This window comes from Lampetra fluviatilis, chromosome 1, assembly GCF_964198595.1.
Source record: "Lampetra fluviatilis chromosome 1, kcLamFluv1.1, whole genome shotgun sequence".
Classification (NCBI taxonomy): domain Eukaryota; kingdom Metazoa; phylum Chordata; class Hyperoartia; order Petromyzontiformes; family Petromyzontidae; genus Lampetra; species Lampetra fluviatilis.
In genome coordinates, this window is record NC_136275.1 from 31,206,328 (window position 1) to 31,278,416 (window position 72,089).

Here is a 72,089-nt window from a genome sequence, read left to right on the forward strand (position 1 = left end):
TTCCCAAGACACACTTTGCATGAAGAGGCCTTCTCTTCAACCCTTCTCTGAAATGGAAAAACAATAACGTTATCAGCCATCCATTCACAGGCTCTGCTGATAAGGCGTCTGGCCTGACATTGACAGATTCCCAGCAAGGGTCGCTTAAAAAAAAACAGGGCCCACACATTTTGCTACTGACACCTGGCATCAGTGGCATGGCTGTGGCGTTGAGAGGGTTCCACGCATTCGGTAGCCATGGAATGCTGGGTGCGTGTGAAAGTGAGAAGGACGTGTCACCAGAATTATGGCCATCGCTGGATTAAGATTGCGGCATCACTGGGGCTAAACACGCCAATGCCCCCCGTGCCAGCAGGATCCTGAAATATCTACCCTTTCACTTACAGGCGGTGGCCCTAAACCGTTACATGGTCAGAGAGCCGGGTTTAGCCCATGGGCTAAGTGGGCTCTTGCTTATGGCTACTATAAATGGGACCTCCCATTTAGAAGGCGAGGTAGTTAACATCCCGCGGAGGCCAGATGTTAACGATCCCGACCCTGACGCCTGTATGCTTGTAGTTTGCATGTTCTCCCCGTGGTCGTGTGGATTTTTTCTCCGGGTCCTCCGGGTTTTCCCTAACATTTACAAACACGCGTTTAGAGTATTTGGCTGCTATAAATCCCCCACGATAGGTCACTTCATTGAGCTTTAATTTGTGACCAGGTCGCTTCTGAAGAGTTATACAGCTCAGTGGGCCTTACCTGTTAAAATTACAAATATTTTTAGTTGAAGTGAAGAACTGTAAGAGAGAACAACGAGACATTGTTTGAAAAGAGTCCCAGCCGAACGACATTAATTTAACGTCAGAGAAGAACGATGGAGCCCGCTGTGCCCCTCATCATGTGTCATCAGCCTTATGGGTGGGTGGGGGGCAGGGGGGGGTGACTGGCAATTAACTGAGTGGAGCCATGCCGAGTGCTTGGAGCGGACGGTGGGAATGGACCGGTGCCAGCCGAGATATGCGCGTGTGTAGGCGCCGTGTGCCACGCACGGCGGCAGTGGCGGTGGTGGCAGCATCGGAATGCCCCGCCCTGGGCTCCTGGTTGCAGCGGATTATTAACATCTCATCCATTCCTGCTGTTCTTTATAAATGTGGGCAATTGTGTCAAATTGGGCAATTAACATTTCCTTACAATGCCGCAGTGTCCTCTGGGTGCGTGCAACGTTGAATGTGCAGCCGCAAATGATAGCGGACGGTGTCCGTGAAGTGAAATTGCTCACATTGTACATGTATTCAGACCTTACACACTGCTGCGTAGGTTATGGCATTGTTCCATGCGGTTCTCCAGTGTGTTGTTGTGTTGTATCGCGCGTTGTTTAGAATGATGTCCGACGTTTCACTGCATGTGCTGGGAGCTTCTTCAGTTCCTGAATACATTCATTGGGCATGCTTTTCTATGAAGGCTCCACAAATCCAAGTGGTGATGGGTTTCTGTGCTTGACTCTTCTCGTGTGGAAATTAAAGTTGGAATGTGTTTTTATGTATTTGTTTCACCTATTAAAATAGTCCATATCATCTTGTTTAGTGGCTCCCTCAATTAGTTTTGTACAATGTGTCTGTGAAACCATCACTCTCATTTACTTGCTCTCTTATAATCCCTAATTTATAGTCGATGTGTTATCTCTTGATTAATTTTTCCCCTCCAGCATATAATACAGTTAGGTGCATTTCAAAATGTTTTAGTAACGTAACTAAATTCGGAGCGAACATGCCCAAGGGTATATCCACTGCATAGATGAAGCGATGAAATCACCTCTTGTGCATGAAGCTGGATGGATTGTTGCACCATGAAATCTTGAGAGATGGTGACAGCTTAGGGGAGGCCTTGATCCAGCAGTTGATCGATAATGTCTGATGATGATGATGATATAGCAAATATAGCAACCGATATTAATGCATTCCGGGAAATGATTAATAATGATAAAATTAATGTTTGTAAAGACGTATCCTTCTACATAATCTGTTGCAGGTTAATTATATGTGCATATGACTTTAACAATACACTTGCATTTAATATGTTTCAAATATATACAAGCAATATGTATGAATAATTTTACAACTATTTATTAACCCACTGATTAATTAAAGCTTTCCCGTAATAACTCTATGTAACACAATTTTTGTTCCTGGGTAGTAAGTGTTATTTTGTAATTGCTTATGCCTAAAAAGTATTTAAAAATTGCTATTATTCCCCACAAACTTTGCTTTTGTGGCCAGGACAGTGATATGGACAGTGATATTTTGAAATGTACCTATTTTCAATGAAAAAACGGGCGAATATGTGTCTTTTCGATCACATAAAGTCAGAAAACACAGCATATGAATACACATGTACATGTATTTATACAAAAGTAATACAAAAATGACTCCAAAAGATTTAGAAGGCAGTAGTTTTTCGAGATTTACGATTATACTGTAAAGCACTTTCACGAATCAGCCCCCAAATGTAGTCTCCCATCATGGTCTCGTTATACGGTCCTTGGTAGCGGCGTTCAAAGTCCAGTATATCCTGGTGGAAGCGCTCGCCTTGCTCCACCGAGTACGCTCCCATGTTCTCCTTGAATTTATCAAGATGAGCATCAAGGATATGGACTTTGAGGGACATCCTACAACCCATTGTGCCGTAGTTCTTCACCAGTCTCAAACAGCTCCACATAAAAGAATAGGTTTTCTCCTTTTTCTGGCAACAAAACAGGTGTTAAGATGTTAAACACCAAACTGAAACCTTTTACACGGTATCATGTCTGCATTAAGCACAGATATTTGTGGTGAAAAAACAAACAGAAAACATGCTCTGACAGTATATGCAACACAATGCATATACTGTGAGAGCATGTTTTATATTACTTATATTACTGGAAAGTTCTAGAATGTTCTAGAAGTTATTCCAAGTTTACTCAGCACTGAATCTATCTGGAATTTTTCGATTTAAAGCTTTCGTGACTGCAGGGATTCATCTTCTTGGTTCTTTCGGTAAAGTCACGTAGAAGGGAAGTAATACAATAATAAAAATAAAACATAATAAAATAAAATAATTCTCACGACGTTTCGGCTACAACGCAAGCAGCCGTCTTCAGGTGACGGCTGCTTGCGTTGTAGCTGAAACGTCGTGAGAATTATTTTATTTTATTATGTTTTATTTTTATTATTTTATTACTGCCCTTCTACGTGACTCTATCTGGAATGTTCTGGAAAATAGGTCAATTTCTAAATATCACTGTCCTGGTCACAAAAGCAAAGTTTGTGGGGAATAATAGCAATTTTCTCTACTTTTGAGGCATAAGTAATTAGGAAATAACACTTACTACCCAGGAACAAAAAATAATAATTGTTACACAGTATAATAAGAAGAAGAATTTTCACTTACAAGGCACATTTCACAAATGTCTCAAAGCACCATTCTGTTGTCAGTCATATCTGTTGTTTGACCATACTTCACCATGCTGCTTATTAAGGGTCGATGAAGTGAGAGGTGTGCAGGGACTGGTGTAGATATCACTCTCAAATGTTGTTAACCTTTGCCAAGAATTCAACTCCCAGTCGCTGAGTTAGTTGTGCAATGCACTAACCACTAGAACACGACTACCCCCGTAATGTTATAAAACATATGAACACAACAGAGGCGTGACAAGACTCCCGTTTAGGAGTGGGACCTCTTTTTTGCAAGAGTATCCACAATAGCACTGAGTGAATGTTGTTATATTCTCACTTTTTAAAACTGCTTATAGGCTATACCATTGTGAACTATACCCATCATTACATGCATCCCCATCGGCGGCCATGATCAACCTACTGCTGGATAACAGCCTACAAAGCCATCACCCCACGATCCCGCAATAGCATTGAAAAATGGTAAATTACAAAAAAAGTTTAAAGTACAAATGCTTAAGAATAATGACTGTCATTGAATGATTGAGGTTATGAGTCCATTGCTACGTTTCCTAGTGCCAGTTGTACAATTGAACAAGTGAAGTAGAATTATCCTTCTCCCATCAATCGATATGTACATTCTATACGCTTTCTTGCCAACAACAACGTATCCATCAACCAAAGACCTCAACAATATTCCTCGCCATTGACTCGAGTCCCGAATCCCACTCTGGGATCGCGCTGCTGCTGCTGTCACCATCCTAGAATCTCACCAAGATCCGGAAGAACGCCACTGTTGTGTGAACAGAAGTGGAACAACGCGGACATCCAGATCAAACACCTCATTCGAGACCCAAACATCGTCGCACACCTCCTGACTTTGACATTCCTCGAAGAATACTGGTGTTCCCATAAACTGCATCGGAACATCAACAAGCCAATGTGCACCTCTCCTCCATGAATGGGAAATTAAAGACACCAAGCCGCAGTGTGATTTGGGCGATGCCACCCACACTGTGGACCATCCAGTAAACCACGGTGGTCTGTGCTCATCCAACGGGGGGAACAGCAAGACGACACAAACTCGCTCACGTGAAGCCCTCTCGTGGCCAGCAGACCCTGACATTTTCTGTTAGCTACTGAACATATTGCCACTCGCAAGGATAGAATGTGTAGATGAGGTATAAAAGTATCCATACCTTTTTGTTTATTTAAAATATGTTGTACGGATAATCCGTTGATATTAAACATCTTGCTTTACAAGATCGGCACGATTGCTCTGGTCATACATTCACCTGTGCTGAAAAAAACACAGTGAAACAATTCCATGAGATTCCAAAAACAGAACTTTTGTTACCACAAGAGGTGAACATAATAGACATTGAGCTTGTTTTTTTTTGCTTTTAACTTAATGTGACTTCTCAGAGAAGAAGAACAGTGTATCTGTTTTCAAAACATTCAACAAACGTTGCATTGTTGGCGAGTGGGTGGCGGGTAGGGGGGAGTGGTGCTTGTTTATGAGCACATGAGGCTAATTGGAATACTTTTCTTGTAATGGGTCACATGGGCAATGCTGTGTGCACGTGTGTGTGTGTGCGAACTGTTGTGCCAGCAATGGACATCAGCTTTGGGGGGAGCTTTCAGCTGAGAGCACGCTCGATTTACCACCGCGAAGACGAATGTGTGGGCTGTAAGCAGACTTGGATTTCCAAAGGGGCCGGGGTTGTTCGTGGACAAAGGAGGGCAGGATTCCTTCGATCTGCACCCACACAAAGGTCACACCAAAACACGGTTCCAATGAGCCCTTGCTTTTGTCGTGGTCAATCTGTGAAAACAGGGACTGGAACACAATGAAGTGCGTGTGTGTGTGTGTTCGGCTTTGGGAGTTTGATTCCCGCTCATGATCAATAACAGTGGTGAGCCTCCCCTAGGTCGACTCAGCCTCAAACAAGTAACTTGTGAAGTCTATAAACATCAGCACTGGGGAGATAAAGGCGACCAGGCGTGGTTCTGGCCACACCACCCTCACATGCGATGATCCAGACTTCGTACGTGTTCGCTAATGGCATTTGCCCCAAACAGACTATTTAAGACTATATGGGAGGTCTTTGTCTTTGTATGCAAAGGAAAGTATTTTTTTACTTCCTGATATTGTGATTAACTAATGCTGTGAGTTCCATAATTACCCACATATATGGCATGTAACTACAGAGGTATCTCGATAAGATGTACAAAACGAGTTGAAAAAATGAGCTCTAATATTAAGTGATAATTGGCATGAGGTCAACGTTATCTGTACTAAACTAGTGCATTTTATCACTGTGTGTCTGCACATTCGTCATGGGGCCGTATTTTATTTGGCAAAAATAACCATTTCAATGTAAACGTACCGACATTATTTGCAGACCAAACACAATACTAAAACAATGTGTGTATATGTGAACCCTGTTACTTGGCTTTGCTTCCCAGCCACAGCTAACGATCCATGGCGAGTGATGTCTGAACAGGTCCTGAGCACGTCGCGTCGATGCTGCCGTTGTGCCGTAGTTAGCACAGAGGACACCGGTTCCATCTCCCCGCACGGAGGTTCCAACAATGCGTCAAAGTTTATTACATTTCTGCAGGGTTAAGGTTGCATGTGGTGGGGTAAAGTTGTGGGTATCTCTCTCCCCTTCTTTCAAAGGTGTCTGGACAGCATGGACGAGTAGGCCAATATACCGTGTCGAGGGGCTTTCTAGAGCCTAGTTGGGTGGCCCATCCGCCTGCAGCGGTGTGAGCAGGCTATTGCAGCGCCGCACCTTTATTCCCTCCACCAACCTGCACTGGTCAGCGTGGTGAGGAGGTCTGGTCATCCAATTCCGACGAGCAACACGCCTCCGAGTTGGACGGTGGGCGATGCACGGTGCCAAAGAAGCTCGACATATGCACACATCCAGCGGTGAATTGGCAATTCAGCGCAATTTATCCATCTGTGTTGTTAATTGAAGACAACATTGACTGCCGATGGTTCTCGGGAAGGCATATTAATATTAATATCCAGCATAATCCTTCGTGTGCAATAATTAAGGTGTCCGCAGTCGGGGCGGAATAGGCAGAATGCAGTTGGTGGGAACCTTCAGTCGTTATAAATACCGCTTCAGTGATCCCACTTTGGCACAACAGCCCTCGCCCCCCCTCCCTCCCCCTTTACTGCTTCCCACCCATCCACCCTCTCCCTCGCTCTCTCTCCTATTATTATTAAGCGGATAATTAGTGGACATGAACTGTGGCTCCCTACTAGGCATTTGCTAGCGTGGACATCCCTTGCAGGTGCCCCCTATTGTATAAGCGCCCCCCCTCCCACCCTCACATCAAGCACCCCTTCCCCCCCCCCATGTGCCCACTTTCCACATGGGAAAATGCACCCCCATCATCTCCACTCAATTCTTGACGCGGTACGTATCACACCGCTCTCTGCATTCGAGGCACATTTAAGAAAGACAAAATAACGCAATGTTAGCATCGCAGTACCTTTTTTTAATGGGCCATTGTCCTTCACATGAGGCAGCTTACATATTTTTTTTGAATGTCCGTTTGTGTGCGTGCCAAGAATTGCAAATTTGTTATGTTGATAGCGTTTGAACAATTTGACCCCGTTGAAGTCAATTTGAGACAGCAATAAATCTGGACGCGGATTCAAGTCCATTCAATATCGTACATCCGTATACAAGAATGTAAAAGCTAAAGGATGATGACATTCAGACTCACTTTCACGGAAATATTTGTTTGCTCAATTCTGGAACCAAAAATAAAAATATCCATTGCCAGCACAATGAAATAAAAAGTCATATTGCCAATGTACTTTCACGACATCCAGATTATAGGCCAACTTCCTTCAGTATGCAACAGACATTTGTGCTACAATTCCACAACCATTTGGTGGGCCCATAAATGGCCCTGGGCCATTACAGTGCAGCCCAGGTCCTGCCCAGGTCCTACCCAGGTCCTGCCCAGGTCCAGTCCCCGCACTTCATGAGCCCTACAGCGTCTCCACCGGCTCGGCCCCTGCCTGTAATGCAGCCCCACCCCTTCCTAACCGTCCAAATACAGAGAGTTAAAAAAACGGAATTTATAATAACATTTTAATTTTTTCCCAAAATGGTTACGCCTATCATATGCGAATGTGTTCATGCTCACCAAGTGGCCTCGAATTTTTATACAATGGAAAACTTCTGAAGTTCATCTTGGCTATAACGTAAACACCTTTTGAAGCTTACAAAAATGTGAAAGCTCTCCCTGCCGCTGAATGCGATTTAGTCAAATATGTAATAACATTATAAATTCAACAGATGCTTGCAATGCAACGCGAGCGACGTAATAGCTTGAACATTCCGTGTTAAACATCCGCTTAGAAAATTCATCCCTGCATACATATTTTTTTTAATGTGCCCTTCACAATGATTTATGTTAAAAAATTTCACGCTTTATTTTTCGATGAAATTTAAGACCTAGGTTGTACCACATGCCACCTAAAATCAAGCCAAATGCTTTTGTACTTCTCTGGGACTGTAAATCTTTTCTCTTGGAAATCCAAGCTGGAATATATGCTACATGTTTCCATGAATTTGCAAAAAAAAACATCACAGGAGATGTTTAGAAGTGTGGGGAAGGGAGGATATGGGTAGGTGAGGGATGGGTAGAAAGGTTCACGGGAGATGAAGGGCAAAGGTTGGAATTACATCAAGGCGATGTCAGACACATGGAATTTAAAAGCTTCACAAAAAAAACTGCCTTCAATACCGCTGGCACAGTTTTCTAAGATAACTTTTTTTGCCAATTCATGCAGGTCACTCAAAATTCACAGTGAGTGTGAATTGTTTCGTGACAGCTCAATACCTGAAATCCAGATGCACGGCTTCAAGCAAGCCACCAGGAATTGCACAATGTTGCAAATTCCCAATGCGCCTTTTAAGCCGGCAAAACTATCCTTGAACGTCGTTAATTTAGCTCAAATGCCGAGTGCCCGGTATGAAAACAGTGCATCTCAGAAGTTGACACAGGTGAGCAAAATTACCAACCTGCACCGACCAAAAATTACTCTGCAATTAAGCGACGGCAGACAGCTGCGGCCACAAGGGCAGGAATGCCGGACAACCCAGGTCAGTCAAAGGTCCCCCCCCAAAGTCGGTGGTTTGTAACCCAGTGTACCCGCCCCCACCACCACCACCACCCCCCGTCTCTATTCAAAACCCGCCCACCCCCAACCACGTCTCTCTTCACCCCCGGCACCTAGCACGGAGGAGCAGGCATTATTAATGACTGTTTATTTATATAGCTTGAACACTGCAGTATGGGCACGTTCCGTACGCCAAGGTAAGTAATAACAGAGGCTGTGATGAAAACCTGTGAGGCGGGTGGGGGGCACAGACGAATGTCGCTGGATTGCAGCGAGGCCGTCGGCGTTCTGCATTCGGGTCGGAATGATGCATTGATTCATCGACTCAAGTTCACTCTTATCGTGCGTGTGAAAATCTACAATGTACGTGCAAAACGAACATATTTCATGTGTTATTGTTACATTTAGTCTACTGAAGCGAACAAAATTGTGTGAGCGAGATAACAACGTGAAAATACAAATGAAACGGTAAACATAAGCCAAAATATATGTTTTTGAGAATCAATGGATAACCTTAAACCATGGACATTCCTCAAATCACTATAAGGTGGAGTATATCGTGACATGCCTACTCACAGAACTCCCTTTTCTACTGGCGCATCCAAACAGTGCCAGCATGGGATGGTACAGGTGGGTTTTTTCCACTGGCGTATTTATCATAACCAGACCGTGAAACTCTGGCCTCACAAAACATCTGACTTGCGCTGGGCCAAACAGCGCCAGTAGGAAGAGAGTTAACCATTTTTATCGTACCAAAAATAATTAACGTGTTACGTAAGTGGCACAACTTGGGTTATGCAGTGGAAAAAATAACCTGGCGGCTCCTGAGCCATGCTAGGCTGGCTCGGCACGGCACGGTACCACTCGGCTCAGTTAACCAGTGGAAAATAAGTATTCGTTTCTTCCACTGCAGCAGTGTCGAGTGCTCATTTCATACTCAGTCTACAGGGCTTTAGGTTCCTTAACCAGGTGCAGCTTGTGGAAGCTGGGGTGACATCTCGTACTGAAATACGACATCGTAAAACAACAACCATGCAATGTTATTTATTTTAAGTGCAGCCTTTTTATGTCGATGGAAATCTACGAGCATATCCAAAATACACCAGCAAAATCAGGTTTCAACATGGAAAAATGGGCCTGGCAAAAGGCATGGCAGTTGGAAAGTTCAGAGAGATGATCGTTAAACGCCCTGCTTTACAACCAGCGATGGCTCCCTCCAGTTGTGCAAGGAAGTGATGTAGAGTTTATTGCTACATGTTTGCATTTGTTCATAATAAAAGCACAACAAAATATGTGTACAAAGTTGATCATCGCTAATTATAATAATCTACGAAGTGAACCTTAAAGAACGAAACTGTTCTAATTACTCTTCTATGAGAACTCAAATTTGGCCACCACTTTTCCCCGTGAATCTCTTGCCTCCAACATCACAACCCACACAACTGACTTTCCCCCCCCCACAACCCCCCGCTGTTGCTGTCGCTGACTTTTACGAGAATCTCCACGTGCAGATGCGCGCCAAGCAAAGTAGACACCTCGTCCCGAGGGCAGCTTTATATTATTCCTTTTTTTTGCAGAGGTTGTTAGAGACAGTGAAATGTGCGGCGCACCAGAGGAAAAAGACGCATCACGCTCCTAAAACGCGTTCAATCAACGTCGCGCCATTGCCCCCAGGCAACGCGGAGAACTCTTATTGGAAACATACGTCCACAAGCGGCGTGGGCTTGGGAGGCTCTGCAGCCAGAGTGTAACCGTACACCCCCTGCACCGTTACGTACACCGAGGCCGTGGTCCATTGCCTGGAGCCAGAGACAGCCGGGGACCCTCAAGGGGAGGGGGGGGCAGCTCACTAGAAACCTTGATGGGTGAATGCATTTTGAGTCTTCCGCTGCTGTTCTTGTGAGGGTGTGCATGGCGCGGTAGTACAGCGGTTAGCGAGCTGCGCTTGGAGCATGGTGACCCGAGTTCGACTCCCGCTTTACCGGCCAATACCAGTGGCGGTTATCTGAACCGGTCCTGGGCTTCCCCTAGGTCGACTCAGCCTCAAATTAGCACCCGGTGCGGTGTCTCGATGTTAACCGTTCCACCTACTATCATCTCCATGCATCTATGAGGTTCTAAAAGTTAACTCGGCGGCGGAATCGGGGCAAAGGTTTTTGGCCGAGACACACACTGCATTGAATTGCATGCAAGTCCTGCCTTGTTATTATACACAGTGCCAACATTGCATCTGTACCTCTCGCTCCGGTTGTTCCTCGTGGGTTATAGGTATTTGCAGGCATTCATTAGTGAGCACGAGACTGTGTCTGTGCAGTGCACACCTCACATTTCATTATGGGATCGCAGGCTGAAACAGAATTAATTACGCACCATCTGGGATTCATCGACCTCGTTCTTTGGTCTTATCAACATACTCCACTTATGCTGGGAATCTTCATTTAATTAGGCAAGCAATATATCCTTCATCCAGTGACTCTAGGAAACATGGAATGGCATTAATGAAAGAAAGCCTTCCCAAACGTGTGTCTATTGCATTGCAACATGTATCAGTTGTCTGCATGACTTTAGCCACAATGGAAGCCACATTTGGCTCAAGAACACTTGCTGTCAGTCTTGGCATAGCACACATCTCCACTTAGTCGCTTCTTTAAAAATACACTGATCCTTTACACCCAATTTATTTAAAAGGTACTGTCGGGATCTTGTCATGAAACCAAGAACCCATTCAGAAATCTCTCAGAGGATTGCACCCCCATATGTCCAAGAATGGCTGAAGAAGAAACTGTTCACAAGACTTCTGAAAAATCACTTGAAGCAGCCATTGTATCCTTTACCCAGCCGGGGGGGGGGACACACTTTCCCATACATTGCCCCGTGAGATTGTTGCATGGAAGTCAAGCCAATATTTTTTTTAATTCTCAGGCTGAAAATGAGCCAAATTAAGTATAAATCCAAATTTTATGGGATGTGACTTTTTTAACAGTCATTGGTCAGAAACCATAAAGACAACCGGATAGAAACCATAAACTCACTACACTTGAGAAAATGGTTCAATCACTGATGGCTGCAACCCAAATTCAAACCCAAGATCTCAGGATCTCAGCAGCGTTGGCTCAGGACTCTGATATCTGAGCCAATGTATTGGAAGCATTCACTACATGCATCCAGAACTTGTTAGATCTCTAAGGTGAAGATAAGTACAAATCAGTAATTGTGCTGGGACGATTAACAAAATCATTCTGAGCGAGCGAGAAGAGTTTCCCTGAGTCTCTCAAGCCTCGTTTTTTTCAGGAAAGTCGCACATTGAGATGTGTGGCCAATATCATTAATGGGTATTTGGCACGTGGGAGTAGGCCTCGGCAAGGTAAGCTAAAAGTTAAAATGTAAAAAAACGAGCCTACCTTACCACAATACAATCACTCTACCCTACCTTTTACCCTTTAGCAGGTAAGGTAAAAGGTATAACGCAACGAGCCTAACCTTTACCCTACCTTTTACCCTTACCCCATATAAAATACCCGATTACAGGGTAATTACTAGGAAACTACTACACATGAAAAATGTTTATAACGGTAAATGCTAGGTAGAGCGCTTAATTCATATAGAATACTCTCGATGATTCCAATTTTACACGCTTGTTGTTGTCGTTGTTGTCGTTGTCATCGTTGTCGTATCCTCAAATCTTGTAACTCAATTTTAACCCACTTCCTAATGTGGTATCGACTGCAAACTTGGTATACTTATGTCATACTGATGACAATACTATATTCTATCATAAAAAATAAAAAATATATATTTTGAAACATTATTTTTTATATGTGATGTTTCGGCTTGGGTCTAATTGTCCACGCTCAACTAACGTTGGCTGTAATTGTCCACGGTCCCTTACGTTATGGCAAGCTTTGGGGCCACTTCCTGGAGTCGTGGAGTTCTGTCATTACTAGCACATTTTTATAAAAGCGTGTTTTTAATAAAGTTTGTTTTAATATTACTTATTAAATGGAGGCCACGGACTGCGCCACGGAGCTTTTAGCGGTAACCAAGGCACCGTATTTACCGGGTAATACTTTGCGCTTCCTTTACCCTACCGGGTAATTCTTCCGAGCTACCTTAACCCTACTTTTACCTTACTCCTTGGCATGTCGACACCTTTACCCTTTGCCCTTACCCTTTTACCCGGTAAAAAGGGTAAATTACCTTACCTTGCCGAGGCCTACGTGGGAGGCAAGTACCTCCGATTAGCACAGTTGGCGATGTACAGTAAGAAAAAAGTTCAACATACATACGTACAAAGCAGAGTACACAGAGCAATGTCAGATCATTCTCTCTATGCAAGCGATATGGGATAATGATTAATCAGTAGGGACCCTCGTCTTAGCCCAGGTGTTTTGAAGCTAGTGTATCACCCCCTACCACCAGGAAAAGTGCCAGGAGGTATCCTGCTGTAAATAGTGCCATATGAGACGTTAGATCCCAATCCCATCCACCCTTTGGACAATAGAATCCCCGTGGCGACCTTGACATTCCACATGAAATCCCACTGCAGCTCAATAGGATTGAGGGCCTGAACACAAATTCCTGCTCCATGACCACTGCTTAAACAAATCCAAAATCCTCCCTCGCGGGGGATGGAAATGCCTTTAAAACGAAGCTGAGCCAAACACATTAATCAGGTGTGAGAGGTCTTGTAATTCAGAATGTGTATAGGAGGCAGTGGGGAGTTGAAATTAAAATTTTACCTCTGTACCTCCCTACCTCCCTCACACAAACTGACAATCATAATAGCAGTGGTTAGAATAAAACAAAAACATAATACTGCATCATGTTATTACGACTGTCTTCAAGTATTTTAAACTAAGCCAATGCACAAGTAAATATTTGTTGCCAGCTGTGATGTATTGATCATCAATACTGTATGGATACTGGCAAGGTAAAACGGAACAAGTGTACAAAACAAGCATGGAGAATTGCACTCTGGGAATTTTACTGAGAGACGGATCGAAGGACGCATGAATCAGAAATCAAATCCCAGAAGTCATTTTAACTTTGAAGAAAAGGAAGTGGACTTCGGCAAGGTACACGTCACTGGTGCGGACGAAGGCCGATGGGCAAAGTTGGTGATGGAATGTCAGCCAAAGGAGGGAATGCATCTGATAGGATGACCACTGCATAGAGAACAACGAGCCGAGTGCATGTTTAATAGCGAGAAAGAAAGTGGGGAATGGTGACTGCATGGTGTGGCCTTCATCCAGCAGTGGACATACAACAGCTGACGAACAAGAAGATGATTGAAGAGGTGCATTAAACCAACACCGCTTCACCCTCACTGCACTCAACTCTGGACTCAAACAACGGGAATAGTTGTTGATTTTTTTCATCACTCTGGAGTTCTTACAGATGTTGCGGTATCTGGAGAGAGAGAGGGAGAGCACGCAGAGGAAATCCCAAAACCTCCAGGCACTGGGGGCTTAGACAGCTGCCGAGTGACCTGACCCAGAGGATGCGGCCCGCCAGTGTAATAACGCGCCGGGGCCGCGCTGTAGCGACACGTGGACGCCGGCGCGTGCGGGCTAAGCCGGCCACGTGCGAGGCGCCATCTCCGGTAACAGAGCCCCCCTCCCCAGGGATGAAAACCCAGCTCCACCTTCCCCCCCCCCCCCAACAACACCAGCCCCTTTGCCAACTCACTCTGCACAGCACGGCGTGCAAACGACACTGGGCGGGCCCCCTAGCAAACCCTTACCTGTTTAAAGTGAAAATGATTTGTGTGCAAAATTAAGCTGCAGAGAAAATGTGTCCGTGTCTTGGTGGTGAAATTACTTTGCCAATGTGGGGAACAAAACATGAAAAAGTGCGTGCAAAAATGGAGGATGCCTTTGTGTGTTTAATGTGTTGCAGGATGAAAAGTGTATGGTAACATGACTGAACAGTGATATGAGTGGATTTGGCTGTTACAAGGTGAAAGGTAAAGGTGCAGCCCTGCAATTGCTTGCTCCCACCACTGCGAGCAGAAGAACTTCCACGAGAGGTAGGTCTCAAGAGCCTCTCTAGAAGATAATTTGGCCCACTCTTGAACGCTGTTCAGAATTTTTGAAAGAGGTCGGACTATCAGCACTTTACCCCACCACACACCACAAACCTGCCGATCGACTGAGCTGTGGCGTTACCCATTTAAAACTGCTGGGTGGGAAAATGTGGTGGATTTCAAAAGCGTGCCCTGTCGTTTCAGCTGCCATGCTGGGAGATGCGAAGCGGCGGCCTCTGGATTACAACTACAGTATGCTCACCGCTCCACCACAGCACCATGGCCACAGAGGCGTAGCTACGGGGGGGGCAGGGGGGTACATATGCCAAGGTAAAGGGGCGCCAAAATGAGGCTTACAGCATTACATTATAACTTATTGCGGCGGGCGCGGCAGCCTGAAACGACTGCACAAATCTACACCTCAACCTAAAAGTTTATATATCCCACCACACACAGCCTACATGTCATGTAATTACATTTTGGTATGTGATTAAACGGGGGGGGCGCCAATTATATAGTTCGTCCCCAGACGCAAAATATCCTAGCTACGCCACTGCATGGCCGGCAACCAAAGTAACAAGAAGAGGAGTTGTTTTTGACGAATTCTGTAGAAATAAAGAACGGAATATTTGAAGAGCCACAATGCACTGTGAATACGAAACTGTCCTCAATAAATAATGTCATGAGGCGGTCTTTAACGAGCCGCAGGCAGCAGACCCCTGAGCATGCCTGTTACAGTAGTGGCTAACTTTAATTGGAGAAAGTATTGAAGTAACCTGTCTATAACATGTGCACATACGTACAAACAATCCGGTTTGTTGTAAACGTATTTATAGATTGTACCACCTTGTTTTAATAGACGACGGATATTATTCTGGTCGTGGTATAATGGAAATATAAATGTAATCAATCAATAGACATGTCAGTGTTGGTTTATTTTGGTGAGTGATATTATAACAAACAAGGGCAGTGGTGGTGCAGTGATTTGGCGCCCCCAGAAATCTAAGTTTGATTGCTGGCCAAAGCTAATAGGGGGCGGTCTTCATCTAGCAGCGGATATAAAAAGGGGCATGAATGTTAGTTTTCGTTTCGTGAGTTATTAAATAAACACGACCCTCGCTCATTTATATTGGGTAATGTCAGAACCACGAGTGGGCACGACATCCCCGAGTGTGATAAATCACAATTAACGTGAAGTAATTTCACGCAAGCATTACCTCGCATTACCGCTCTTGAGCCCGAGGCCACCATTGGCAATGACATTGGTAACCGAGGCCTGTAATTCAGCCACTTCGAGTTCCCGCACACAATGTGCCTCACATTGGCGAGCGCTACTGTCAGGCGCGTCTAATTGAAATAATACAAGGCGCAGTGCAATTTTAAATCAAGCATGCCATAGGTCCCATACAGCTGTGTCACATCAGTGAACCGCGCGTTTTGCATCAGCTCCACCGATGCTGCGATCGTTGTGCGAGTGGACAGGTCAAGAACGCGTCATTTGTTGAGAGCGTATTTTAACAGGAATGTTTTGTGAGCAGTGGTTGGTGGCGGTTCGCCCATTGGGGGTCCGGAGCAGAAACTCTCTTCGGGTGCTGCTGCATTTCCACGCAAAATACCAGTGAATTGAAAGAAAATATCTAGACGACAGGTAAGAGGTGCCAAGAAAGAAGAGAGATACAGATTGAACAGAGATTTGAGAGATATGCAGGGTGGTCCAGATGTCTTACGACCCCCCCCCCCCCCAAATAATTGACCCCTATAATGTTTCCCTTTGCATATTCATTTCTGTTTTAAATCAACCTTCGTAAGACAAATAAAAACATAACCTTTTTGAGAATTAAATGGGGGTCGCAAGACATGTGGACCACCCTGTAAGCGCGAGGCCAAGATTGAGTTACATGGGAGAGAAGAGATTGAGATAGTCAGTAGCACGATATGGATGAGTTTGATTCATTAGATTTTTTATTTATTTAAAATTGAGCGGATATTTGGTTCACCGCTATCCCCCCCCCCCCCCATGAATCCAGGGCCCCTTTGAGCTGCTTGTTACCCGACGTGTTCACTTCGGTTGCATGTGCCTCGTGTCCCCCCCTCCACTGGTCCGGGGGAGCTGTGGGGCTTGAGAGCTCGGAGTTGCACCTGGGGCTGTACCCACACTAGGGGCGTCTGATCAACCAGGGCGCTCATGTGACAATGTCACTGTGGTTATTATCCTGACAGCATCGGCAGCAACACGCACAGCATCCAGTCGCCAAGAGGTCGCTTTACAAATTCGCACCAACTGCTGGGTGGTCCCGATGTCCAAATTATTGACCCCTAACATTTTATTTCCTTCTGTATATTCATTTCTGTTTGGAACAAACCTTCATTAAAATAGATACGAAGTTTTAGATGATTAATTGAGGGTCTTAAGACATATGGACGACCCTGTACGCGCGTGTACAATCACACGCTGATCATTGTTCCGTGGTTACCATTGTGCGCCTTTGTGTTTTTTGGAAATTTCAGAATCCGCTGGATGTTACTGCGCACACCATTAAGATATTACATTTTTTGTCCTTCTTCTCAAAACAGTATCTGGCACACAACCGTCTGTTTCCAATCACAACTCACCCCCTCTGCACGATGAAAAGTTCTGTTACAGTATCACTCTTTAATAAAAGAAAGTATTTAATCATTCCGAGCGGAGATTTGATGGCAGGCGGTTTCAATAAAACCCTCCTACGCACCACATGTGTCAGCCTGACCTCATGCAGCCCTCCTTGTGCGGCACTTATTGCGGTGTGCGCACCGACACGCACACTTTCGTCTACGTGGACTGTACCATATGTCAGCACGCACTCCAATGCTCTAACCTCACCCAAACAAAATCAAATGAAAAAGAGATCTTCCCATGAGCGTAGAGCCCACAATCTTATGCATCACTGAGATTCTTATGGTGTATGCATGATACATATTTGGACCCCCCCCCCACCGCGGCCCCACCAAAATGACACTAACCTAACGCTCAGCCGAGTTCACAGCCACATTATATTATTTATAATAATTTAACTATCGTGATGGTAAGGGTTCGACCGTGCCGGTGCTTGCTCACGCCACTGCTAGCAGACAACCCGCCCAGATGGTTTTTGGCCTACTCTTCCACGCTGGCCAGACGTTCTAGTCGAGGTGAAAGTAACCACACTGGAATCCCACAGGCGCATGACCTGCCAATTGACAGCCACTAAACACGTGTCTTCATATTGGGGATGAGGGCATTAAAAAAAATGAATATGTCAACAATTGCACTCCTTTTTTTGGGTTAGATCGCTTAATTATATAAATGTGTCGTTAAACCCGCCACCACCCGACACAGCCAACTAGTAAGGGTTGTCACGTAAACAGAACGTGGCCAATTCGTCACTAGTACAGCACACCGGTGTGTTGGAGAGCTAAGCTACAACATTTACAATCTGAGTACGACGTTTCGCCAGTAATTACAACTAGCTTCATCAGGCGACAGCCAGATTTGTGGAGAAGTCTACCTGTTTCGTTCCTTATATAGAGGCGTAGATGTGGTGACCACGCTTCTGCGCTCCTGCGCAAAGTAGGGGGGGGGGGTTAATGAGTCCACGTAAATTATGCATGCGCATTATGCGAGCCCTCTGATCTATACTAGTGACGAATTGCACTCCGGATTTTCCTGCCGTTAACCCCACACGTTTCACATAACGTGATGTTACAACGTTGAACGTTTCCATTTTTTTAGTTGCTCAAGTATCAACACACCGGACTACAACGCGTGCTCACATCACGTGACTGACGTAAAACTCAGATATTTGGTGAGCAGAATCAGAAGTCGGTGTCGTGACCTTGCGCGTGTTTGAGTGGAACAATGCCAACACCGGTGAGCGCATGGAACTATGTAAAAAAAAACCTCGCGCATTACAGAGGCAACCGGAATGTGACGTTGTAAATCGTCGTGAAAATGTCCACAACATATACAACAGCAAAAACTCCGACGCAACGTCAGTGAACACAGCAGCAAATTTCGATTTAAAGCTTTGGTGACTGCAGGGATTCATCTTCTTGGTTCTTTCGGTAAAGTCACGTAGAAGGGAAATAATAAAATAATAAAAATAAAACATAATAAAATACAATTCTCACGACGTTTCGGCCACAACGCAAGCAGCCGTCCTCAGGTGAAGAACAGGTCTGTCGGAAAGACAGCGTCTGACGGACCTGTTCTTCACCTGAGGACGGCTGCTTGCGTTGTGGCCGAAACGTCGTGAGAATTGTATTTTATTATGTTTTATTTTTATTATTTTATTATTTCTCTTCTACGTGACTTTACCGAAAAAACCAAGAAGACAGCAGCAAATGTTTAGAAACTGAATGGCGTGAAGTTCCACTGCACAGCACATACGTTCATGTATGTGCACTGTACACACGCCAGCACGCACATCTATGCTCTCAAAACAATGAAATAAAAAAAGAGATATTTAGAGGAACCTTCCTCAAGTCTTACACATCTCTCAGATGCATACGTGTATACCTATGAAGAGAAGTCTAACATTTGAAACGAAACGGGAACACGTTACACTGACCTAATGCTGGGCTTATTTTAAAGCCAAATCGGAATAATTATAATCATTAAATAAAGTGCCTCATCATTTGTAAGGAAGCATTTGAAGCAAATATGTAAATATATAATTGTCACACCACCACCTGACCACTCAGAATCGAGCCCCATATCCCTTTGTTCCACAAACAATGTAGATAATGAGATCCTAAAATGTAATAAAGTTTAATTTTTTTGTATCGCCCACAATTAAACTCACTAAAGGTAATGTTTGGTTTGTCGTAAGCGGAAAACAAATACACATATGTGTGTGGCACTGGACTCTTGTCATACGTGAATATGGTGGCATGCTTTGGGGGATTCTGTGTGGTAATCCTGCTATGGTTCAGCTACATCATCTTACATCCTCATTAAAGTTTCACAACCGGACTTTTAAGAAATGCAGTCAGCAGTGACATCCTTTCCCAAAATCTAACAGAACAGGGGAAGCGGTCGGCACCGTATAGTTTATTTTATTTCATAAACACATATTTCTAAAGGCAGTTGGATTGTTTTGTAATTTATTGTTGAAATGTACCAAAGTATACCTTCTGAAAAAGACAATCCCTCCTCCAAAATCAGTTTACACAGCGGCAAATGTTTAGCAACTCAATTGCACGGAGTCAATGGATGTGATTAATTCCACCACAATCCTTGGCCAAAACAACTCACCCTTGGGAACATTGCTCTGGAATGCACGTGGGTTGCAATGTGCAGCAGGCATTTAAAAGAAACCCTGAACCCAAGAGCGTCTGCTGGTGCAACGCCACGCAATGCTGTGTCACAACGCGCGGCACTGTTGGGCGGACTTGGCTTTCAGCCGTGGACATTTTCAGCTCGTTGTAGACCAGCCTGGCGCAGAACTCTCACAATCGGTGGTGGATGTTTTAAGGATGACAAAATACTCGAGCTGGCCTCTCCAATTATTCAAAGGATTGAGTCCCCCAAACAATTGCTGCATTGGTTTGATTACTCAATTCATGGGATGACACGAAAATAGTTGGAACAAATAGCTTTGACGTGTGCTGCTGAATGGAAGGTGATGGGCGTGGCTTGGTGACATCGTCATCCACGGCAAGCTGGGCGTGGCTTGCATGGGGTTTCTTGCCTTCGGTGGGTGGAAATTGTGGGCTGCTGCCATTTTGCAAGGGCCTGAGTAATTGATCAGGTAAACAATTAACCCGTAAAAACAAAGTTTTTCACTATAAATCCTTTATATGCGTGGCAAATAAATTACAGTACGTGTTCAATGGGCCACAACCCAGCCCACATTGGTATTTGAAACGGGCGGCTAGAGTCCTCTCGTCCTCTGGCTTGAGATGGCTGCCACCTATGGGTCAGATGATTGCCTGCCACCATTAAGCAATTGGTAATTAAATATAAAAAAAAATGTTTCCTAAAATGTTGAAAATTTTGGAAAAAAAATTTCACGAAAATAAATTCTCACGCACAACGAGTCTGTGTGCAAAATGTCAGCTCGATTGGATCACGGGAAGTGGGTTAAAAAACGACCGAAAGATTTGCACGGTCATAAGTGCGCAAGCAAGCAAGTGAACTTAATATAAAGGATTTAAAAAGTACTGTCATCGATTATAATATTAAATAAATTAATCAACATAATTGCACAATTGCCCAATTGCCCCAGCTCTATCAAGGCCAGTATATAACGCGAGAGGGTGATGTGGTTAGTGCCACACCTGACCACCTTTGTCTCTCCAGTACTAATGTTTACACACAGCACCAGCCACTAATTTAAGGCTTAGTGGTTCAAGGTGAGGCCCAGGAGAAGTTTTGATACCAATTGCCGCTGATGTTAGCCTTGGCCGGGAAATGGAATTCAAGTGAGTATGTCCATCGTGCAGTGTGCGCTTAACCACCAAGCCACTACAGAGGCAGACGCATGCACTGGCAGGTCTTGGTCATGTAACTTCCCCCATGTAATAGAGTGGTCATTTCCCCTCCAAACAAAATCAAGCCTAAACCCATGATTGCAATGGCCAGTTTCCTTCTCAATTTCTGTGGCATGTGTTTCAAAACCCTTAAGGCGTCCGGTGACATTTGGATGCTAAATTTGCGCCGTTACATAAACGGATCTTTTTTTTTTGTCCGCTGTGTATTTCTGCGAGCCTCTGGATCGGAAGACATGAGTCAACGGCACCGCTCGTGACGCCCAAATCGCTCGCGAATTAAATGACGTGTAACAAACCTTCCAGAGTCCCTTCGGTTTGTCATGTTTGTGACTGCGGGCAATGCAGTGTCCACGGTGGGTCACAGCGTGCAAGGCAATCACCGCGGTAAGCTGCGCTCCTCCACAGGTGTGCTGGCGGTGTTGCCGATGCTTCTCAGCCTTGAGCCTTTCCACAAGTCCTTACCTGGAAGAGAAAAATGCAATTAAGTTTTAAAATCACCAGCATTTTTTATTTTTGAGGAAGCTGAAAATTGTAACTGTACCACGATTTTAATTATTATGGAAGTTTCTGAAAGGCAAGGCATTGACTTTGCTTTTCTGCTTCAATGCCAATACAATGTCCTGTAACTATATTCAAAAGTGCGGACCACTGTACGTGTAACATGTGTCACTTGGCGGATCAATTCCCAATTATTATTACCGTGCATATAGTGGAGCGGTGCTGCATTTTGTGACTGCACTGTGCGATAAACCCGGTCAGCCCAGTTCAATTCCCAACCAGGGCTATTGTTCGGAGTGATACCTGAAATGATCCTGACCCCCGCCCCCTCACTAATCAACACTCATCAGTGTAATTAAGTAAAACGGCGAAAAGATAGCAGTGTGGCTTGCGGGATGTGTAAAAAAATACTTTCATGTTTTACATTTAGGGACAGACAATGGGAATGAGGCATATTGCCTGCTTACATATATGTAATACGTGTATATAAAGGCCAGTCATAACTTTAAGAATGTTATATTTAATTAACACACTGGCTTAAGTTGAGGACGTATTATGTTTCAGTAATTCTAGTCACAATACTGTTTCAGATTAATACTCAGACATCTACCGATGGAATGTGTCAAATAAATAAGCGAGCTGTTGTGACCATCCGAATCGTCTGGCCCACGATGTAGCTCACGTCTGACTTCATGTCAGCGAACTAACTTTAGGGCTACTCTGCATACACGCCCGAGAAGACGTGCACTAACATTCTCGCTCACTGTACAATGAACACAAAACAACATGTGCAAGTAGTTTATAATATTTCGCCCTATACTCGAAGGCCCTGATTGCAAGTGTGGGTCATCCGCAGTGTGACCTCGGTGGGTTGACAACAGATGGGACTCGTTACCGGCTCGTAAAAGGTTCACCGGTGACGAGACACAGCCAAACAGGGTCACGGCCAGGGGCATTGCCAACTGGGCAAATTGGAGGTTGGAACTCATATATCAAAAACATTTCACACTTAGTAGTCCACGTGAATAATGAACCTAGAGGCGTCGATATAAAGCAGCGCTTCAGCACCCACGGTTCCCGCAGACGCGACTGCAACAAGGCAGGACCGCTTCAAGGGTTTGCTACCGTGTGCTTTTGAGATCGCCTTGCCTCAAAGCAAACGAGACTGCGGAAGGGTCGTCGTTAAGCCTTTAAGAAGGACCATCATCGGAGCGGATTTAACCACCGCCCCGTGAAGGGGGGACGTGTGTGGATACAGCTGTTGTCCATTGTGTCTCCGGCGCGGGAACATTTCATTAGTTCGGTAAATGTGCTGTTAGGATCTTCGATAATGCCTAATGAGCTAATTGCCGCACTGGTTCCAGTTTCTTTGCAGCGGGGATGCTCCCACAATGAGCCGACGGGCATTCCTGCGCACTGAGCTCACCGCTCTCGGCACCCAGATGCGTCCGAATTAGTGTCTCGTGCCAGTTCTCCTAATTGCGGCGGGGGCCCCAAAACTTGACAACAACAAAATACAGAAATTGGTGATCAATCACATCAAATTAATGTCAGCCCCCCCCCCGTAGGATGCTCTGCTTTGGCCCCGATGACCTTGGTTCCCATGGGAAGGCTGCGTTCTCCTCCAATACCCCAAAGGCACGCCCCAACGCACAAGCCTCTCTCCCAATTCTTTGCCCGCCCTTGCGCCCCATTATTGTACAATGCTTGACTGTTACGGGCCTAGCAACATCGCCTCCCCCTCCACCGTACCCCTTGCACTTTCTTCTCTAGGCTAGGAAAATAAATCCGGGAAGAAAGTAAGACATTTGCCATTTCAAGGCGAGCAAATGTTTTACGCTTTTTGGTTTTTATTATTTTATTATTTTTATTATTGTATTATTTCCCTTCTACGTGATTTTACCGAAATAACCAAGAAGATTAATCCCTGCAGTCACGAAAGCTTTAAATCGAAATTTTGAAGAGTTGGCAACAATGGATGAGTAGGGTAAATAAAAATGTGAAGATACAATAACACGAAATGCAATTGATGCTGGGAGCTTTTACCAAGATAGCATACGTCATACTCTGTACCATGCGTTGCCGTGTGCTTGTATATACGTGTGCGTGTATATACGCAGATTGTGTTGCTTTTGGCAGCTCCGTGGTTTTTCTTTAATGTAATCTAATCTATGTCCATAGCCAACATTACTTTAAAATGTTTTCATAACCATCGGGTTGTTATTTGAAAAAGCCAACTGCACAGCAATTTCATTTTGGAAATGTCTAACTTATGAGCACTTTCGTCTCCTATAGACATGACCTAAAATATTGAAAGTTTTTCTTCTTATCAGTCGTCCCGTGACACTTTTTCAGGTCATGCAAAATACATATTTTGACATGCGCTAGAGGTTTTTTTATATAAAAAATCTGAGTTGTAAAAGTATTAACGGCTGCATATATCGATCACATTCCCTACACAACATGCATATATTTCCGAACTTACAAGTGTGCTTTGCATTCATAAATATGACACAAAACAATGGGACGTTTAAAACTAGCCTTTTCAAAAGCACATATCTCGTGTTAGGTAAATATAATTCCTTGAAACTGGTAAACGTATGTACGCCAGTATGATCAAAATCACCCTCAATGCGGCGATGCTCAACCAATTTTAAAAATGCCAAACAGGGCACGTGCCTGGATAGCGCTTGGATGGGCGACTACGAAGCACAGCAGGTGCTAGAGGCGTTGCAATGTGGTGGACGGTGCCGCAAAGTGCATCGCTGAACAGCGCTTCTCATGCTCCACGTCTCTACTTCGCTCCCACGAGGCGATAGCTTCAGGAGGCAAATGCCAATGTCGAAGGTCCGCTCAACATTGGCATGGGTGTATCATCACGATGATATTACAAAGATCCCCAGTATAGCCTGTAACAGACTGTAGGGGCAAGTGCTGTTAGCGAGCACCTATAAAGGCGAGCACGGCACACGAGGGTGTGGGTGGCCAACACCACGCCGGGCCGCCTTTATCTCCCTAGCGGCGATGTTTACACACCGCACCAGGTACTAATTTTAGGTTGAGTGGACTTAGGTGTTGGCCGTGAGCGGGAATGGAACCCGGGTCGCCAGGTTCGTAGCGCAGCGCGCTAACCGCCCCACTACACACACACAGAGACACACACAGACACACACCCAGACACACGCACAGAGACACACAGACGCAAGCAGCACTGGCGGTAAGTCGTTGATCCATCACGCTCGTGTCTTCCCGCTAGGGGGGGCTCACCCAAGACGAGAAAACTTTGGGGCTCCTTGTTTTCGTTGTTGTTGTACCGCCGAGGCGGCGCTGCGTGGCAGCCAGGGCCGGCAGCGAATCCAGAGCGAGAGGAGGAGGAGGAGAAGAGGGAGGGAGGGAGGAGAGAAGTTTTGTGTGAAGTTTGCTGAGAGCCTTTGGGCGCGAAATCTTTGCCAGACCACCCGCCCACCCTGGCACGGCCCCCCACCCCTCCATCTCCCCACTCCGCTGCGTTTCAACTCCTGCTATAACACGCAGGGGTGCAATCGCAGGGCAACACAGGCACACACAGACGCACCCACGACTCACTCGCACACATCCACGCGTTGCCACAGCCTCCAGCATGCAGCAGCGCAGCGAGCACAAACTCCGCGCGTAGGAGGCGAGAGAGAGAGGATTCTGAGAAGTGCTTTTTGTTCCTCTTCTTGTTATGCTATAAACTCAGTTTGCGTCTACGTAGATTTGAATGCGCGTTAAGGAGCTTGCCGCTTGTGGAGCACGCCACGGTCGTGCGAAGTTGTGAGTAATGTAGCCGACTTTTGTTAAAAAAGAGTTCTGCTTCTACGGACCAACCACCACCACCGCCAGCAGCATCAGCGGCGAGCGCGGCCGTGCCGCTCAAGAACAAGACGATCTCCGTGGATCTCCTCCCCCGTGTGCTCCATCAAGGAGCCCGCTCGCTCGCACCAACATCACCGGCGGTGCAGGGCCATGCCGTGCTGGAGGAGGCGGGCGTGCAGGCTGCCTGCCTGGGCTGCCCTCTGCTACCTGACGTTGACGCTGCTGCTGCTGTGCCCGCACAGGGCGCAGTCCCATGTCGACAACTGCAACTGGAAGGGCAGGTACGTGTTGTGGAACTTGAACAATAACAACAATAACAACAGGACGCAAACCGCATGGGGTGATACATTAATTGTGTGCAAGGGATGGTGGTGGTTGGGGCTGGTCGGGATAACTTGGAGGACGAATGAATGCCGCGTGACATCTCTCTGTCTCTATTCTTGTTTTTGTTTTGGCACTGCGTGATTGTAATTTGCTGTTGGGTTGATGAAAGGCGACACGGACGACTTAAATGCACGCAGTCGTCGCTCATGGCGTGGTGCTGAGACGTTGACTACCTCGCCTGCTGATATACAGGCGCTTTTGTTGTATGTCATATTTGGAGTTTGGATGTTCTCCCCGTGGTCGCGTGGATTTTTTTTCCGGGATCCTCCGGTTTTTCCCTCCACATTTAGAAACATGCGTTTAAGAGTATTTGGCTGCTATAAATTCCCACGTGAGCTTTGCCTAGTAAAATAAAAATGGTTTTCGTTATTAAAATAGCTTTAGTTTGTGTGTGGTAGTGTTGTAACTCCCCTTTCCTCCGTTCTTGTCCTGCAGTGGCCTCCTTAGCTCTTTGAGTAGTTCATCTCGCTTTCTCGGTTTCCACTCTGTGGTTAATTGCGTCCCGTCCTCTTTAGATATTATATAACCTGTGGCATATAGCAGCAGCGCCACTACAATACATAACCGCCACTTGCAATGCTTTTTTGCGTTTTATGAACAGTTCTGCTTGGGATCTCTTGTCCACGATACTGAAGTAGGCCTAACGGTGGTTTTGTTGCGTGTGGGAGAAAACCCACGCCTCCGAGGAGATGTAGTAAGACGCTTGTCTGACATTATTGGAGGGATGGTAATGAATGTGGTGCAAGGCGGCATGAGGACCGTGATACTGCATTGATCGGTTGACGTCCTTCATTCAATCGCCAGTCCCTGTCTAGAAGAAGATTGAGTCACGGTTTGGGTTTAAAACGATCGTGGAGAATAGTACAGCCGTTGTACCCCCCCTAGATTATTCGTTGGAGTCATCGCCCGTTAGATATTTGTTGGAGAAAGAGATTAGTTGCACACAGACTCGCATACACTTTCGCTGGCCCCTGGTGCACTGAAGATTGTATTACATCTTTAGGGTAGCATTAGTAATACTAATGCAATGGCCTTATCTTATTAATGAAAGTCTCAATGAGTCTCGCAACTGTATTTCAGTGGAGCACTTGCTACCAGAGCCCTCCCTAGAGGGGACGGCGAATCGGGGCGACCGCCCTGGGCCTCGTGCTTTGGGGGGAGGGGGTCGCGCTCCAACGTCACCGTGTCAGATTGTATACTTCCCCCATGCACGACCATGCTTGGTAGATTGGGATGTTTGGCCAATTCCATCCATGAGTGTTTGGCAACTCCACGCAGACGAGGGGGATGATGCTCAAAGGTCCGCACATATTTGGTTGGCGGCCCACTTGTACTGCCATCTTCATCTGCAGCCAAGCCAAGCTATGGCTGCAGAGTTTGGTGGTACATGTTGTTTACGTCGTTTATTGTGAAAATTCGGTCACAGTTCCTATGATCACTGTTTCATTGCTTTTATGGCTTTATTTTGATGATTTTCGAAAAGTTTTTTGGTTTGGCCATGCTTGTTTTTGTAGTACAGAGTTAGACTGATGGCCTTAATCTAAGTTGTCTTGTGGTTGTTGTTGTTTGACTTGCATTCCACTGGGATTTTTGCACACAGCGTTTGTGTACGGTAATTTTTCTGCAATATTTTGCTGTCTTTTCTTGGATTTTCTGTTTGCACATAGTCACTTTAAGATGTTTTCTTGTTCATGTTTTTGTTTTCTGTTTGTTGCGGTTGCACCCGATTCAAGAGCCGAATGGCTCACAGGGCTATACCTAATAAATAAACTTGAAACTAACTTGAAACTTGAAAACTTCAGAGCACTCTGCAGCCAGCGGCTTTAGGAGTTTCACGAATATCAATTTGATCCACCAACTCTCCGCCCTGCAAATGACCGTGGGCGTGTTGAAGACCGCATTGTGCGTGTCGGTGTCAATCCACTGCTGGATGAGAGCCTCCCCGTGCTGTGCAGGCAGTGGTGAGTGAAGATTGGGGGGGGGGGGGCACAAGGATGGGATTTGCTGCACTTCCCTCTACTGCTCACGGGGCCTACGACGCGTGTGTTTGACACAAGATGGTCTCGCAAATCCCAAGAACTTTGCTTAACCCTGCCGAGATGAGACGAGATCGGAGCGCGCGTAGTTGCGAGTCTGTCGAGCTCTGCGTTAGCGTTGCTTTTCCTGAATTTGTATCGCCGTATAGGCTCACGGACATTTAAAGGGGCTTGACATCGTCATTTTGAATTCCTAAGAGGCCGTCAACCGAGCCTGGTGGTCTTCATTGCAAGGCCCACGGGCCACTGGGGCGCCTGGTGCCCTTTAGTGCGGCCCGTGACGTGTGCGGGCCCCCAACAGTACACACACACAGAGTGAAGACGCCTCCGTCATCGTGGCTGTCAAACCCCAATTTTTTTCAAATGCGTGGCGACTCTCCTCACACTGACGATGTCTTATCGGCGAAAGTGCTCCCCCCACCCCACCTCTGAAAATGAGTGAAAAACACTGCCCGAGGTCCTTCGACGATGCCCAGCCAAGGGCAGCACATCTACGAGAGACCCACGTCTACACGGAGGGCCTCCCGCCCTCCCGCGCCCCCCCAATTGATTGAAGAAAATTGATTCGTGAATGACCACCACCGTTAGGCTTCTTTAACCCTTCGCCCAGTGACTCTGGCCGAGATGCGGCCGCGGGGAGAGCCTGTGGGCATGCAGTTTGCAATCGCGACGCTACAGCAGCCTTGGACTCCCGTTATGAGACCAACGGGGAAAGCACGTGACCACGGGGGGGGCGAGGGGATGTCAATGGAATGGGTGGCCCTACGTTCGTCAATTCATTTGGAATTCCATTCACGGGTAAACAAAAGTTACGGGGTGGGGGGGTAATTTTGCATAAGCCCATTGTTTTGCACGGAGAGCAAATAGAGAAACTGTGCATAAGGAGTTCGGGATTTAATTCCCTTTTCCAGCCACGTGAGTGTCCCATTGATATTCGCGTTTCGGGTGTGTTAATTGTGTTTAATCAGGTGCGAGGCAATGACGTTTCCTGCTCCATTAAGTCCCTTTATTTAAGCAGGTGAAGCGCCCGTGGGGGGGGATCCGTGTATTCATGAGTTCGTTGGTGTTGTAGACCGTACTGTTGACTCGAGCATAAATACATTACATAATCGGATAATATTGGTCGCGAAAGGCCTATGTGTTGAACTGACATTACATCACATTTTTTATGAGCTTTTACGTAGTTTCTCATTGTCGAATTATCTCAGTCTATTTAAATGCAATGTTGAGTAATAAAAGTGTAAAACCACAGCCCACTTTTATCGGTCATGCAAATTACGTTCAGTCTTTTACGTCCACCGAACAACAGAAGGCCTCCTGTGGCAATGTCCTTGAAGCAATAACTGGACAGGGGCGCCGCAGTGGCGATATGTTAAATCCCTTGCTCGGTTTTCAGGTGGTTATGGGTTCTATCCCAACCCTGACACCTGTATATTTGGAGTTTGTGTGTTCTCCCCGTGGTCGTGTGGATTTTTCTCCGGGTCCTCCGGTTTTCCCCTCCACGTTTAGAAACGTGTGTTCAGAGTATTTGGCTGCTATACATTTCCACGTGATAAGCCACTTAATTTGGCTATCATTTGTGATAACCAGGTCGCTTCTGAAAAACAGCCATGTAGCTCAGTGAGCCTTACCTGGTAAATTAAAACAACTGTTTAGTTTAGATGGAATCGAATAATTTCTTCTGATACACGAACGCTCTTTGAGGTTGCTAGACAACTTTGTTCCTGAGCTCAGTAGCTCAGGCAAGCATGCTTACCGCGAGGTTACACATTTATAGCTGCACACCCATGCTGTTTGCGGATGTTCTCACCCAATTGCTTACCTGGCTATGTAGGTGTGCTCTGTTTGCTTTCTTTCCCTATAACACGTGGCATTATTTGCACGGAGGGAGTCACTGAGTGAAGAATAATTTTTTTTAAAAATCTATCGCATCTCATTGCGATCGCCCACAATACCCCACCATGGATATGTAGTGCATTTAGATATGTACACGTACAGAAGCGAAACATATTTGAATGTAAATATTTAAATATTCAAATTCCATTCAAATTCCCAGTTAAGCAAAATGCGTAGGCAGATGTAGAGTTCTGCTTCACATGCCCTGCCTCACCTAATCAATGAGCTGTGTTCAGCTCGGGTTTAAAAGCATGTCCACCCCACACAATCACATCCATGTGGCACTCGCTCTCGGTTTACGTTTGTTTTTATGCAAACAAAAATGTAAAGTACGGCTCATCCGGCAGTAAATTTACTGCTGGATGGACGGCCTCCCCTCACGGAGTTTGTCTTGACCATCCTTCTTCATCACGCTGGGATGTGTATGTTGAAGCGGTTGGGAGGGTGAACCAGTTCAGAACTCGCTGAACTGGTGTTGGGAATTAAACTGAGGTCCTCGGGTTCATAACACGGTGTGCTATTTTGCCACTGATCCCTCACGATACACCGTAGAATATTAAATGGGGTATGTGTGACGGAATGTATACACTTATCGGTAACATTGATGATCAAAACGCCAAAGTATTCCATATTAAGAACATTGGGATGGATCTGATCTCCATTGGCAGCCTTGAGCCGTTGGTGTAAATTCCATGCTCCTATGGTAATGGATATTCCATCTGACAACAATTGCTCACATCCTCCAAAAGATTGTGCTCGTCATCCTCAGAGCTGGGACCGAGTCAGCTCCTGATCCGAATGTGAACTTCCGATTGGGTCGCATGCGCAAACCGCAGTAATGCAGCACAGTGGTTTGCGCACTGTGCTATGAACCCAGCAATCTATTTTCCATTTGCAGTCAAATCTAATAAAAGTGGCGAATGATATCTGAGCCAGTCCTGTGTCTCCAACCTACTCTGACCAGCATGGTGAAGTATGGTCAAACAACCCCCACGGTCAGCGCAGTGTGGAGAGGTCTTCATCCAGAAAGTGATTGCCGGAGAATTTTACATTGTATAATTATTTTCTCATTTCAAACCTGGGTGGTGGGTGGGAACGGAGTCCATCAAATGAGTTTATTCTGAAGGGGAAACCTAAGTTATTAGTGTTTCGATTATTTAGATTATTTTGGTACTATATATTCCACATGATAAGCCACTTTGTTGAGATATCGTTTGTGGCCAGGTCGCTTTTGGAAAATAAGCTAAAAGCTAAGTGGGTCTTACCTGGGAAAAATAAATATATTTTTCGTTAATTTCTTCCCTTGACTATACTTTGTACTCCTATCGTGTTTTTGCTTTGTTTGTTGTTGTAACTTCCTGACCTCGTGCCCCTACTGGGTGTGCATCTGTCAAAAGTAGCTTTATAGCTCATCGGATTCCTCCAGTCTGAATAAACATTGCGATTCCAAATGTGCCACCCCCCTTTTTGTTGTGCAGCGGCCTCACCGACACTCTCATCGCTCCGGGCACGGCGAGCATCGTGCAGCTGTCGCTGCACTGCGGGCAGGGCTCGCTCGAGTGGCTCTACCCGAGCGGTGCCCTGCGGGTGCTGCTGCACGCGCCGGCGGCGATGGCGCGGGGCGGGCGCCTCGTCGTGTGCCTCAAGCCCCTGCCGGGCTCGCACGGCGCCAACGTGTACGTGGAGCGGCCCGGCGAACTGCAGCTGGTGGTGGACGAGGCGTCGGGCGCCTCTGACCGCGTGTATTGCGTGCCCGCGGGCCACGGCGAGCGCGACGACGGAGGGGCCGCCACGGCGCTCTTCATCCAGGCGGTGCCGCAGACCGACATCAGCCGCAAGGTGACGGCGCTGCGCTACGAGCTGCGGCCCGAGGGAGCCCAGGTGGTCGTGCCGGGCCGGGACGCGGGCGACCCCGACGGTAAGGGGCCCACACGACCTGGCACTGTCCCGCTGCTGCCGTGTCGCTGCACTGCAGTGCTGCCTTGGCTGCTGCTGCTGTGTGCGAGTTGGGGTTGAATGCCTCCTTTTCCACTGGCACAGACATGCAAGCTGTGCCGGCGTGTGGGATCTTCATGGTTAGGGCTTGTTTGGCAGCCGCTCCTTTCATTTGCGTGTGACATCGACGGACACAGATCGGGTTATGCAGTGGGAAAAACCTGGCATCTCCTTTTCCACTCGGTTGTATTGTGAAAAATACATTCAAGTGTGTTCGTGTACATGCCAGCAATAGAGTCGTGGGAATTATCCATTATTAAGCCTGAGTGCTAAAAGTTCGACATTCCCATGTCAGGGAAGAGTTGTTGTTTTTCCCGATGGGATGAGAACTGTGGACTGCACACAAAACGGTACTCATATTTCAATCCACGAGGGATGATGGGCATTGTCGAACCGACATTTGAAGTTGCAACCTTGTAATTGTGACTTGGGCCACAAACCAACCTGCCTGCTAACACGACTATCTCATATTCACATATACAGTATATATATAAATTAAATATTTTGGAACATAAAATTTATATTATCCCACTTTGGGCCATTAAATTAAGTATCACTGGGTCGATCATACGAGTGCCACTTTACAATAAGTCTATAGTGGTTCCTACATACAAATATTTGCCCAGGTCATAGGAATGTATAATTTACAACACAGTCTGTCAGCAAAGATGAATACTGCTCCACTGCTCATGTGATCAGAGTTATCTTATTTTTTAAATTGCATTTTTGCTTAAAAACTAGCATAGCAAACACGTTGCAATTTTTTTAAAAGGTCGATCAAAACCATTTCACAAATCCTGTGGCAATGCCCCATCGCACTGCTGTGCGGATGCAGTTATTCAACTGTGGATACTGTTCAACTGGCTCAATTGTGAGGGGGCTGACTGCTATAACACCCTGCCACAGGTCTGTAATAGAACCACCAATTCGCCAATTGATCATATGTGTTACTCTTTAGGATTATCCACAGCTATGAGCCAAGCTTTTCGTGTGAAGTGTTCAACTGTTTGGGTGGAACATTGTTTAACATCCGTAAGATGTCCATTCGCAAGCAGCAATTGAGCAGTTCAATACCGTACTTTTCTGCCAGTAATATTTCAGGCCCTTTCCCAGTCTGAAGACGTTTTCTTTAGGGAGTTTGTGTCCGAGGTAAGAATATATCGACAAGTACACAAGTCAAACTAATCTTGCTTCATATTATACGGGCACGAACCAAATCTAATTTGGAGTACTTTATTATTAAATGTGAAAAAACACTGTCTTATTTCCTGTTGCTAGCTTGAAAAAAAAATGTGGTGCTCTCTCTGCAAAATTTTCTTCGGCCGCTGGAATGCTTTCCTGGAAAGTTCATAAAGAGAGGGCGGTAATATAAACTCCGGGCCCTTGCCTTGGTTCTTCATTGGGCTTTTATTTTAAATTCACTCGCGCCAGCGTTGGGGGATAACACGCTCTTATTTACAGTCGTAAGTTTATGGCCCTGAGATGGCTGAGAAACGCGCACACAAATGGAAGCGCCCGCGCCGACGTGTGTGTGCCAAACGTAAACATAGCAGCCGCGGAAAAAGCAGCCAAGTGCCACGTTATGTGTGAACACCACACGGAACTTTGCGCCCTTTTGAACGGAGGGGAAATCTAAAGCCCCCCCCCACCCCGCTAAAAATAAACGTGCATTTTCTCTTCTCGCAGTAATAGGCTTGTTGTGGAGGCCATCTGCATAGTTGATGTTGCACCGTTCATCGACGTGTGTGCGGTTGTGCAAGGCCCTGTTCGTGTTGAACGCTAGAGGCCATAAGAGGTCAGATATAGAAAAATGTGTAAGTGCGTGTGTCCAGATGTTCGTGTCGGCGAGTGAAACTGCAATCCTTTGGCATCTCCGAGGATTTTCCTTCCATTGCAGTGTGTGTGTGTATTAAGACCAGCTGTGTAAGTGGATGCATTCGGAGGAGCGCACCATTAATTTGAGATCAATAAGTGTGCATAGTGGCAGACGCTCATTCCAAGGAGCTTCTCTTCCAATCTAGTGCAGGGGATTTTGTGAATGCGCCGGTGGCTTTTCGGCTGCAGTGGGGGGGGCACAATCTCCGTTGCACTCTCGCCTAGTTAGTATTCGCACACGTGCAGGACGCACACAAGGGCCTCGAAATTGCACGATGGCAGCAGAGGCACAAAAGACACCATGGTATGTGAAATCGTCTGCGCTGCTGAAACTGATAATCTGGCTTCCATCGCAATCCCCAGCATAAAACATTCTTCATTATTGGTGACAGCCATTTTTGCTGGGGGCTATGTTTGGCTTGTTGCTTGCTATGTACACACAGCTGGGGTTGGGTTTAATTTAAGTCCACCTTTCATTTCTTCTGCACTCCTCCCCCCTTACCCTTCTCCCCCCTTCCTGACAATTCTCCCTTCATCACCACCACCACCCTCACCCAAGCCGCATACACCCACTCCCCTGCCGATTCACTCCCACCCCCTCATCCACAAGATGGAGTGGGCTTTTCTTAATGTTTTCGCTTATCTCAAGGGAGCCGTCTCTGCCTGTGGGCTGGGAGGTAATTTATTGAGGAGGTGGAACACGCTTGCTCTTTTGCTAAGGGTTTAGCCCAGGTATTAATTAACATTCTTAATGGTTAAGGAAATGCTGAGCTCACCGGAGTTCGGAACAAAAAAGACTCTATTAAGTGCCCCAGGCCCACTGCCACAATGCAGGGTGTTGTAAAGTTAGTTTTGCATACAAAGTTGAATAACCATTCAAACTAAGCAGTGCATCTTTTTGCCCCCACCTCTCCAAATGTAGCGGTAAGTTTTATGGAGTTGGCAGGCAATTGCCAACTGCAGTTAGAATCGAGGGCCTTCTTTTGCTCCCATTGCGATTCGTGGGTTGGGCTCACCCACAGTCCTATTCTGCAGCCGAATGTTTGGACGACCTTATATAATTCTCGCTCGTGGAGGTAGTGGTTGGAGGGAAGGTGGTTTAAGAAAAATCCACCCCGCTTCAATGTAGCGAGACACAAGTCCGTGGTCACATGAGAAGAGGCGTGACTCCTCCGATTCGAGTCCGCGATCATGTGACCCCCCTCCACCACCACCACCACCTCTCTCTTTAATTCGGAGGGTCTCCCCCTTGCCCGCACGCCTCGTCCCGCGTGAATCGCCTGCTAATCCGTAATCCCAGCGCACTAAGCTCTAATCACTGTGCCCCGATACTTCATGTGCATTCTCGTGCACGCATTGCGAGTGCACGGGAGGGAGAGAGAGAGAGCGGTCTGCACGGGCGCGTGAAAGCGCGGACATGAGCGCCAATAATGAAGGCCTTTGTGAGCGGTCTCTTCAGCTGGGGCTCTGATGGGGGGGCTGGGGGTGCTGAAGGGGTGGGCGAGAGAGGGACGTCTTTGGCGGACTCCCTTTTCCGTGGCAGCAAGATGAGTTGAATGCGCGCGGAGAAGCAATTCAAAATACAGTGCTTCTGGCTAAATATCGGCCAGCCTTTTGGATTACTGCAGGTCAAAGCAGTTTCCTGTATATTTCCTCTCCACAGATTTGCCTTGGGTTGAATTCTATTTTCATTCAATCTCTATTACCGTACACCGCTATACCATTCTTCAAATCGTGACGCAGGTAACGGCATGTGCCTCCGGCAGGTGTTTTCAATCGGGCTGCGCGCAAGGCATATGCCCCGCAACATTTCTGCACGGGGCCACTGCGGGCAGAGACGTGTGCTTGCGTCTCTGGGTGCAGTGAAGCCCACTGCTGCGCCTTGCCTCTCACCAGGGGCCAGGTCGCTCGCCTTCTTCTACCGTGCCACGGTGAAGCCCACTGCTGCGCCTTGCCTCTCACCAGGGGCCAGGTCGCTCGCCTTCTTCTACCGTGCCACGGGCACGTGCTGCTGCGTGCTCCCTTGCAGTGGGCAGCGTTTGACTCTTTATGCGAACAGCAGTGGATGACAAAAAGGGAGGGGTTGATCATTTACTGCTCGTGTATACCTTTGCAACAAAAGCCACATGCTACACGAGCAATAAGAGTGGGGACGCCATTTACCCCCCCATTGTCTTTGGATCAAGCAAGGATCTCGTCTGAACTCCCCTGTTTGCTTTTTCTCCCCGAACAATGTAAAGAGTATTGCGGTTTCACCCCACCCCCTCCACCTTTAAGTTGCCGTTTGGCAGGATGCACTGCAAATTACGAGTTCCTAAATTGAAAACAGATCATGGAGAGCAATAAGCGAAGCGGTATTTTCTTTGCACGCGTGCTTAAAAAAACACATCTTTATTATACACTCACTGTATTTTAATTACAGCCGCAACGACGCACGTTTTAAATTACCTTTGTGCTGCCCTTGTGTGCTCTCGGCGTGAGCAATGCAACGTTGGGGGGGGGGCCCTTTTCCAAGCGCTCTGCTGCGAGAAAGAGTAACGCTTTCTCAGGGTGCGGGCAGGGGGGGGGGGGCGGGCGGGCGGGGGGGGCGCTGTCCGCCTTCCCAAATTTATATCTGGGAGTTTGAGCCGATGTTTACCACCCCGCTGGGATGCTCCTCTGCAAACAAGTCAGAGCCCATCAATCTGCCTGGCACCCCCGCTCGCCCGATGTGTGACCAGCTCTGCCATTCATGCCACAGCTGTGGCTGGGGGGGTGGCGGGCAGCAACACCGCCGCCATGGAATCGGTCCTTTCAAAAGCTTGGATCCTCCCGAGGATGACCCATTGTCTTCCACCCCCACCCCACCCACCCAGTCCCGTATCTGCTCGACCCGGCGACTGCAGGAAAGCTTTTAAGATGTTAATCTAAACTGTGGCGATGCAGCCCAGTTCGCAGTCGGAGGCATGAGTCGAACATGCTGTTTAAATGGGTTAATGTCTCGGGTTTAATGTTTAAGCCGTCTTCGAACTGTCTTTGTCCGACCTTCATTTGCGCGGTGGAACAGGTCGCTCGGCTTTGTTCGTGCGCTGTCGTAAGGTCACGTTTTGCTGTCCGCCAAAATAAAATAAAATAAATATTGGGCCAAGAAATTCATCATTAATGTTGATTGTTGCCCCTTTTAGTTGGGTGGTCTAGTCGGTCATATACACCAAGTTTTTTCATGCGTTTGGTTTGTTGTCCTTGCCTCACACCTCCGATTAGCACGGTAGGTTACGTACGGTACAAAATAAGTTTTTAACATGCATACGTACAAGTTCTGTTGGAGCACAACCATTTGGCCATTCTGGCATGTCACGAGTACAGGCCATTCAAAAGCAAGCAGCAGAATGTTTGAACTTCAATCACAGCAACAAGTTATTCTGTTGATAAATATCTGCATTTGTGACTGTATTTGTTAATTTGCTAAAGCCTTCTTTCTCTCCTGCCGTGAGTGTCTTGCCATGCGACTTTTCACCCCAAAGCAGCGCAAACATTGTGTGCCAGCGTCCGTGAGTTGCACACGCAAGCAATCGATTGGGAGCTCAAAATGATACAATGTCTTTGTCCGTAGATGCCTGCAGACCCTGCAGCGATGCGGAAATGCTGATGGCTGCCTGCGTCAGTGACTTTGGTGAGTCAAACAAACCCCGTCGCCTCCAAATCCCACTCGCATGCAAATGCACCGTCCCATTCGGGTCTCTCCCCGTTGGTGCGTCCGGGGCACAGTGGTGCACTCACCTGCTGTTATCCGTCAACGCGCAAAGTCCAAGGTTGTGTGGCCGATTGGTGGATGGGGACACGCCAGCGAGGAAGCTTACGGTGGGCAGACTGAATGACGCACACTGCCCGACGGTCGAAGGTCTCGTGACGCTATCTGCGCCCTTTGTACTCGTTTAGTAGCGGTGGCCTAGTGGTTGGCGCACTGCGCGATGGACATAACGGCCCGAGTTGGACGCTAGTGATATCTGAAGCCGTCGTGCGTCTCCCCTTCCCCAACCCGCACTCGTCAGCATGGTGAAGTATGGTCAAAAACCTCCATGACCCATGTGGCATGGCGAGGCGTTCATCCAGCATTGGCTCGATAAAGGGCGATACATTATTATTAACATTATTATTTAGTAGTCCTACAGTTAGAAGGGGATAAGTAAAGTTGTATTGAAGATGGCCCCCTAGCCTAAACAGAGAAAAGTAGCTGAATAGTATGGCTGCTGTGTGCACTTGTGGTGGTTTCAGTCAAAATTTACCCAGAAGACCAGAGGGCCTGGTTGTAAACAAGCGGCATTCGGTTTTAAAGAAGTTGCGTGAACATTTTATAATCGTGCATAATATATTAAAACGTTTGGTGCGTGAAACGGGCAATGGTTGAGGCGTTAAACGTCCCACTCTGCATTATTTTGTTTAAGTACGCTCACACGAATATGAAAGTTGCGCTTTTCGGTAAACCGCTCAATCCCTGCTGCATTTGTTTAAAGGGACCCCATGCTGACCACTGTTGATTGGGAGCCACTTTTCACACCACACTGCCAGCCCTGTCACCACATAGTCAAGACATACTGGGGCAAATGGCTGTTTACTAAACGCCACGGGAAGACACAGGGCAGGACAAATAAAGATCTGAACCCATCGGGAGTATCGACGCTTATTGCTTCAGCAACGGACTGTCGGGGGGCCACCTGCTGTGGCGCAGATTTACGAGGAGGGCTGTGGGGATGAATGTTGGTGTGGCCTGGCCTGGTGTAACGAGTGGCCTCTTTGATCATCCACTCCAGTGCCTCGTGTCCATCCCCCCCCTCCCAGATGCCAAAAACACCGCACTGATGATGCAACGCCTGGTGTTCCACTCTGAAATGTTGCTTTAGGAAAGTTTACATTTTAACTTCTCTGATATGGTAATGTGTACTCCAGAACTTTCTTTTATACAGGACGCTGGTAAACTCGAAATATTAGAATTTAAGTATAAAATATCAACTTTTTGGTTGTCCAAAGTTACTTCTACACAAAGTAAATGCTACAATGTAAGGTGTACAGTGTATAACAGTCACATAAATGAGTGTTTAAATCCCATAATTTAGATTTTTTTAAATTAAACTTCATACTGTGAATATAACTTTTTATTAACATCTACGGTATCACTATTATTTGTTACTTTCATCATATTTAAACAAACAATTCTTTCACAATTATATGCGGGGGTGGGGGGGGGTGATGGCTTGAGGTTTCTGCAGCAATATCATATTCCTCAAAGCCCATAAACACAGATTAAATTAGTGCCACATCTTGGACGTTAAGAAGCAGCAATTACGACCTTTTCCGGCAGCGTGAGCGAGCAGAGAACTTGGCAGGGTTTCACCCTGTCCGTCACCGCGGTCCTATGCTCCTGCTGCCTCTTAGAATGCACGAGGCGTGCACTGCTGCCTGCTGCAGCCCAGCACGCAGCAGGGACGTGGCCGGTAAACAACAACAGCCAACCCCCTTCGGCCCGTAGCGAGCTGCCGTGTTCAGTGATCGATGCTCCTGCGTCGCCCTTCTGAGGTCTCTGGTGGCAGAGAGAGGTCAGGGGGGCCTTGTACTTGAGCCATCGGAGAGCCGCGTGGACTTTCCACTAGTTAGCGTAACACTACTCCCGAACCCGCTGAGGCTGGTGGAATGATAGATATGCTGTGTGCAGAGTAGTGGGGGGGGGCAGAGGGAGGGGGTGGAGGAGAATGAGTAGGATGGAGGGAGAGAGATGGAGATGGGCCGGGGGGGATGGATATGGGCAAGCCGACTGGCCGCGCGCCCGCAGAGTCACGAGGCAGGGTCATCGTTTCCTACACTTAAGCAGACCTCAGCAGTCTGAGTTAGCGGCCGTCCCCTCTTGCCTTGGCTGCAGGCTCCCCACCGCAGCTGTGGCTGTGTGCGCATTCAGCGCCACCTGCAAGCGATCGAGTGGGCGGGCGGGCGCGTGGCGGCACGCCAGCTCGCGTCCAGACCCTCGTCTTAGCTTGCGTACGCTTTGCCACGGGCGCGTCGCTGTCTGCTCGCATTGCCCAGGATCGCGCTTCGTGCCGCGTAGATGTGGCTTTCGTAAATCCATGTCACAGGTGTCAAAGAAGCGGAGCTGCATCCGTGAGCGCCGTGTTCACTTTCTTTTTTAGGGATTGAGCCATTGGTGTAAATTGCATGCTCCGATGGAAAGTCCATTCATACCTTCACATGTTATTCTGCACGTAACATTACCTTCCAGTACTTGCTCTGTTTTATGTAGGGGACAGGTCACTCTTTCATTGAATGGTCTCAAGTGGAAAAAAGTTCAATTTGTTTTGGCATTCACTGGTAATCATGACCCCCCTAATTAAAGTAATTGCTGCATTCTGAAAGGCTAGAGCAGAGTTACACCAAAACATACAGAGCTTATTTCTACACACTGCTGAGGAACTGATTTATTTTATCCATAAAACCAGTGACGACGATACATTGGAGGACTCGTACAACAAATCTCTAGATTTTTTGGATAATGTTATTGCCATTTACCTATGGGTCTGCATGCAAAGCTGTAATAAGGCAGTTTTTAAAATATAAATCCAGTTGCGGTCGCTTGTATTTATTCTAACTTTTAGTTTTCTCCTTTTTCGCTCGCAGTGGCAAAGGGTGAAATCACGTCTGTGTCACACGACAAGGGGGAAGGCCAGTCCATCGTCAGAGTCTCCATCGTCAAAGTGTTCCAGCAAAAAGAGGAGATTTTTCAGCAGCAAAGGACTGCGGGGGATGGGGCGAGAACTCTGGGAGAGCAGCAGAGGACTCTGGGAGACGAGCCGAGGATGCTGGGAGAGGTGCGGACGCCGCTTTGGTGCGGTGTGAAGCACGGTGAAGGCACGTTCCTGTTCACCGGAGGCCTGCACTTTGGCCAGGCGTGGCTTGGCTGCGCGCCCTGGTACGAAGGGTTCAGGAGAGCATACGAGCAGGCACGATCCACCGGAGACAATCCCTGCGAGCTGCAGCTCGACTGAAGGTGGCCGTTCGGCGGAAGAGACTCTTGGTCGCTCCGGTTGGAGAATGGAGGACTGTGACGCGTGTGCCCGCCACCACGATGGACAGAAACGTGCTTCTCTCCGACGTGTTGTGGGGTCGTGCCGGACGCATGGTGTTGTTGTTGTTGTTCAGCACGATTCCTCACGTTTCACTGCACATGCCCGGGAGCTTCGAGAGGACTGATGCGGGGTTTTTTCCCGGCAGGTGTGGCGTGCTCCCAGCACGTGGAGGGAAATGCCGCACGTCGTGCCTAACAAATGCATGTGGGGGGGGGGGGAGAGATGGTACCGCCCAACCGCAAAAACCTACGTCGCCGTTTTGTTCCCCGTTTCCGTTCTTCCGCTGACTTCAGACTAATCACAGCTACTGCTTCCGCTGCCTGTTTTACTGCCAAAAGTTATCAGCTAAGAAAACACAACTCTGCATAGTTGGTTTGATCATTTACCATGGAGAAAACTGCAGTGCAATTACTTGGTTTTAAGTGGGAAGCTTTTTTAAAGAATAATAATTAACGGACATAAAAGTGTCGATTAATATTTTGTGCAAGATCTAATTTAAAAATGTTTTAGGTCCTGTTCATCAGCGGAATTGTCGAGAAATGGTACAGAACCGTAGCTTTTGCCTGCAACACTTAAATTATTTCTTAATAAATGAGGATAGGTGAGAAGCTGAGTCATTCATTGCTTCAGGAAGTTTAACATTTATGAGGTCCTGTGCTCTGGAATAATTTTAATTGCACATTTTAACTAGCTTCTGTTTTTCCACAATGCCAAAAACTAACCATTCCTCCTGAGTAAAGAATTTGTCTTTTAAAAAAACAATTCAGCTGCAAATAAAGCATTGAATGCCTCTTTGGTATTAAAAACATACATTCACCTGATATCGTTTCTACATTTTGGCAAATCACTCGCGAATTTTACTGTTGTGCTAAACGAAGCATTCAAAAGAAAGTATTTATATTGAAAAATGTGATGATGGGGGAGAAAAGGGGGAAAAGTTAAAATATCATATATATAATTGCATTAAACGTCTCGCGTGAAAAACAATGCTTTTTTAAGTACAAATTAAAATCCAGAACACAACCCAATACACTTTGTTAAAACCACTGCCAGTGTTTGGTACGTACTACATCTGCTCGTTTTATTCTTTGTAGTAGAGTTTCAACTTAATTGGCTGCATTGGCCGATGCAATACAGAGCGGGCTTGTATGTAATGGCAGATCTTTATCAGCACTTTTATATACTGCATTGTTTTTGCTGCAGCGTCTCTTCTCCACGAACAGACAACAACAACAACAACGCAGCTACGTCGCCCTCCTCCTGCTATTTCAGAGTGAAGAGATGAATAAACCTTCCCAACAACCAGCTCGGTGTAATAATTACTCGTGGTACTGCCAAAACTAAACATAAATCGCAAGTTAATTGTTGAAAGTGACGTTTTTTTTCTTGCTTCATTTTTACAAATTTGGAGCTTTTATATTGTTGGCGTTTTTGGCCGATGGCATTGAGAGTGTGAATGTTGTACATAGTGTGTGGGCTTAGCGTGTACATGGAGATGCAATGATGTCTGTCGATACAAGCTGGTGGGAATCGTGTGGTTTACTGGCAGAATAGCAATTAGCAAACGCGGTGCTCTGCTTCCAGATTTTCAATTAAAGAAACTTTTCTTTCATGTCAACTGAGTATTCTTGCTGTGTGTGTGTAGGAAGTGATGGTGTAGTGGTTTGTTTTACTGACTGCACGAGTACATTGGTGACCTTAGTTCTATTCCAAGCCACGGCTAATGCCAGTGGCGAGCGGTGTCAGTGATTGTCTCGGATCTCCCCAAGGTAGTCTTGAACGAGTATCGGATTTTGTGTGTAACCATCGGTATTGGGGAGACAAAGGTGGTAGGGCATGGTGTGTGGCCACACCAGTTCACCCAGCTTGAGCCTGTCTTTGTTCGTGTGCTGACGATGTAGACCCGCCTATCAAATGTAGCGAAATCCATAAAAGTTATTCATTACCTTTAGCAGATTCAGTTCTCAGGTGCTGGGTGCCGTGAGTGTTTTATCTGAAAACTGTTTTACACATCAACACGCACTTACAGACGGGAAGTGAAGAATACAATCTGCACTGGCATTCGTTTCTCACTCGAGTTCATTTGGCACGTTGGCAACAAACAACACGTTTGCCGTAACATTGTCTTGAAGGTAAGCTGCGTTCCAGTTGAAACTGAATGCATTCATTCGTAACGCCGCCTTCAACGGAAAACGCGCACACGGTGGGTGACCGGTAACTCGGCTGTCCGGATATGGAACTGCCTCCCTGATGGACAGATTATCGGTGAGATCACCGACCCCGGTCTTCAGGCTCTCAAACGCCGAGCATACACATGGGACATCTCTACCTGACTCCACCACGCCTTGTAGGACCGAGTCTTTGAGCTGCAGTGAACCCAATGATTATGAACAGTTCGATGGACTCGTCTGATAATTATAGCTGTTACAATAGCACCCAATTCAAAACAAGTTTTGAGCAATATGAAGCAGGCCCTTTGCCCAAAACGTCACCTATTATGTATTTATTAAAATAATATTGTTCATGAGTGGAAGTTGTTTTGTTACGTGTGTGCACCGCTGCCAACGTACTATGACCAAATAATTAGTTGCATTATAGTTCGTGTGCTTGTCTGTGTATGCTGTCCTGTTTCTCCAAACCAACCATAACCCCTGTAAACACATGTGAGGTGCCATTTTATTTTAAAGTTATGTTCCATCGACATTTAATATATGTTCAAAACTATGAACATCGTTTGATAGTTTCCGTCTAAAATATGCGATGGTAACCTGACATCAATAATTTAGTAAGATAGCATTTTACACAACTGTAGTTGAGATTGCTTATACACTAACTAAAATACCCTAATGCCAAAATGTCTGCATTTTGCCCTAAAATTACGACTGAGAGATTTAGTGTTTTTTCTCATAGAGCAGAGTCCGCTTAAAGTTCCAAATTGCTCTAAGTTTCAAGCTAAACTCTCATAAGATCCCGACCGTAAGTAAACAGTCATTGCTCTCCACTGGACTTTGCCACTGAGGTTGATGGTCGTGGGCAAAGCCCGACACCGCACGCGATATCTACTCTACGTTCATTCATGCAACATGTACATTTCTAGGTGGAGATAATGAATGAATCAATAATTAGTCCATTTGCCTTGCGTGGTGGGGAGTACGCGCTAACACGTTGGCATTGTGTAAACACTTAACGCCCCGGGATGCTCGCTCACCAAGGGTGGAGCCCGTCAACTCTCTCTGTCTCTGTGCCACAGGCAAGGGGTCAGCGTATGACCCCTGTTTCCCAGGAGCCCACACTGCTCGAAGCCTCATCAATCAGGGGGTGGGGGGGGGTGGCCAAACGCACTGGGGCGGCTGTGTGAGGAGGGCTGGACTGCGCCTGGCACGGGGGAGTTGGTGCCAGCAAGACCACATTCGTTTTGCCGACAGTTTGGCGTGTGCGCGTGTGTGTGTGTACGTGTGTGTGTACGTGTGTGTGTGCGCGTGTGTGTGTACGTGTGTGTGTACGTCTGTGTGTACGTGTGTGTGTGTACGTCTGTGCGCGTGCGTGTGTACGTCTGTGTGTATGTGTGTGTAGTTTGTGTGTACGTGTGTGTACGTTGGTGTACGTTTGTGTACGTGTGTGTGTGTAGGTCTGTGTGTACGGCAAAACAACCTCCTACCTCCTCGCGGTGCCGGACGGGCAACACTGTCGTGGGCAGTGCTGTGGGGGGAGGGCCAATACCCATTGGCCTCTCCCCTCATGGCGTCTGTGACCACCACAGTGGCTAAACGGGGGCTCTGGACGGGTGCGAGGGGCTGGTAACCCCTCCACCTTCAACTAACCACCACTAAACTACGAATTAAACATAAACCTGTAACTAATAAGCTTGTGCCGGAGGCCCCGGGGGGTCAGGCTTTTATGACGTCTTCTGGCCAAACCCCATTTGGCGGAGCCAGGAGATTGAATTTTCACCCTCGGGGCTCCTCCAGAAACAACGAAAAACCATTGTGGATGGCCACGTGGAATGTTCGAACGCTCACTGCGGAGGATAGGCTGCCACTCCTCTGTCGGGAGCTGGACCGGTACCGTCTGGATCTCTGTGGCATTCAGGAGGTCCGGTGGACCGGTTCTGGCTCCTGCCACCATAAGGGGTGGACAGTCCTCTACTCGGGGCAGGAGACTGCCAAACAACAGGGTGTGGCTCTTCTTCTGAACAAAAGAATGAAGAGGGCGTGGGAGCGTGGCGGTGAGGTGTGGGAAGCTGTAAGCCCCAGGATACGTTGGGCTCGCCTTCCCATCAACCAGAGGCGAGGAGTGGTGGTCGTGGTTACTTATGCCCCCACCGAAGACGAACATCCGTGGAGGGATGCAGGCAAAGCCGATGAGTCAGACACTTTCTATGACCTCCTGTCACAGGTGCTGGCTAAAGTGGCCACTCGGGACAGAGTCATCTTGTTGGGTGACTTCAATGCCCGAGTTGGTCATGATGCTGGCACCTGGTCTGGAGTGATTGGAAGGCATGGGCCAGATCAGCTCAATAATAACGGTAGGAGGCTGCTAGATTTTTGTGCAGCCCATGGGCTTGTAATTACCAACACGCTCTTCCGGCATCGGCGCATCCACACAACATCATGGATACATGCCGGGTCCAAGCAAGAACATCTGCTGGACTACATAGTGACGGACCAGCGGATGCGAGCCCATGTCCTTGACACCAGGACCTACCGTGGAGCTGATCTGCCCCCTGACCATCGACTAGTCATCTGTAAGATGCGCCTGCCATTCTTCCACTCCGGTGGTGGGTGTACACCCAGGATCCCATTCCAACCAAAAGTGGCCTGGTCTCAGTTAGCTGATGAAAGTTGCAAGCGAGAATTTCATCATTGCTTGCAGCTGGGGTTGGCATCGTCCCCCACTCCACCTGATGTCGAGGGTAAATGGGCGAGGTTTAAGACTGTGACTCATGCAGCTGCAATGGCTGCTTTGGGTACGCGGTCCAGACCTCCCCAGAAACCATGGCTGACGGAGGAGGTGTTCAGGTTAATTGAGAAAAAGCGACAGGCCCGCTCTCATCACCTACAGCATCCCACGTCAGAGAATGAGGAGGTTTACCGCAGCCTTCGCTCGGAGGTTCGGAGAGCCGTAAGGCGCTGTAAGGATGGGTGGTGGTCGCGGGTTGCTGAGGAGATGGAGTCTGCCTCAGTGGCCCGCGATCACAAATCACTATTTAACTCCATCAAAAAAGTAACCTGCAGCGCCACACCTATTACCATCATTAGAGGAAAAAACGGTGATCCAATCTCCGACCCCCAGGAACAGGTTTGCAGATTTGCTGAGCATTTCTGTGAGGTCCTGGGGGAGGGAAAATCTCTCAGCCAGGAAAACATCATGGCACAAAGTGGGGATAACCCTGATGAGGCTGCGGTGCCTCAAATATTGGAAGAGGTCACCCCCTGTGAGTGGCTGGCTGAGGTGCCAGCTGTTGAGGAAGTACTGAGGGCGATCCGGAGTCTGAGACCAGGGAAGGCACCGGGCAGAGATGATCTCCCAAGCGAAATGCTGAGGGAGGGTGGCGTTTGTGCACAGACTGCCCTATATGACATCATAACAACAGTCTGGACCACTGGACGGGTTCCGCAGGACTGGAAGGATGCCCTGGTGGTCCCTCTCTTTAAGAAGGGGGACCGTACCGACTGTAACAACTACAGGGGCATCTCACTCCTCAGTGTGCCGGGTAAGGTCCTGGCAAGGATTATTCAACATCGCCTTGCTAGGCACGCTGAGGAGAGGCTTGCGGAGCCCCAATGCGGTTTCAGGAAAGGGCGGTCCTGCACAGATGCCATATTTTCTGTCCGTCTGCTACGGCAGAGGTGTCGGGAATTCCAAAAAGACCTACATCTCTGCTTTATTGACCTGGTCAAGGCCTATGATACCATCAGTAGGACTGGGCTCTGGGTTGTTCTTCGTGCTTTCGGAGTCCCTGACCCTCTGCTCACGATCATTAAGGACCTTCATGATGGTGAGCGGGCCCAGGTAAAACTACGTGGCCGGGAGTCGGAGCCTTTCCCTGTACACCTTGGGGTGCGACAGGGATGTCCTCTGGCTCCCACATTATTTAACATCTATTTCGACTGCGTAGTTCGTGAAGCCTTCAATAGCTGTACCGGGGGAATTTCCATTTGGTACAGATATAATGGGAGGCTGATCGACGCCCGGGTGCGATCAAGGGATGGCTCCCTATTGGTCAACCACGTTATGTATGCCGATGATTTGGTAATAGCTGCTCATTCAGAAGAGGAGTTAGAGACGCTGCTGCTGAGACTGGAGCGTGCCACTAAGAGGTGGGGCCTTACCATCAGCCCCACCAAAACTAAGCACCTGCCTGGGTATTTTGTACCATCGGACACTCCACCCCCACAACTCCCAATTGGTGATGGGGCAGTTGTGGAGAGAGTGGAGAGTTTCCCATACCTGGGCAGTGTGCTTATGACCGGCTCCAGTTTATCAGCAGAGGTCTCACTCCGAATCAGTCGAGCGGCAATATCTTTTCATCGGTTGCGTAACGCTGTGTGGAAGCTACCTGGTCTGTCGCTCCGCACGAAGCTTCAGGTCTTTTCGGCCACGGTCATTCCCTCCCTTCTCTACGCTTGCGAAACGGGGACCCCCCTAGTGGAGCATCTTCGCCGGCTGGAAACATTTAGGCTGGCCTGCCTACGATCCATCCTGGGTTTAACCAGGCTGGATTGTGTGAGGAGCTCACAAGTCCTTGAAAGATCTGGGCAAAGTCCCATCAGTGAGCTCCTCCGGCAGGCAAGACTGCTTTGGCTGGGTCATGTAGCCCGCATGCCCAGCCACCGCATGCCTAAACAGCTTTTGTTCGGCCGGATCGAGGGGGCTAAACGGGCGCGGCACGGGCTAGAGAAGAGATGGAGTGATGTGGTACAGGAGGACGTGGAGCTGAGTGGACTTGCCGATGACTGGTACCAGCGGTGTCAAGATCGGCCTCAGTGGAGGAGGCTCGTGAAGGACGCTACTGGGCAGTTGGAGGCAGTCGCCCTCCAACAACAACGGAGGGCGGAGGAGCGACGCTCACAACAACGAGCGGAGCGCCGGGTGGCTAAAGCACAGCAAGTTGGTACAGTAGGGGGCACAGGTGGTGCATCAGCCAGTCATCTCGGTCATCTCGGTCAGTCGACCCGTGGCACCTGGGTCTGCCCCGTGACCTCCTGCCAGCGGGCGTTCGACACTTCACGTGGCCTCAAGGTGCACATGGCCTGGCACAAGCGTCGTGGTGACGTCACCGCCACTTAGTGGCGAATGGCGGTTGTTGTTGTTGTGTACGTGTGTGTCGGTCTGTTTGTACGTGTGTGTACGTGTGTGTGTAGGTCTGTGTGTACGTGTGTGTACGTCTCTGTGTAAGTGTGTGTGTAGGTCTGTGTGTACGTGTGTGTACGTCTCTGTGTAATTGTGTGTGTAGGTCTGTGTGTACGTGTGTGTACGTCTCTGTGTAAGTGTGTGTGTAGGTCTGTGTGTACGTGTGTGTACGTGTGTGTGGCGAGCAGTTGGCCAACACCAGTGAAGATGATCTCAACCGGTCCTGGGCCTTCCCTAGGTCGACTCAGCCTCAAATGAGTACCTGGTGCAGTGTGTAAACATCAGCATTGAGGAGACAAAGGCAGCCGGGTGTGGTTCTGACCAAAGCATCCCCCGGTGCATATATTATTACAGTTGATGCCACTCAAACCTCTTTGGCCGACTGTGCTGTGAAGAAGGGCTGAAATGTCACCAATTACACACTTTTCTTTTGAATCTGCCCACCTCTGTCCACCCAGCGGTATAAATGGGCACACTGCAGGTCACCTGTCTGCAGGTCTCGTGCGGTGGGTAAAGTGTGGCTACCCCCACCGCTTCCAAGACATCTGCCCAGTATGGAAGAGTAGGCCAAACACTCACCAGTGGGGGGGGGGGGGGTGTCTCTCTTGACCTACTTTTAGCCCAAGCCCTTTTTGCCAGCCCTTGGCGTGAGCAACCAATTGGCAGAGCTGAGCCCGTATGCGCGTGATTGACAGGGGAACGATGGTGTTGCCAATGACTCTTTTTCACCAAAGCATGTTAAAGAGATAGACATGTTAGGTTGCCGTTTTGTTGTTGTTGTTGTAAGACAGTCTTGTTCACCATGGTACCGGGGTGTTTTTCAGGCTGTGCTTGTACACCGCTGCCAACACCGCGCCTAACGTTTTTTTATACTTTCAGGGTGGCTATAAGCTGAGAATTTAAAAAAAATGATGTCATGGCTATAATGTTGGTGCGGCGCCAAGGGAAGATTTTCCAAACTAGCGTGAAGTTCAAACATTAACTGCTGTCCGTCCCTGAGTTCAAGACAGACGTGCTATTGTGTGTAGTGTACCACTACGAAATGTTACTGCACTCAACAACACAAACATTATCAGGCAACTTGCCTCTGCGTGCGTGCCAATGTCGTCGTGTGTTACGGCAATTACTATGAGGCCCGGGCCAAAGTCAGGTTCAAATTCCACACTCTGTGCTTACCTAAAAAATCAAAACGATTTTGTAACGATTGCGCGCCTATAATTGTAATTGTATCACGGGCCATCTCACAGCCATCTCAGGGGCTATGAGCGGCAAATTCTGCCAATGTACGTTTGCTTCGTGGCCTAACACACAGTGGACACGGAGACAGAACTTGGACCACTCTGTACGTTGCAAGAGACAATGATCCAATTGCTGTCCAAGGTGACTTGTTCAGCTACCAGCACTGGAGCCATTATATCTTCGTTTAGCTAATTGGAGTTAACCATCCTTCTCGATCAAGACTTAAATCCTGTTATCCATGACGCACGCACAAAACGTAACGAGTTTATGTGATAATGAAAAACTAAATTAACCGTTTGTTCCTCGCGCAAACGCAGACTCGCGCAACGATGCATTTGCAATGTATGATTAGTCTGGTGGTCCAGGTACTGGGTGCTTGCATAGCATTCATTACAGGCTACGTGAGTACAGATGGATCAATTTTCATTGAGTCTGCACTTGCAGTTCCACTCCTGCCTGCCTGGGTTTTTCCATGAGGATTTTTGCCAAAGTACACAACCTGCTATAGAATGGAAGTTAAAGATCCCATGAAATAACACACAAGAGTGGGATATTGTGGAGTTTTGTCATATATAAAATCAAACACTTGCAAATAGCCAACATTATTACGTCAAATATTTTGTTTGTATTTATGCTTTTTATATGTATGTGTACGAGCCGTGTTTTAAGATATGGCGCTACAGTAGCGAAATATGAACTCCCTCGCCTGCTGTGGAGGTGGTCGTGGCTTCGATCCCGACCCTAACGACGCCTGCTGCTACTGCTGTATATTTAAAGTTTGCGCGTCTCTCTCCCCGTGGTGGCGTGGATTTTTCTCTGGGTCCTCCAGATTTTCCCTCCACATTTAGAATCAACGCGCGTTTAGAGTATTTGCCTGCTTTAAATTTCCACTTGATGAGCCACTTCGTTGAGCTATCATTTGTGGCCAGGTTGCTTCAGAAAAAAGATCAATATAGCTCAGTGGGCCTTACCTGGTAAAATACGAAATAGTTTTCGTTTTTATATCTGAATTTAAATATCACTGTTATGAAAGTGGTAAGGCCCACCTTGAGAAAGAGCTGCTCACCTGCTTGAAATGAAGGCCATGAAGAGGAATACGCCTGCAATTAGCCCTGTGGAGTTGAGGATGGGTGGATCACAAAAACGTTGCGAAAGTCCCTTTCCGTGGGCATCGTGGTGCCATATCCTGGCTCACCAGGAGGCGGTACGGCAAAGTGCAAGCTAATTTTAATATATTCCATTTGTATGGGATAAAGTGTTGCCCCCCCGCACGAGTAGATTTTTTTGCAGGTCCTCCGGTTTCCTCCCACACCCGTAAATGATCATTAATTGACTGAAAACACCGCAATATATGCTCTTCCGTGTTGTGGATTACGTGGCATTGTGAAATTCAGTTGCATAAATGTTACTACTATCTTAAAAACTTCATATTTTTTTTGTAATTCTTATGCAACTGTTCACTGCCAAGTCTTTACTTAAAAAAGAATAAATATAAATGGACTATCAGCATAGTTTTTTTTTAAGTAATTGCGTTCGGTAACTAGAGTCAGTACAGTCTGTAACTACCACACAGCCTGAAAAATGCACGCAAATTACATTAGGAGCATATTTCTGAAATCAGCACGAAGGGAAAAAAATGTGGTCAGGTTTCAGAAATACTTTTGGGACAATTATGAAGAAAAAAATTCTTAAGAAGGTCAGTGCTTTTTTAAAAAAAATCAACGTAACGTAATGGCTGTTGGAACATTTCTGGATATTCTCAATAGTTATGTGGGTCTAAATCTGTCAAAAGTATTTTTTTAATTCCACCAGCAATGCCAAGCATGCCTCTTGAAAAAACAAATAATTTGGCGACTCATCTTCATTTTCCACTGTAGATGTTCCACCATGACAAGATTTAAACTGCGATATTTACTCAACAACAAACTATTTCGCCAAAATATTATGGCCGCAAGTTACAATTTGTCCTGTCGTTAATTTAGCAGTCAGAATCAGAATCTTTATTGAGACTGCAGGCAGGAATCCTATGAAACTCGAGACTTTTTTTCCACAGATGTCCAGTATGGAGCGGGTCAGCAAGTTACAACAACAAACAACACAAACGCACACGGAGAGAAAAATAGAGAAAAGGGTAAGCCAGTCACTAAATCTGAATAAATAAAACATACATTCATTATACAAGTCGCACTGACTACGGAATCAGCCTCCGCAGGAATGTCAGACCCCACCTTGTTGATATCGTAATGCAGGCTCTCACTTCACAGTGCCACGGACGCGTAAACAGCCCCCGACACGAATGCTGTGACGTTCAGGTGAAATTGCGAAGGTGCAGATAATTGTAGATGACGCTTTTGTACATGCTACGGGATATGATAGTCCAAGTTTTTCACCTTGCGGGGGTGAGTGACAAAGTGGTGACGAAACGTTAACTACCTCCTCTGGTATGCAGGAGGTCGTAGGTTTGATCCCGACCCTGACGCCTGTATATTTGGAGTGTTCTCCCCCGTGGACTTTTCTCCGGGTCCTGCGGGTTTTCCCTCCACATTTAGAATCAGCATGCGTTTAGAGTGTTTGGCTGCTACACATTTCCACACGAGAATATCATATCGCCAGGTCGCTTCCGCAGAAGAGCTATGTAGTTCAGTGGGCCTTACCTGGGAAAAAATATAATAATGGATTCAAACTGCCAGGCCTTTGCAGAAATTCTTCATTACTGTATTCCATGTTGATAAAGTACAAAAACATTGTCCCTTCCTGACGTTAATGGTTATGGAAGGTTCAAAATCCAATGTAAGTACGTAATAGCTGTACAGTGTGAGGGTATACAAGGTTGTCCTGAAAGAATTCAGTAACATAAGATGGTTCTCTCATCGATGCAATGTAAGGAGACAACAATCCAACGTGTGTTGTAAATAAATAACTCTGCACTGCCTGCACATGTTCACACGTATTCTTACACGCGCTATAATGCAGCAAAGCACAATCCTGGGGTAGAGACATTCGGAATGCCCAAACTTTGCTGTAAAACCCAGCGTCGGCGTGACTTCACGACAAGATCTTAATATGATTCACAGTGGCCAACCACTGAAACAACCGCACAAGCCACTGTTCTTCGTTGCGAGGCCCACGGGGCACTTGCGGCCGCCGTTGGCCTTCAGTGTGGCCCCCGACGATACACGAATAGTGGCAACACGCCCCATCATCATCATCGTGCTGCTGTCAACCCCCCAATGGTTCCAAATGTGTGGCGGCCCCTCACACTGATGACGTCTCATCGGCGAAAGTGGGCCCCCTCTGAAAATGAGTGAAGATCGCTGGTCTCAAAGAAGTGGAACTATTCAACGCCTCGGCGACATTTCAGCGAGTCAGGGTCTCGATTCTATTCGACAATTGATGTATTTGTTTACATTGTGGTGCATGGTAGCATCTCTAATTGCTGCAGGGGTGACATGCATTACAGAGTACCTGTGTACATTTTGAAAAACATCGATTTTTTTACATGCATTTCCATGCATCTATTGTGCGTTTAAGAACTGATGTTAATTAATCGTTTCACCACTGCTAAAGCGTGATTTGGCATTTTATTCTAGCATAAAGCATGCAATGCACATGTCCACTGTCAGCTAACAGTTAAAGAGTCTATGCATAAGAATATATTAACCTTGTCAGAGACTGATGCTTTTTTTCCTCTCGACTTATTCGTATAAAAAAGACCAAGACGCCGAGCAGAAAGCTGCCACGTACTTATCACGCGTAATTAATTTCCAGCACATACATGTGCCTGTATGTCCGAAGTGCAGCGTTGGGGGAATACTGTGTAAATATGTAAAGATATTTAACAAGAATATATTTTTTTACATTTCAAATGTCTGCAAACATAATTTTTTTGTTATACATATACGGTATATATATTTGTTAAAGATGTGTTTATATATATACAACATACTCTTTACAACATATCATGTACAGTGCAACAATTAGTGTAGGCTGGTTAAAAATCTATCTTCCTTTTTTGTGTTTATTTTATGCATTAGTTATTTATTTTAGTGCTTTCATGCATTGCAGTCAAATCTGTTCACACGTGTTCAAGGTCCTGCTTGGTAGACGTGTTGCAGGACTGCGCTGGCAAGCCAGCCACTGAGTTTGTTACTCAATTTCCTTTCCTTTTCACCTTCAAGACGACTCCTTTCCTCCACATCCGTGCAATGGAATCCACCCTTGCACACGCGCTGCAGATGTTTCGCTGTTATTAAAAACAAACGAATTGCCCGTGAGCCTTTCTTGTAGCTGAAACCGCAGCGCACGAGGAGGAGGCTGTTGAATGTGATTGTTAGCTGCTCTAAAAAACAATACTTATTATATCACTGTGTAACAAAAATACAGATCTTTTTTGTTCCTGGGTAGTAAGTGTTATTTTCTAATTGCTTATGCTTCAAAAGTACAGAAAGTGGATATTATTCCCCACAAACTTTGCTTTTGTGACCAGGAAACAACATCTAACTTAATAATCCGCTCCATTAATAACACTGTGTGACAAATAAAAAAAAAATTCCTGGGTAGTAAGTGTTATTTCCTAATTTGTTATGCCTCAAAAGTACCGAAAATGGCTATTATTCCCCACAAACTTTGCTTTTGTGACCAGGACAGTGATATTTAGAAATGTACCTATTTTAAATGAGAAAACGTGGTGTGCATGTTTGTCATTCCTTCACATAATGTTCTGGTCACAAAAGCAAAGTTTGTGGGGAATAATAGCCATGTTCTATACCTTTGAGGCATAAGCAATTAGAAAATAACACTTACTACACAGTAACGAAAATCGTGTTACATGGTGTTATAATCAAAGTGTGTGTTGTGCCTTCCCCTTACAGAAAATCTGTACAAGCTGACTTTTGTGCAATGCACTGTCTAGAATATCCAGTCTTAGTGTGGTGCGATGTGTCGATTGCACTCGTGGTCAGTACATGACTCAAGAGAAACGTGAACACATCCACTGGTCATTCAGATTGACGATTTGCTTTTGCTGGACTCTGATGTAAAGTTGCTAACGTATAAGTTGCAAGAATAATCAAGAATCTACGTTCCACCAATAAGTGATGGCTGTATACCCGCTGCTTAAGAGCAGAAAGTGTTGAACCAGCTTGCGGTACCATAACCCACAGCTTGGGTTTGTCTTGGCCTGCCTGCCGATCTGCAGAATGTCTGGCCAGGTACGGATTCGAGGCTTGTGCAGACCCGTCCCTACATGGACAGTGTTACTGGATGCTGTCAAGTGAAGCATTGACAATTAGGAGAAGATTATTTTCACAAGAGTAGTGTACTTCTTATGTGGGCCAACATTGCCCTTTGAATGAAGCGCAACAGAGCATTAGTGTGACAGGCTAATTTTGGTTGTTAGTCTTAAAAGCTTCGCGTGTTTATATTCGGCATAGATTTGTTTACCCTTGTTGCAGATAAACGGTTTCTCCGCTGGTTGTACGCTCATTTGCACTGCACTTAAACGCGTGAGATCAACTAGACTTGAATGTCCAACTGGTGCCCAATAATGTCAGAGTCTGCATTGTGAGCACGAGCGTAACAGCCGTGGAACTACTTCGTAGCGGACAGGTTTACCCCTTTCACACCGGCCCATTTAAGCTGAGTCAGCATGGGTCCCTCACAGTACAGGTGTTTTTTTCCCCTAACTGGCTATTTCGGTGCTGAGCCGGACCTAAAACGTGTCACGCTGGCCTCACAAGACATCTGGACCTGGCACGAAGCCAAGCAGGGCCAGGGTGCTGGGTTAATAATGTATTCATTGTATACGATGTCAGTCAGAACACTGTGAGGACACGGCATCGCCAAATCAATTCCACACTTCTCGATACGATCATTGCGAGCGATGTCACCTAGCATGGCTTGGGTTCTGCACTGGAAAAAGAACAACTCTGGCACATCCTGAGCCATTCCGGGCTAGTTCAAGCATAGCCCCGGTATGGCTCTGGGAAAGATATCCAGCAGTTGTGCTGCACCGGTCACACTGAGGCCATTAAAGAGAGAGCTCTGGTCAACCCCACCAGAGCCTATGCCATACCACCACGTATTAAACCAATAAAATAAGGGACAAAACCCTCCTTTTCAATATGTAATCAAGGATGTGTGGGCTCCAAACATTCACGTGCTTTTTACATTCACGTCCAAATTGAACGATAAGTGAAGAGTGTATTCTGTATCATTGTGACAGGAAAGGGAAATCTGTAAAGGAGTGAAATTTAGACATTGCTCCCCAACTGAGCAAATAATGCAACATTTCTCGGTAACTTTATAGCTTGTGCGTAAGAACTCATTAATAGAGCAGGCAACCCTGGTGAGTGCCAGAGAAGACCCAGACGATGATGCTACTTGCTTGTGACAGGTTGCACAAATTGTAATACCGAGGGCTTTGGCAGCTGGCGGCTGGGAGTCTGGAAGGGCAATCGGGCGACAAATTAGGGCCTTGTCTGCAGAGGGCTGTGCCAATCCAGTAAATGTGCTAATTTTAACGCAGGAGCGAACACAGTTTCCTGCCTCATTACCAGCACCCATTTTGCCATCGTTAATTGGGAAATATTGCCCCCCCACACGAAATATTACTCCACTGGCACACCACGTGACTGATATTCAGGTAGGACATTTATGTGAAAGCTCACAATTGCATTTTGGGATGCAGGATGACTCACCCGAATGTCTTTTTTTAATTGTGGCAAATAAGTGGCCTATATTTTCACAATTGGAACCTAGCATCAGAGATGTGGACTCCTGCAAGACACTCCTGGCATCTTACACTGTGTTTTTATTACAGCATGTGTCTGATTATAGCTGTGCTGTAATTGGATGCAAATCCATCAGGTGGAGCTGATTCCAACTTAGACATACTGCATCCTAAATGCAGACATGCAAAGAGGAAACATTTCTGCACCTTCGCCCTTAAGTGCAATGTTACAATGAACCGGTATAGTTTTGGCAAAAGTAGATCCGTGAAAGGAGTCACCACAGGAATGAAAAGTAAGGTGCACATAAGAATAAATAAAACGAAAAATATATATTTTACACTTTTAGAACAATGCATTGTATATATTGGCTTGGCAGTTTTACAAATGCTACCACATGCTCAGGAGTGACCAATGGCTGACAGCTATTCTATGGAAAGATATTAATCGGGTGAAAACAAACGTTGTTTTGGGGAGAGTGTAAGGCGAGGCTAAAATGTCTCATAGGGCCCTCTTGAATGTTAGGGTGCGCTACGGGGTACCTATTGGTGATCATATCTGCACCTGGTTGGCCTTTGTCTTCTCCGGCACCGATGCGTATCATGACAGCTGTGCTTTCGGGCTGCACTGAAGTAAAAAAATAAAGCCCCCACTGAGATTAAACGCAACTTAACAAAGCGGCCTTTGGGGCCTGATAATCAAACCTGGAATGTGTAGGTCCGTACACCATCCATAATAGAGGTTGAGCATTGGCAACACGGCAAGTCCTACAAAGTAACGTATAACCCAACCCCCATTGGAATACTGCACTTGTAATGTACATCATCACGTTGATGTGTCGCTACGCTGTTCAAACAGAAGGATCCTCACGGCCACGTCCAGTGCCAAGACGAAAGGTGGCAAGGTCACCATGCTAAATTTAGGTCAAATTGCGGTTTTGTCGCCAGTTTGTCTGGACGGGCGCTCAGTGTGGAGTCAGTGGCATAGTTGGCCCGCCTTGCTCAACATCAATGAGACAGTGCAAGCAAGCACAGTGGAGTCGCATAAAACAAAATAATCAAGAGTGTTATTATGAAGAATAAAAAAAATTAGATAAGCAACTGATAAGTCTTCTTCATATATTTCTCCCCAGATAAAGAGAGGCATTTTTTACACAACCCATTGACCCCACGGCCCTCTGGGAGTATATAATTTCAGCAGCACTGATTCAATATATTAACCTCTGGACCAGTTTTGACATTCAGTATCTCATCAACGGAGTGAGGCTTGCTTCAATCAATGCTGGGTGAACTTCCAGATGTAAACATACGTTTATTTTGTATGTGGTACTTGTCCTGCATTGAAGAGTTAATACATGTTCAATTGCTGTATGTAGATTTTTTATATGTATCTAATTTATATATAATTCACCTCTTATGGGAAGATTGATCCCTGGCATGAGAAGGAAGACTTTACTCTTCAAGTTCAAGAGGTTAACAAGGAGATGAACACTTTCACAACGCTAAATCCAAGCATGTAGACACTGTGATGTAGAAGTAGCATTCAAGCTGCTGCCCCATATGTTACTGCTGCTAATGCAGCCAATGCATTCTGCCGGCGTGAGTCGATTAGCTCACACGTGACGGGCACAGTCACGTGGGCTTTCCTCCGTGGTGCGGAACGCTACGGTTGCCCCCATGGGCCGCGGGCACACCAGGACCCGGCCTGCAACTGATTACGGTTCACACTTGTGTCAATACGGCCACATCCGCCGTCCACACGCCAACGATTTCCTTTTGCCGAATAAACGTCCGAATGACGGTGGGTGCCGGCGTGTCGGAGGCAGAGCGTGGGCGTCACCTTCGCTCAGCACAACGCGGCTTTCATTTCTTACGTCGGGGGGGTTGGGAGGTGAAAGCGACAGCGTGATCCTTCATTTTTAGTGAAAAATGAAAAAGCTGCCGGCCCGCATGGCCCGCATTGTGTCAAAGAGGTGACCTCATAATTGGCCACAGCCCTACCTTTACAATGAAAGACTGTTTTTTTTCTGCTGGGGGGAGGGGGGGGCTTTTTTGTTATAATTAAGAACACGTTATAGTGGAGATTGAAGCGGTTGATTTTCAGGTCGTGGAGTTCAAACGCCTGCGCTGCTATTCTCTCAGGTGTTCGCAATCTGTGGAGTGGCGGGCTTGACGGAGGAGTTACAGCGGCCTGCTTGTGCCACCTTGAGAGTTCCAAGGAGCCGGGCTTTGTCAGCGCTTGTGTAGTGGTGATACGCGCTGGGTGTATATGTCGTGTGCCAGCGCGTATGTACGGGTGTGTGTGTGGTGACGCGCGCTGACGGGGAGGAGCAGGCGTCAGTGCGCGGGTGGGGGTAGTGCTGCTGATTGGCTGTGTGCCGGTGACGCGCCCAGAGGGAGTGATCGGGTAGCAGCGCGGTGTGATTGGTCGGGGAGTGGAAACACGCGCTGAGCGGAACCGGATCGTAGGGATAGCGCGTGGGGATTGGGTAACTGAGGAGCGGTGCCGACGTTGAGGTCCGCATCCGCTCCGTCTCCCGGGAAGAAGGGGTATATAAGGTGATGCACAGAGGAGCAGGGGCGGAAGTGGAACCATCTAAGAATGAAGACGAAGGTGCAGAGATAGAGCCCGGAGAGGAGAGTAATGGAGAGTAATGGAGAGTAGAGGAGAGTAAGGTATAAGTGTGTAGCCAGCGAGAGAGAACGGTCTACACGAGCTGAGTAATGTATAGTGTGTAGCCAGCGAGAGAGAACGGTCTACACGAGCTGAGTAATGTATAGTGTGTAGCCAGCGAGAGAGAACGGTCTACACGAGCTGAGTAATGTATAGTGTGTAGCCAGCGAGAGAGAACGGTCTACACGAGCTGAGTAATGTATAGTGTGTAGCCAGCGAGAGAGAACGGTCTACACGAGCTGAGTAATGTATAGTGTGTAGCCAGCGAGAGAGAACGGTCTACACGAGCTGAGTAATGTATAGTGTGTAGCCAGCGAGAGAGAACGGTCTACACGAGCCGAGTATGCATACGGTGTAGCCAGAGAGAGAGGAAGGTCTACACGAGCCGAGTATGCATACGGTGTAGCCAGAGAGAGAGATGCAAAGTCTACACGAGGCGAGTGGAGAGTGTAGCAGAGGCGCAGAGTCTACACGAGGCGAGAGAGGAGTGTAGCCGAGGCGCGGAGTCTACACGAGGCACAGAGAGCCGGCAGCACAGAATCCAGAGTCAAGAGAAGCGCATTGTGAAGAAGAGAGGCCACGCGTTGTATTGTTACAAGTCAAGATTTAATAAAAGAAGTGTGTTCCCGTCAAGGAGTTTCCTGCCGTCATTTTCCAATACTTCATCTGGCGTCAGAAGTGAAACGGGCTTCCAAGTATGGAGACGAGGAAGACCCGTAGGACCCACGGGATTGACCGCGAGGAAGACCTGGACGACTCGGGGCCGCTGGTGGCGGGGGGTGAGGAAGAGGACTTGCCCACGCTGCAGGGTCCGTCGACGGCGCCGGCCGAGCGACCGGGGACAGACGCCGGGCTTCGTGAGGCGCACTCCCGACTGGCGGAGCTGCTGCTCGCCGCCGCGTCCATCTTGGCGGAGATCAGCTCGTCGGGAGGAGCGGGGACGGTGGGGGACATTTTACAAGGTCGCCCCGCAGATTCCCGCCAAAACGAATGGGGGATTCCCGCCATTGCGCCTGGGCCTACTTTTGGCGGGAACGGCGAGCGCCACGTGGTGGTGGGTTCCCAAGCGCGCGCATCGACGTCATCAGCGCGCGAGGGGGTCCGCCATCTTACGTCTGCTGCTGGAGCCGCCATCTTAGACACCGACGGACAGGCGGAGAGGAACCACGAGGCGGATGACTTCATTTTTCAGCAGCGCCTGCCCACGTTGTCAGCCTTCAAGGCGGAAGGCGGAGACTGGGGCCAATTTCAGCGAAGGTTTTTGGCGCATCAAGAGATGTCAGCGTGGTCCGATGCTACGGCGCTGCGGGCATTGCCCGCCATGCTGGACGACGATGCGCTCGCGGCCTTCAGGGCTGCACGGAAGTCGGACCGCTCCACGCTGAAGGATGCGCTGGGTTTGTTGGCCAGGGTCTACGGGCCTCCCTCTACGTGCCGCCATCAGTTCTACGCAAGACGGAAAGCGGCCACGGAGACCGCGCTGGCCTATCGCACGGCGTTGCTGGCTCTTGCTGATGCTGCGTTCCCTCGGATGGACGAGGAGGGCCAAGACGCGATGGTTTTGGAGCAGCTGCTCAAGTTGGCGCAGGACCTGGGGGTCCCTATCAACACAGCTGACGAGATTGATATTTCTTCTTTGAGAGTCGCCACGAGTATTCAAGCGCACGAGGCCCTACAACGGAAGCAAGGCGTTGGTTGCAACGCTGCTGTCGTCGCAGCCCCGGGTTTGGTGGTCGCCGAACCCCAAGTCGTCAGCCCACGAGAGGAGGCGTTCGCCACGGGACGACCAGGGGACTGGAGGCCGGGGGCCCGGTCGCCTCTGCGATCGGGCCGAAAGTCGGAGCAACCAAGATCTACTCCGACCCTCGTCACGTGCTATAACTGCGGCCTCCGGGGCCACGTGGCGTCCGGGTGCCGCGCTCCGCGGCAGCGCGCCATGGGAGCTCGGCTGGACGACGACCGAGAGCCCAAGTCATCTCTACAATCCCCGGCAAGTCGCGGCACCTCACACGCTCGGCCTGTTTATTCGGCACACATGGGATGCCGCGTTGCGGCGGAGGAGGGCCGGTTAAGGTTCGGGGATTCGGTTCGGCGAGGGGGGTTCGGCCGGGACCAGGGAGACATTGAATGGGCGGAATTGGGGCATAGAATTGTGGCTGCTTCGGCGGGTTCGTCCGTTGTTACGGGATCTATTGATGGGGTTGAGATTAGGGTGTTAGTGGACACGGGGGCATCGGCAACTATTATATCGGACCTCATTTATAATATTCTTCCGGTCCAATGTCGTCCGCTGCTTCCAGTGGATGTGCCATTTTACGCCGCTAATGGGGGATCGTTGGGCATTATCGGTCAGGTTAGGGCGTCCATTTGCATTGGAGATATCAAATTGTCGGGACCCGTTTTCGTTTCGTCTTCTTTGGCAGTTCCGTGTCTTTTGGGCACTGACTTTTTGGCTAAAATGCCCATTAAAATTCTTATCGATCAACGATGCATTGAACTGCCATCGGGTCGCCGGATTTCATTTTTGACGGGCCCTACTGACATTCGGACGGCGTGCGCTACGATACAAGCGGTGGCGACGCAGACAGTGCAAGTGCCCCCGGGTTCACAGATGTTGATTCCCCTCCGGTTGCGGAAACCATGGGTGAGGGAGGCTTCGGGACAGAGTATGCTTTTGGGTCCTTCTAACAAGGCTGTCGGGGGTCTTGATTTATCGGTGGCTCACACTTTGGTGCGGGCTGACAGGGATCCGTTTGTGATGGTTTTGAACGCGGGGTCGCGACCAGCTGTCATTCCGCAGGGCACCGTGCTGGCTCACGCGGCGCAGGTCCCTGGGGATGATGGGTTGGTTGCGCAGGTGGGCTCGAGCCCCGCGCGGAACGTTGAGCCAAGGGAAGACCTTGAGTGGGTCCATTCGTTATGTGCCGCCTCGGACGATTTGTCGGCGGCGCAGTTGGGTGCGCTGCGCGAGTTGCTCATTGAATTCTCTGATGTATTCAGTAAACATAAGTATGACATTGGGTGCACGGATTTGTTGCACCATCACATTGAAACGGGCGATGCGGCGCCGGTCAGGCTAAATCCCTTCCGACTGAGTCCCGTGGAGAAGGAACATGTTCAGTCGGCTGTTAACGATATGCTAGAAGCCGATATTATTTCGCCCTCCTCTAGCCCGTGGGGAGCGCCTATTGTGCTGGTTAAGAAGCAGGACGGGTCCCTGCGATTCTGCGTTGATTTCCGTCGCCTGAATAAGATCTCTGTGGCTGACGCGTATCCGCTCCCCAGGATGGATGAGTCCCTCGATGCATTGTCTGGTGCGCGATATTTTTCGACTCCTGATTTGTTATCGGGGTTTTGGCAGTTGCCGCTCGACGAAGAGTCGAAACCTAAGACAGCATTTCGGACTCCAGGGGGGCTGTTCCAGTTTAACCGGTTACCCATGGGACTTCACTCCTCTCCAGCGACGTTTCAGCGACTTATGGAGCTGGTTTTGTCGGGCTTGCAGTGGGATACATGCTTGATTTATATGGACGATGTCATTGTTTTCAGTAAAACGTTTGAGGAACACCTCCGGCGATTGAGAGGGGTGTTCTTGCGAATGCGATCGGCTAAGTTGAAATTTAAACCGGCCAAATGTCACCTCCTTCGTAGGTCCGTTAGATACTTGGGTCACATTGTCGATTCTTCGGGGATCTCCACCGATCCCGCGAAGACGGATTGTGTCGGTTCGTGGCCGACACCTACGTCCGTTTCCGACGTGCGTAGTTTCATCGGGTTTGCTTCTTATTATCGGCGGTTCGTTGAGCACTTCGCCACTATTGCAAAACCCTTGCACGCTCTAACGGCGAAGGGAGTGAAGTTCAAATGGGGACCGGAGGAGGAGGCCGCGTTTCGCTCCCTCCGGGACGCCTTGGTGGGTGCCCCACCCTTGTGTTATCCCGATTTTGCCAGTCCCTTTTTGCTGGACACGGATGCTAGCAACACGGGCATTGGGGGGGTGCTATCCCAAGTCGTTGGGGGTGTCGAAAGAGTTGTCGCCTACGGTAGTAGGGTGTTGTCTCCGGCGGAGCAGCGCTACTGTGTCACCCGTCGCGAGCTGCTTGCCATTATTTTTTTTGTGCAGCAGTTTAGGCCATATCTTTATGGTCGTCACTTTACAGTCCGAACGGACCACGCGGCGCTACAGTATTCATTGAGGGTCGCCCAGCCCTCGGGCCAGTTGTCGCGTTGGTTGGAAGTCCTCCAGGACTATCAGTTTACGACTACGTACCGTAAGGGGTTGCGACACACGAATGCCGATTGCTTGTCGCGGTTGTTGCCTTGTGATGAATGCGCGTGTTTGTCGGGATCGGCGCGCTGTAAACCGACGCTTGCGGGGGAGATGGGGGCACTGGCTGCGACAGCGGGCGCACCGATCGGGGATGATTCCACTGCCTCTCAGGGTCGGGACTCGCTGCTCTCGCTGTCGCTCAGCGAATGGGGCCGCCTCCAGATGGCGGACAGCTCGCTGCTAGCATTGCGCCGCAAGGTTGGGGGTCCCGAGGGGGACCAGGAGCGTACCGGCTCCTATGTACTTGAGCGGGGCGTGTTATTGAAATGGGACAGTTTGTCCCGGCGGAACGCACTCGTGGTGCCTTCCGCTGTGAGGGGGAGGGTTGTCTTGGCGGCACACGAACGCCTCTTGCACTTGGGAGTTAACAAGACGCTTGCCCTGCTTCAGCGTGACTATTACTGGCCGGGAATGGGAAGTGATGTGGTGCATATTCTGAAGGGGTGCGTTGAGTGCGCCAGGCGTAAACCACCGGCCGTGGCAGCTAATCCACCGCTGCAATCTATTCAGGTCTCGCGTACCAACGAGCTCGTTGCACTCGATATTTTGGGGCCCTTCCCAGTCACGCCGAGAGGGAATAAATATTTGTTAGTGGGGGTCGAATACTTTACCCGATGGCCTATGGCGTGGCCTCTCGCTAACCAGTCGGCAGCGGCTGTGACGGATGCCTTCGTCCAGGGCTATGTCCTGGACAAGGGGGCTCCCGAACGCCTGCTGACCGACCAAGGTAAAAATTTTTCGAGTAAATTGTTGCAAGAGGTGTGCGATCTGTTGGGTACCAAGAAGGTGCGTACCTCCCCGTACCACCCGCAGACTGACGGGATGGTGGAGAGACTCCACAAAACCTTGACTTCCATGCTGTGCCAGCAGGTGTGCGAGGCACATGTAGATTGGGACCTGCAGGTCCCGGGAGTCCTTGCCGCGTATAGAATGGCCCCCCATGCAGCTACGGGGTTTTCCCCATTCTATTTGATGTACGGTCGGGAAGCTGACCCGCCAATAGAAACGCAACTTGGCCTGTCCGCTCCACGAACTAATTCTAATTTGGCAGAACATATTAAGTTTAATATTCACAAGCTGACAGAGGCGAGGGAGGCCGCGCGGCTTAATTCGCGGGCTCGCCAAATTGCTAATGAACAGTTGCGGGCACGGAAGGTGTCCATGCACGAATGGAAACCAGGTGACAGGGCCTGGCTGCATTGCCCTCAGGCACCCTTGGCTACGTCGCCTAAATTGTTGAGACCGTGGAGGGGACCCGTGGAGGTCGTGCGCGTTGCACGGCCCCAGTGCGTTCAGATAAAGTGGGGAAAGCGCCGGTGGTACGTTCACCCCTCCCGACTGAAACCGTTCTCGCCTCCATATGGCCTCCCCTTGTGTCGTGATGGCCGGGCGTGTGACGTGACCGGCGACCCAGAGGGGGAAATGTCTCTGCCTGATCCACACGTATTTTCGCCTGATCTGCTCCCAGGTGTCTCGGAACTGACAGCTGCCGATCACCGGCGGCCGGATCTCCGCGGCGGGGCCGGCCCTTTCAGGCCCGTTCCGCGCCGTCTGGAGCAGCCGGAACCGCCGGACGGTCGTCAGTGTCCCGCCCCATACGATGGACCAGCCAGACGGACTCGCGCCAGGTCATGCTACTTTGCATGACCTGCCTCGTGAGGAGTCGGGGCAGTTGGAGCGCCTCGTCAATGCGTGTAGTCGCAGGGACGTGGGGCGCGTTCGTTTCGAATTTGCTCGTATCGTGTTATTGTTGACTTTTCGGGTTCATTGTCAATCTGTACATAGTTATTCTTGTTGTTGTTGTTGTTGTGTTATGTTACGGGGCACACTCGGGGGGTTACGGGGTTTTTTTTTGTTGGTTGTCGTTTTATCGTCGCGGTTGGTTGTTGTTAGCAGCCGGGCCGGCTGCGAGCTATGTGGGAGGGGTGATGTAGTGGTGATACGCGCTGGGTGTATATGTCGTGTGCCAGCGCGTATGTACGGGTGTGTGTGTGGTGACGCGCGCTGACGGGGAGGAGCAGGCGTCAGTGCGCGGGTGGGGGTAGTGCTGCTGATTGGCTGTGTGCCGGTGACGCGCCCAGAGGGAGTGATCGGGTAGCAGCGCGGTGTGATTGGTCGGGGAGTGGAAACACGCGCTGAGCGGAACCGGATCGTAGGGATAGCGCGTGGGGATTGGGTAACTGAGGAGCGGTGCCGACGTTGAGGTCCGCATCCGCTCCGTCTCCCGGGAAGAAGGGGTATATAAGGTGATGCACAGAGGAGCAGGGGCGGAAGTGGAACCATCTAAGAATGAAGACGAAGGTGCAGAGATAGAGCCCGGAGAGGAGAGTAATGGAGAGTAATGGAGAGTAGAGGAGAGTAAGGTATAAGTGTGTAGCCAGCGAGAGAGAACGGTCTACACGAGCTGAGTAATGTATAGTGTGTAGCCAGCGAGAGAGAACGGTCTACACGAGCTGAGTAATGTATAGTGTGTAGCCAGCGAGAGAGAACGGTCTACACGAGCTGAGTAATGTATAGTGTGTAGCCAGCGAGAGAGAACGGTCTACACGAGCTGAGTAATGTATAGTGTGTAGCCAGCGAGAGAAAACGGTCTACACGAGCTGAGTAATGTATAGTGTGTAGCCAGCGAGAGAGAACGGTCTACACGAGCTGAGTAATGTATAGTGTGTAGCCAGCGAGAGAGAACGGTCTACACGAGCCGAGTATGCATACGGTGTAGCCAGAGAGAGAGGAAGGTCTACACGAGCCGAGTATGCATACGGTGTAGCCAGAGAGAGAGATGCAAAGTCTACACGAGGCGAGTGGAGAGTGTAGCAGAGGCGCAGAGTCTACACGAGGCGAGAGAGGAGTGTAGCCGAGGCGCGGAGTCTACACGAGGCACAGAGAGCCGGCAGCACAGAATCCAGAGTCAAGAGAAGCGCATTGTGAAGAAGAGAGGCCACGCGTTGTATTGTTACAAGTCAAGATTTAATAAAAGAAGTGTGTTCCCGTCAAGGAGTTTCCTGCCGTCATTTTCCAATACTTCACTTGTATGAGACCACCTCAGGGAAATGAGATATTTGGTCGCGTGAATAGGTGGTGGTCGTCCTTTAATATGGCGCTATCGACGCTTTGCCCTCAACTAATTTCCCCAAAAGTAATAAAAGGGCCGCAATTAAGGATGGAAGTTATATTCAAGACTGCATTTAATTTGAGACCGTATGTTTATCCAACAACAAGAGGATATGTACTTGCTTACCTGTCCCAGCTTAATTCCCAATGCAAGTCAGTAAAATGTTGTATCTTCCACTGTGCACCTCCGATGAGCACGGTTGGCTATGTACGGTGCAAAAAAGTTCAACGTACAAATTGTCACAAATTACATTGAGTCCTATAGCTGGCCAAGTCACAACCCTGGAAAACATATGTAAGAATGTGATTCAATCCATCAAATTATGTATTTGGATGACTCTTTTTGAGCTGGTGGTTTAAATCAAGCCTGTGTGCATCATACAGACAGTGTCAAGTGTCATGCAAGGCATGGTATGAGGACTGATCCAATTATAAAAATAAAACCTTTGACTGCCTACAAGTGACACGTTGCATGTATTATTACTTTTAAGGGAGGTTTATTTTCAAGAGATTATAATTGCAGGAGCCCCAATCCTCCGTGGCACGAGGTTTTGATAAATACAAAAACAAATGTTACATAGCAAATGTAAATGAAATTTTACTTTTTTTAGAAAGAGACTTCAGACCCGTAGTCAGATTGGGCCAGTTTGTTGCCCCTGAGAGCAATTTAGTTGACGGTCACTCGCAAGTAATCGATGACGTTTTTGTTTTTGCAACGACAAGCGATCTCCCCTCTTGTGAACGATGTCACAGATTATATATCACGTTCACTTGTGCAACAGATAAGGAATGCGCCATGCAGCGGAGGCCCAAGGCCCCGTGGCCAATCATGGAAGATAATTTATGGGATTGAAGTGTGCGGGAGGGGGGGGTGCAGGTTTTAAATGGCACGTGTCCAGACAGGCCAGCGCATGCATGAGGGCGGCCGGACAAGAGCAGGGCATTGACAAGCACGTGGGAGAGAGTTCTACTACGGACGGGTGGGCACACACGTGCTAACTTGCACGATATATAAAAAAAATAGCTATGCGCCTACTATTGTGTAATCAAATGGCAGCTTATTGTGGATGGTGGTGGTGGTGACGGAGGAGGTCGGGGGAGTCTTATAGTTATACCCCTTATTTTCTAGAATTATATTTATTTTTAAAGATGTACCATATTTTGATTTAAAGCTTTCGTGACTGCAGAGATTCATATTCTTGGTTCTTTCGGTAAAGTCACGTAGAAGGGAAATAATAAAATAATATGAATATAAAACAATAAAAAATTATCACGACGTTTCGACTGCAACACAAGCAATCATCATCAGGTGTGAAATCCACAGCAAGAGGCACACATGTTTTTTCAAATTTTCTTGCTGTGGATTTCACACCTGATGATGATTGCTTGTGTTGCAGTCGAAACGTCGTTAGAATTTTATTGTTTAATATTTATATTATTTTATCATTTCCCTTCTACGTGACTTTACCGAAAGAACCAAGAATATGTACCATATTCTCGGGACTATAAGATGCTATGGAGAGTGAGACGCACTCCGGCGTCAATAAAGTTATAAAAATCTGGTCACACACATATGCACTGCTACTTGATTACATGTATAAGATGCATCCCCCAACTCTTACTTGAAAATGCGTTGGAAAGAGTGCAACCATATAATCCGCAAGAATACAGTTTTAGAAAGGGAACTGTAATGCAATAATACATTTCGAAGAAAAGTCGTATTTGTTCCAGGAGTCATCAGAAGTTGTCAAAGTTTGTGGGGTTTATTTCCAGATCTTGTAAAATATGTCTTCTATTCCTTTGAAACTCAGACTAAAAGTATTCTAGGGGGCAGTATCCAGCATCAAGAAGATCCATGAAATTCCAGGAATATTCATTCCCCTTAATTTTTAGAAATAAAAACAATGCAGTGTTCCACGCCCAAATGAGTCTGGGGCGTATTGTTCATCTGTGTTGGCAGCCCTTAACTCGTGTACGAAATTCCACATTCCCATGATGGGGTCAGGCAGTGTTCGTGCACTGGTTAATTCAACAAATGACGAATGTAAATCTTGACTTAAAGCTTTCGTGACTGCAGGAATTCATATTATTTGGGTGTTCCGGTAAAGTCACGTAGATATGTTGAAAGGAAAGAACAAAAAAACGACTTGTTTTTTGACGAATTCAATACAGAGACAATGGGAATTGGTGGTAATGTCCCCAAAACAAAATATCAAGACATGGCATGCATTTAACTAATTCTGTTACTGCATTCAATTAAGATCCATATTTTAATAACAGGGATGGAGCAATGGAACAGTGGCGCTGAGGTTAGCATACGACACTGGGGATTCAACCACCTGAGTTTGATTCCCGGCGATGGCTAAGGTTGGTGTGTCAAGTGGCATCTGAATCTACACCTCGACACCTTCTCACTTCGTCAACCAGCACTTGTCATCGTGGTGAGATATGAAACACATTTATATATTTATATATATTTATATATAAACCATGACTGACACTGCATGAGAAGGCCTTTATCCAGCAATGGTTTGACAAAGGGGTGGAAATATTTGTACTATTATTGTGCGGTTGGTATCGGCATATGGTGATCGCTAGTGATGTCCTACAAAGTGGAGCTCATTTGATCGACCCCAGAGGGATGAAAGACACCACTGGGCTAAGCGCATGTGCGGCTCATGTTGTTCCTGCTATCTCAAATGGGGGTCACCTGCGTGGGGCGCAATGACAAAATGAACTCCATATGAACACCCCACCCCCCTTCCCCTCTCCCCACCCTGCTCCTTTCAACCGACTCGTGAATACAGCGGCGTCTGTGCGAGTAAAAGAAGGCCGTGCGATCTTAAATTCCAAACAGCAGTTGCAGGGGTGGAGGCACACATGTTACAAAAAAATATAGAGGCAGAACAGTTTTCCTACAATATTCGGGCCGAGTGTGTCCGATCAGTTAATGCAAAGGGTATGGGAGAAATATCATTATACGTTTAAGTGCATTGGCCACGCCAGATGTGAGCACGCCTGGCTGCGGCACCACTTAATCTCAAGTTGGAACACTCAACTGTGGCGACTGCCCTGTGTTCTGGCACTTCAACAATTGCTAGATAAAAAAAAAATATATACAACATGTGATCTCATCAACCAGCGCAAACCCCTCAGCAAAGGCACGTGAATTCGGTACGACGTAAGCCAGCAACTCACGTCATAACACGTGTCACAAAAGTCGAGAAAATTAAGGGGGAAGAAATTACGCGTTTCACCCCACCACGTTATCCGATCAGCAGAGTAACACAACCCCCCGCCCCATCAGAACCCATCCAAGGTTCCGTCTCCGTCGGGAATTGCGCCCATGAGCCATGGCAATTGAATTCTGCCCGCCCATGATATGGACACCTGCGGTACAGCAAGGCCACATTCCTTGCTGATCCCACCACTGAGCACCCTCTACAAGAGGATTTGGTTCCATTCAGTTATTACAGGGAGCACTTCATTGGGAGGGGGGGGGGCGGAAGCTGCCTTTCTTGCTGCCCAGCTTAACTCGAGCAATGCCCATTTTGGCTTTCAACATTTTTCTGTTGGTGCTTGGGTTTGGGAAATTAGGAAAACAGATATATATTTTTTTTAAAACACATGTATTTCCATAATTTGAAACACACAAGCGATCTCATGTTGCAAATATGAATTGTTTTTAATCCTGCAGTTTGCAATTGCTAGCTTGTGAGTTTATGACGGATCTGCAGTCAGATTGGGCACTTCCTATGAAAACCGCCTGGGATTTCCATCGCACACTGTTATTGGCAAGTTGGCAAAACTGCAGTACAAATGTACAAATAAGCTGAGCCACAAGCTGTCAGAATGAAACAAAAAATTACAATCTCAGATGGCTACTCAACAATGTTATTCTTTCTATGCACGTCACGTGTGTATGTGTGTGTATGCGATCTGAAGCTTGGAAAGAGGGTGCGCTAAGTCTCAAATAAATGGCACGGTCACGTCACCAGCGTGTCGTTGAAATTTGTGTTTTTTGTGAAAAACGCACACACTCACGAGCTGTGTTGATTACCAGGTAGGAGTCACCCCTTGAGGTCACCCAGCTACCAGCAGGCCTACCCCAACCTCTAGCACTACCCCTTTCACTATACCTATCACTACCCCAACCACTATCACTACCCCTTTCACTATACCTATCACTACCCCAACCACTATCACTACCCCTTTCACTATACCTATCACTACCCCAACCACTATCACTACCCCTATCACTACCCCAACCCATATCACTACCCAAACCACTATCACTACCTCTATCACTACACCTATCACTACCCCTATCACTACCCCAACCCCTATCACTACCCCAACCCCTATCACTACCCATATCATTACCCCAACCCCTATCACTACCCCAACCACTATCACTACCCCTATCACTACCCCAACCCCTATCACTACCCCAACCACTATCACTACCTCTATCACTACACCTATCACTACCCCAACCCCTATCACTACCCCTATCACTACCCCAACCCCTATCACTACCCCAACCCCTATCACTACCCCAACCACTATCACTACCCCTATCACTACCCCAACCCCTATCACTACCCCAACCCCTATCACTACCCCAACCCCTATCACTACCCCAACCACTATCACTACACCTATCACTACCCCAACCCATATCACTACCCCTATCACTACACCAAACCCTATCACTACCCCAACCACTATCACTACCCCTATCACTACCCCAACCCCTATCACTACCCCAACCCCTATCACTACCCCAACCACTATCACTACCCCTATCACTACCCCAACCCCTATCACTACCCCAACCACTATCACTACCTCTATCACTACACCTATCACTACCCCAACCCATATCACTACCCCTATCACTACCCCAACCCCTATCACTACCCCAACCACTATCACTACCCCTATCACTACCCCAACCCCTATCACTACCCCAACCCCTATCACTACCCCAACCACTATCACTACCCCTATCACTACCCCAACCCCTATCACTACCCCAACCACTATCACTACCTCTATCACTACACCTATCACTACCCCAACCCCTATCACTACCCCTATCACTACCCCAACCCCTATCACTACCCCAACCCATTTCACTACCCCTATAACTACCCCTATCACTACCTCCATCACTACCCCTATCACTACCCCAACCCATATCACTACCCCTATCACTACCCCAACCACTATCACTACCTCTATAACTACCCCAATCCCTACCCCTATCACTACCCCAACCCCCATCACTACCCCAACCTCCATCACTACCCCAACCCCTATAACTACCGCAACACCTATCACTACCCATATTACTACCCCAATCCCTACCCCTATCACTACCCCAAACCTATCAGTACCCCTATCACTACCCCGATTCCTATCACTACCCCTATCACTATCCCAACCCTTATAACTACCCCAACCCCTATTACCACCCCAACTACTATCAGAACCCCTATCACTATCACAACCTCTACCACTACCCAACCGTTATCACTACCACAACTGCACCTCCAATTAGCATGGTTGGCTACGTATGGTGCGAACAAAGTTTAACATCCATACATACAAAAGCCGCTTAAAATGTATGAGTGGAGCTTGCTAATGCCACTGCTGGTGGAAGGGCCTCCACTAGAGATCCCCTCTGCACAGAGGCAGGAGTGGGGGTTTAAGAAACTTGCACAATGGTTTCAGCTGCCATGCCGGGAAATCCAACCGAACCGGCCCCCTCTGGATGTCAAGTCGAACCATGCCACCATGGCAGCAGCCATAAAATAAGCCATAGTTCGTCACTTAATTAGCATTTTTATTTCCATTAACCCAGGACTTTGTCATTATCTGCATGTTGCTTAACACATCGGAGACTAAAGTTAATCATGTGTAACGTTTACAGTCCAG

At 47.7% G+C, this 72,089-nt stretch overlaps 1 protein-coding gene and 1 long non-coding RNA gene across 4 annotated transcripts; one reads left to right on the plus strand and one right to left on the minus strand.

Moving 5' to 3' along the window:
- Positions 1 to 3,235: 3,235 nt before the first annotated feature.
- On the minus strand, positions 3,236 to 25,026 carry LOC144934614 (uncharacterized). 2 transcript variants are annotated; one of them, XR_013637182.1, is made up of 4 exons: positions 24,866 to 25,026; positions 21,481 to 21,562; positions 5,076 to 5,169; positions 3,236 to 4,705 (listed from the first exon to the last, which is right to left on the minus strand). It is a non-coding gene; the product is annotated as an uncharacterized LOC144934614 (long non-coding RNA). The 2 variants fall into 2 exon arrangements; XR_013637181.1 differs by having other exon boundaries at positions 3,236 to 4,710.
- A 44-nt stretch (positions 25,027 to 25,070) lies between these two features.
- Positions 25,071 to 42,330, plus strand: LOC144934606 (meteorin-like protein). 2 transcript variants are annotated; one of them, XM_078860612.1, is made up of 4 exons: positions 25,118 to 25,716; positions 31,230 to 31,669; positions 37,214 to 37,273; positions 40,264 to 42,330. In XM_078860612.1, exons 1-4 carry the CDS (start codon positions 25,586 to 25,588, stop codon positions 40,629 to 40,631), a joined length of 999 nt encoding a protein of 332 aa, XP_078716738.1. In that variant the 5' UTR covers positions 25,118 to 25,585; the 3' UTR covers positions 40,632 to 42,330. The 2 variants fall into 2 exon arrangements, with proteins under 2 accessions (XP_078716727.1, XP_078716738.1); XM_078860601.1 differs by lacking the exons at positions 37,214 to 37,273; positions 40,264 to 42,330 and adding an exon at positions 35,388 to 36,160 and having other exon boundaries at positions 25,071 to 25,716.
- Positions 42,331 to 72,089: the final 29,759 nt, after the last annotated feature.

Coding starts and splice junctions, on each gene's coding strand:
- LOC144934606 (XM_078860601.1), top strand. CDS start 25,586: ATGCCGTGCTGGAGGAGGCGGGCGTGCAGGCTGCCTGCCTGGGCTGCC. Junction 25,717..31,229: donor AACTGCAACTGGAAGGGCAG/GTACGTGTTGTG, acceptor TTTGTTGTGCAG/CGGCCTCACCGACACTCTCA. Junction 31,670..35,387: donor GGACGCGGGCGACCCCGACG/GTAAGGGGCCCA, acceptor TGCCTCCGGCAG/GTGTTTTCAATCGGGCTGCG.